This window comes from Salmo trutta, chromosome 12, assembly GCF_901001165.1.
Source record: "Salmo trutta chromosome 12, fSalTru1.1, whole genome shotgun sequence".
NCBI classification, from domain to species: Eukaryota; Metazoa; Chordata; class Actinopteri; order Salmoniformes; family Salmonidae; genus Salmo; species Salmo trutta.
The window spans coordinates 77,631,444-77,692,391 of NC_042968.1; the positions used below are offsets into that span (position 1 = coordinate 77,631,444).

A 60,948-nucleotide genomic window follows, 5' to 3' on the forward strand; every position below is an offset into this window, starting at 1 on the left:
GAGAGTAGGGGGTGGTGGTGGCTCAGTCACCTGGACAGAGCGAGGTGGGTGATCGATCAGGCAGTCAGGGTCCCAGTAAGGGTCGCAGTCATACTCCATCCCTTTAATGGCAACGGGAGAAGGAGGTGGGAGAGACTTCTTAAAAGGGGGTGGAGGAGGTGCTTCAACAGCTGGCTCTACAGGTGCTGCAGGAGCTGGTCCGGCAGCGGCTATGACCACCTTGCCGGTTTGGGGTTTGCAGGTAGGGTTGTAGCGTGGGTCACAGAGGATCGGGATGGCCCCTGCAGGCAGGTAAACGATGTGAGCTTTACAGAGGGGGTCTTTGGGGTTACACAGATACAGGACATCAGCCTCAGTTAGAGAAAGTGGTGCTGGTGTAGTAGGGGGGGGCTGAGTGGTAGGAGGCAGTGTGGTGGTGGTAGGAGCTACGGTGGTAGGTGGAGGGGTTATCACACCAAGGGCATTCTGGTAGCTGGATGCATCTGGCCCATAGACCTGCTCTAGGTGACGGATCTGCTGATACAGTATCCTGATCTTGTCAATCTCATACAGCTGGGAGAAATGGAGAGAGATCCACACAGGATTTGAGAATGAGAGGGAGGGAAAGAGAGAATAAGTGATCAGATTGGTTGAGGGATGGGCAGATGACAAGAACCTGAATGAAATCTTGTTTAAGATTCATTATAATGCTGCAATAAAATTCAAATAAATCTCTCTCATGATGTGATCCCTTTACTCACTCCTTCAATATGGCCTATGCTGTTGTAGAATTTGTAGTAGGACTGGAAATCAGGCATGCCGCGGTGCCACTTGGGGTCCGGGTCGACGTTCCGTTTGGAGCGTGACTGAGACAGGAAGCCATGAGCCTGGGCAGAGTCGATACTGACCTCCCCTACAGCTGCATTTAATGACAGGAATCATGGTGGGAGAGAGGGGGGTTGGAGACAAAACATTTAAAAAACCTTTTTTTCTTTCTCACACGTGTGAACAATCTCTCTCTCTCACACACACACACACACACACGTCAAACATAAATCAAAGAGTAGGCTACGCAGTAAAACAAGCACGTGCTGATGATGTATTTTCTAATATTAGGGTCATTCCACGAAATGAGTGCCTTTTGCATCCCTTTGATATTATAAGTAGAAAAATATATAGAATTTTAAAAGCCTGTTATATTAAATGAGGTGCCCTTTAATATAGACCACATGGAGAATTCAATAAATCTGATTTTGAATACGAAAAAGCATTTAGCATTTTGACATGTCCCTCCATCAACCCTGTGTTACTTCTAGGAAGATTTTAACCCATTTAATCCCAAAAGTTTCACCATCATTGTAAAGCCCTAGTTCTTTTTTTTGCTTTGACAAAGTTATTTCTGAAGATTATTATTTATTTCATGTGATTAGTGATCATTTACGTGTTTCCCTCATTTTAAAGGTCAACCCTGTTACGTGAACTGAACTCTCGTTTTAATATGGTGAAACATTTTTTTTATTTTTTACAAAAGAAACATTGAACATCTAATAGTCAAATCATAGTGTAAATGCAGATGAGCTGTTTTGGCCATTTTCTGGTGTTTTGTGGTGGAAAGCTGAGGGTGTGGAGCGTAACACATCAACCCTGTTACCCATAGATAGACAGGCTAGAAATGTTTTAACAATTTCTGTTTTTTTGTGAAGCTTGCAGTCAATGGTTACTTTATTTAGCACTTAAAAGGCACTTACTAGTCTTAACCTTTTGAGATGGGAAAATGTGTTTTTTTTATTAAGTTGAACATGTGCTCTTTATGACAGAACGTTCAAATCAAAAGTCTTTTGACCAAGTTACACTTCTCAAAATGCACACAATTGGTGGAACGACTCATTACCTCTAGCCTTCAGAGGTGTAGCATCCAGCAAACCTGCAGAGAGGGATCAGGGGTAGAGAATACAAACAGGGTCAGAGGTGTAGCATCCAGCAAACCTGCAGAGAGGGATCAGGGGTAGAGAATACAAACAGGGTCACAGGTGTAGCATCCAGCAAACCTGCAGAGAGGGATCAGGGGTAGAGAATACAAACAGGGTCAGAGGTGTAGCATCCAGCAAACCTGCAGAGAGGGATCAGGGGTAGAGAATACAAACAGGGTCAGAGGTGGAGAGGAGGCTTCAGCTGCAGAAATATCTGCACTCAGAAGTTTATGAAAACAATATAAAATGTTCTATTTCATAAAATCTCTTTGCATTATCACTTGCACCTACTGAAATAATCTTACTTTTGCAATAGAAAGATAAGACCCCATTCTATAGGCTATATTTAGTTGCCATCTAGGCATAAATGTTGGCTTAATGTGGAAACAGACCTGGCAGTAGGCAGCATAGTGTCCCCGTCAGGAGAACCTGAACAATCATCCTTGCCCCCTGGAGAACACACAGGAAGAAGCATGACTGGCGTAAAATACAGCTTGAATACTGTTTTGATCATAGAACACACTAACATGCTCACCCAGTAGAGTTGTACTGGCATGCAGACCAGCTGCATGTGCCAGGATGATCAGAGATAAACTGACAATTCACAATGCTCCAGTTCCTCTCATATTTGAAACTACGTCAACATTAGCCTGTACTACCTGCATAAAATAATAGCTAATCTAGATGACTTCACAGCAAGATTTTAATTTACCCCATGAATCACTTCAATCATCATTGTTGTTCTTATAACAGATTAAATTACATTACACAGGACCCTAAACTGGAATATAAAGATTTTCCCACTTCACTTCAGAAAAGGCTGTTTTAGGCACGTAATCAACCTTTCCCAATAATGATAAATATATGAATTGAATTAACCTAGTCAGGCCTCTTGACCAGCCTAATGATCAAAGTATATATTATATTAAGTACATCATCTGCAAATCACATTCTTACTTACCTGTACTTGTATCTCTTCACAGTCCAGTGTCAGCCAGACAACTTTACAGTTAATAAATACTGTACTCAACACCACTCATAATTTGGGTGCTTTCTATTGGCTATTGACCCCAAGTAACTCCACCCCTTGCACCTCTACCATCCTTTTCTTCTTGATATGTGGAAATGGTTAAAGCGCTCATTAAGCGCTATTATAAGTGTGTAGACGAGGGAATAAAGTCAAACTTCAAATGAAATCCAACTCGCTGTAAAATGGTGACATCCAGGCACCCGCTGAGGGCTGAAAAGGTGCATGGCGAGGCAGGGGTCCTTGATGTTATGGCCCCACTCCAGCAGCATATGGTCCTGTTAGAAATACTCAGAAGAAGATCTCAACTCACAAATACATTGTAGGCCATCTCTTTATGTCATATCACTAGCAGTATGGTATGAACCTCATCACCTGACGCATGCATGTAGGCCAAATTTGTTCATACATTTCCCAATACAGAATACTTTCCCAAGTTTTTCAAAAAGGTCGAATGCAGCAATTTTTATCTCAATATCAAATCATTTCTGGGTAAGAATTAAGTATCTTACTGTGATTCATTTTGACCATTTTAATTTAAAACAAACAAAAACAGCTTCTTAGCAAGCAATTTCTCAAGCAAGAATTTTGCTAGGACTGTCAGGGAGTGTTCTGAGTGGGTTGGGGGGAAATGAAAATTAGCTGTTATTAGCAGAGAGGGTTGGAACCATCTTTCTTATTGGTCTATTAACTAATTTGCCGCATGGTGATGTCACCATGGAAGGCCAAAACTCCATTCCACCATGACATTTCAGGCAGTCTTTTCAAACAGCTCTTACACTAAAAGGGATTTATCATTATATTCACAATTTCACATATTATTGCAACCTCATATTCTGAAAATATATATAACACACTGGGAAATCGTGTTTTTGACTGCACTGGGCCTTTAAGCTCTGTTCAAACGTGTGTTGGACTCGAAGGGGGTAATACAAAACAGCTATTTTCCTGACGAAACCTGGTTGAACGGCAAAAGTAACCCCTTCTCACAAAACAGATGGAGTTTTCCATTTTAACTTCTGTTACTTGGCAAATGAAACATTTGGTTGGGGGTGTACATTTGACTTCTGTTTCAGTAAATACTGCTTAAAAATGATATCAAAACCGCTCTTTACCACCTTGTTGTCACAGGTTACTAACAAATGACAATGATCGAGTAAATATTTAAGACAGGCTAAAAGTACACCGAACATAACCACATAGCACCCATATATGTCATCAGTAACAGTTTGCACTGTCAGACATTCAAATTCTATGACTCTAGGTCACGTTTCTTTTTTTACCCTTAGCCAGAACACCGGGGTTAACACCCTTACTCTTACGATAAGTTCCATGGGCTCTTTAGTGACCACAGAGAGTCAGGACATCCGTTTAACCTCCCATCTGAAAGACGGCACCCTACACAGGGCAATGTCCCCAATCACTGCCCTGGGGCATTGGTAGAAAGGAGTCTACATGAGAGAAATGAGCATAGAAGGGTACACACACACAGCAAGCTTCTGTCAAATTGCTGTCAGAGATTACATTGCGCTACTTTACGATCACCCTGAGGGAGACAAATATCACAGAAAAACATTGTGCCGCTGTGATGTTTAAGGAAAATACAGGTACCTTGTCATCATGTTCTCCACAGGTAATTGAGAAAGCACAGTGAATCACTACCCTTCATAAACCAGACAGGCGCTGTGGCAAGGGGTTTCCTTGTTTAGTTCTTTACTTTGATAACAGTCACTACAATCCAAAACACATAAAATGAGTATTAGGCCTATTTGTAAACCTATAGAAATTATTCTTTAAATGTTTGTTTTTTTACATGAATGTCAAAGCAGGACTGAGGGGTGGCAATATGTCAGTAAGGGACTTAATCTGGGTTGTAGTCGTGGCAGAGGCCCCCTGAACGGGCAAGAGGCGAAGGAGTCTCAGAGAGGTGCTTAAAACAGGTGTGAGGGGGGTGGGGTAGGAATCTGAGATATGCGCTAAAACAGTGGGGAGACCCTGACAAGAAACATTCTCACCATAATAATCATATATAATATCCTGTAATGATACAGCAGAGGATTATAAACCACTGTCATGGCCAACCTGTCCTAACCAGTATATCCCGCGCCCCCTTCAAAAACAAACATTCCAAGGAAATGTTTGGGGCGTACATTAAGACAACATACTACCATTATATGGCAGACAGAGGAGATGACTAATATGTACTTTTGTGATAATACTGTTAAAAGTTAGTCTTTCCCAGTCGTGTGTCTTTGATACCTCTACAATGCTTCACATTAAGGATAAAACACTGTGGTCAATAGTATTTGGTGTTTTAGGCTGGGTATCTGTAAAGCACTTTGTGACTGCTGATGCAAAAAGGGCTTTATAAAATACATTTGATTGATTGATATAAACATCAATATGGAATGAAGTTCAAAATATGTAATTTGTCACTGGCCATTCAAGTTGGGATGTTGTAGCTAGGAGACTGCTATCCTCCTCAAGACCAAGGGAATAGATTGGTATTGCAAAAACTTTGGTTAGTTGTCAACGTAATAATAAGTGCTACTTTGATTTACGAGTCGACATTCAAAGCTGTATTATTACAAAATACCTTCAAGCTACAGTAGAGTTCACTTCATACTTCGACAACACCTGGGGTGTAAACTACAACTAGACAGAGTCTCAATGCAAGATGGATAGGGTCTAAACAAACACTTTATTTCTTACTTGTTCATCCAAACATACACTTCACATTTCAAATACCTTGTGTAGTGTTTGTCATGTAATCTTACGATCTTCCACTAAACTCCTATCTGTATGAGTTAACGGGCCTGTTTGTGCTGTCCCTTCCCATGTTTGTCACATGCTTCGTAAACAACAGCTGTATTTCCGCTCCAGTGGTCGCGCTCGGCCAGTGCTGTCAGACCGAGACAAGTGCAATGCCCCTTAAGATTGCTGGCAATTGCCCAAGACTCCGCCTCTCAACACAAGCTAGTCTTAGTGGCCCCATTTAGAATGTAAAACCACAGAAGCATAGTTAGAAGCATTGCACATGATCCGCAACTAGTTGCACTAAATTCCAACAAATTAGACAAAACAGAAATGACTGCTGGGATGTTCAGGGAGAGTCCGCTGTCAGGCTGTGTGTGACTCAAGTCTATCTGAGCAGCTAGAGGTCCCAGGTTCTATATGGGTCACAGAGGAGACAGGAAAGGTGCAAGATAATAGGTTCATTTGTGTTGACAAGGGGTAGTGAGTCAAGAGGGCGATCAGTACCAGTCATAGCCAGTTTTGCATGGGTTTGCGCAGCGACTCAGATGCACACAGGCTGACTGTTCACCTAGCAAACCTGACCAGAACTAGCAGCAACATAGTTGGATGTTTTCAAGGGATCTAAACATTTGTGAATTCACATCACATTTGCACAGCAGCTGGACTCTGCTTTGCTTATAGCTTAAAGGTAGACTCAGTTAAATGACGTTGCCACGAGCAACCCTGCAGAGATTGAGATGTGCGAGATGCAAAACTTGCTCTCACACAGTCACACACAGATATCTGCACATGCGCACGGGTTCGCTTCACGTTGTTAGAGCGTGGTTGCCATGGGACCAAAACAGTGAAGTTGAGCCTCGCGCTTCAACGCTCTTAGTTGTTGCAGAAATGTACCCACTATGCTGTTTACTTTCTGCATCTACGTCATATCGCCGAATCTACCTTTAAAACCCACACTAGAGATCACTGGCAATGTATTTGCGGCAACTGTGACCAAGGAATTCTTACCCTCTGGTGGAACTGGCTGAGAAGTGCACCTTATGAGTCAGGAAGTGCTGGTTTTGCAGTAGGTCTGATGAGTGTATCTACTTGCACAAACAGCACTTTGGACACCAAGGGGCATAACGAACTAGTTCAGTAGATGCCATCAATTCCAGAAAATATGTAATTGGGCAAATAGAATGAAGTAGACTTCTTGTTGGATGACCACGTCAGAGTTTAGCAGATAGGACGTCTGCTTTGTGACAGAAGTGCTCACATTGCGGTAGATATAGGGAATAACCATTACCTGCACTGTAAGCACTTTATTACATAGCAGACAAGCTCCCCGCAAAGCACCAGCACAGAACATTCTCAGTAAACCTTGTGAAGCATCAGGGGTCTCCACACATTCATTTAATGAAATGTAATTAGGGGGTGAAGTGTTAAAAAGATGAAAGGAAATGTTTTATGTATAGACTCTTCCAAGTTCCCACAGTCCACAACACTTACGCATGGTCAATTTGAACCAATCCTAGGGATCTGAAACCAGGCATCAAGCTGGCAGATACAGTGCCTTCAGAAAGTATTCACTCACACCCCTTGACTTTTTCCACGTACTGTTGTGTTACAGCCTGAATTTGATATGGATTCAATTTAGATTTTCTTGTCACTGGCCTACACACAATACCCAACAATGTCAAAGTGGAATTATGTTTTTCGAAATGTCTTGAGTGAATAAGTATTCAACCCCTTTGTTATGGCAAGCCTACATACATTCAGGAGTAGAAATGTGCTTAACAAGTCACATAATAAGTTGCATGATAGTGTTTAATAAGTATTGTGGAGTACAATAAATATTGTTTAACATGATTTTTGAATGTCTACCTCATCTCTGTACTCCACACACACAATTATCTGTAAGGTCCCTCAGTCGAGCAGTGAATTTCAAACACAGATTCAACCACAAAGACTAGGGATGCCTCACAAAGAAGAGCACCAATTGGTCGATGAGTAAAAATAAAATTCAAAGCCTACATTGAATATCCCTTTGAGCATTGTTTAGTTATTAATTATACTTTGGATGGTGTATCAATACACCCAGTCACTACAAAGATACAGGCGTCCTTCCTTTAGTTGCCAGAGAGGAAGAAAACCGCTCAAGGATTTCACCATGAGGTGAATGGTGCCTTTAAAGAGGAACTGAAAGTGTTTTAAATACATTTCAGATATAAAACAAAACAGACAATCATAATACCAGTCAACAATATCCAATTCCCAGTTTATACTACGAAACCAACTTTATAAAGAGGTTTTACAAAGACATATTTGCCTAAAAATTCCATGACGTACAGTAAGCCACTGTTGGCAGAATAGATGGATGCAGTTCAATGCATGATTAAAAGAGGTTAATATAATTCACCAATACATTTCTTGGTAGTTCAAAAAATATTTCTAGCCGGTTGTAAATCACAGCTGGCCTGGTACATTGTTTGCTGCCTTCACCTATTGGGATGCACGGTTTCAATGACTCAATATTTTTGGACAAAAACTGACAAATGTAACTAAGTCTGGGAGGCAATGATCACAAGTCATTCATAATGTGGCTAATAGGCTAGCATTTATATTTATGTAGCTATTTATTTAACAAGCTAAAAACACAGAACCTAACGTTAGCTAGCGTAGCACCACGTATTACCAGAATATTCAACAGCATTTAAGAAATATATTACCTTCAATAGTGTTATCATGTGATCAAGCCATCAATGTTTTGTGATTATTGATGTCGTAAATTTCAGTGGAAATACTACTATCAGCTTTTTGATTAGCGGTTTAACCCCCCCCCCCCAATTTTTTTTTTTTTATCGGCATATGGTCCCGTTATTGGCCACCTTACTATTTTGTTCAATTACAAGATATATCTGTTTAATTTTGCTCATAAAAAGAGACACCAACCTTGTATCCGAAGTGTTTACTAGATAGTTGACTAAACGTTAGTTGGCTAGCCTTCCGGTAAAAAAAAAAGAAGACTTGCCTGAAATCCGTTAGCTATATTTCAGAAGTAAAAAGTTGGATAATTTTACAATATAAAGCGTGTACCACAAAATGTGTATATATAGTTTTTTTTTTTAACTCTCAAAACCTAATTTACATAAATTGCAATGAAAATCGGTGGTCAGCTAGCTAAATGGGTGTTTTTAGTCGCAAAACGTACCATTATTTTCCAATCCATTTAAATGTTGAGGAGGTGATTTAATCCTCTAACCGCTAGTGTGTCCGATGTTGGGGGGAAATTAGCTAGCTAGCTGCTAGGTGGATGTCATTGGAAGAGTGGCCGACTTTTTCCCCTCATATAGTTTTTTCGGTGGTTATAGCTAACTGAAGATGCAGGTGTCATTTGGTTTACTAGTAAAACATGTGAATCACTTTGATAGCTAGCTTGCTCTGCTGAACTTCAACGACTGTTATCCAGTTAGCATATCTCTTGCATCATAAATTTACTCTGGCTAGCTACTCCGATTTCAGAGCGCTCTCTTCTGAGTGTCCTAGAGTGCAGAATAACTGATGAATTTACGAAAGCGCAACACCCGCTGAATATGACCGGTGTCAGTAAACAAAAGGCAAAACATGTAACAGTCACGAACACCCTAGATAACATGTAAACAACCTAACCTGCCTGCTATGGCAAGTAACATGGTCAAAGTGAGGTGTTCTCTCATTTGTGTCTGGAAGTAGCTAGCCAAGTTTAGCCAGTTAGCTTTGGTCCTTGACTGCCGTTGTGAGGAACGCTCCAATCAACCCTACTCCTCAGCCAGAGCGTCCAGTGTCAATCGTGCAGTGTGCGCTCGGAGAGCGAAACACTCAATTTACAAACAGACAACCTTACAACGCTTTGAATTTACGAATGACCCAGAGCGCACTCTGACACACTGAAGGCAATTTATGAACGCACCCTTAGTTGTCAATCAAATGTATTTGGCATTGATCAAATGGGCGGGCAGGCAAGTTCCCATTCCGGTGGGTTTTGACAAGCATGCATTGGCAGGCAAGCTGCAGAAGGAGGAGCAGGCTACTATTCCCCATCGTTTATCAGTGCAATTTTGACGGCCAATGTTGGTGAAAAACTCATGACTATGATTACATTTTTATTATTAGCAGCATCTAGGCTGTCCAGTTTGAAGAGCTAAGACAGAATGGCTATATAAGGAATGGACATATGACCAGGGCCCTGCTACCATTATAGCCTATACAGCTGTCAGATATGGGCGTTAACAAGCAAGAACTGAGATGGAAAGATAATAATGTAGAAAGGTCAAGGAAAGCTATTTACATATAGTGGGAGGGGGCTCTATAGTTATGCAAAGACATAATCCTATAAAGGCAGGACTCTGTAATGTGAGAATGTAGTATTTTTCATGGAAGGGCTCGGCTCTGTTAGGTGTGTAATAGGGTCCTTCCATGGAAGGGCTCGGCTTTCCTACTCTGCATTAAAGTCTATATTGAATTCACAGGTTCTAGTAAAAGTGGCATATTTCTGAGTCAATATTCCACAACAGCTGAAGAAGTTTGTGAGGGTTTATGTAATGTTCCCTCATTAGATTTTAGCTCATCTTGCACTGGCTAGCATTAATAGTTGATCTTGTTGTTGTTGATGTGCATAACTTAGGGAGAGAGAGCCTACCTTTTCATGGTTGTTTGATCAATAGGACTGTAAAGTTCCCAGATGTAACGACTCCCAGGGGTATTTACATATTTGCAGAAATCCATTCAGGTGTATTTTGTTGCTTTTGGCGAATGGGTTCTAATGATCTAAAGTCGCGCTGTTGCAACTGCCTATAAACACACAGTCCAGTTAAAAGTGAATGATGGCAGGCACATGTGGCAAATGGCTTCTGTACATAAAGGCCTACTGTAGCTCTGATTGGCTATGGCGCACCAGTCTGCATAGAGTCCGGTCTTGGACGAGACAGATGTTTAAATTAGGTTTTATTTACTGCAGTGTCTATTCATTTTCCAAACACCTGGCTGCTTCCCCACTCTATATTGCTATCTATCATTCCCAAATATTCTAAGAATTTATGAAAACGTGAAATGTACCATATCCAGTGGTGCAGTGGCGCCTGGAGAAATTTTTCTTACATTTTGACATTGGAGTATTTTGTGTAGATCGTTGATGAAAAATGACAATTAAATGGGGAAAAGTCAAGGGGTGTGAATACTTTCTGAAGACACTGTATGTCCCACAGTTTGAAATAAGACTTCTCCAGGCCAGGGGCAGGTACTAGGGAAATAACATTGTATCCACAACATTTGGCATGTTTAGGTCTGAATAGCATTTAATGAGACCACAATCTCAAAGAACCTTAATAATGTAACATTCATTGTAAAACATATTTTGTAGCCATGACCCTGGCTTGAACTAATTGGGGTGGGGTTGGTTAGAGGTTAATTGTAAACAAGCATTTCACACACGTGACCATCCCCTCCCCCGCATATATCTACCTGACAGTCATGTAGTAGTAAATGTACGCGCTATGCAACCTTATTAGAGCGCCAGTATATATATTTCAGAAAAGCTAGCTGGTTTCGAATAAATAGGTTTCAGTGAGCAGTCAATTATTTGCAACACACTGATTGTGAAAGTAAACTTCTGAAATTAGATAATAAATTACACATGACAGATCAAACAATATAGCTAACGTTAGGTAATCTTTGCTAGATAAAATCAATCTGGTGATGCACTTTCAGACCTAAACAAACGTTGGGCTCATTGAGATTTTCGTCCTTACAAATTCAGCTAACATTTGTGCCACTTTCTTCAGGGGTCGCTATTTAACGTTACCCTCCTACTTCAGAAATCCCTTTGTTGTGTAGCTAGCTAGCTAACGTTAGCAAGATGGATAGTGGCGCGTTTAGGTTTACACGCCTGATACAACCAAGTTGTGGACAAGCTCCATAGCTCAAATTGCCTAAAGACTTGAGCATGCAAACAATTTAGTTTGATGATCAAAGCAACATCGATGCAACAAAAACAATCTAAAATAGGCGCGCATGCCAAACCAAACCAAATTCGTTACTAACCTGTAACTTGCCTTAAAAACGCAGACTTTGTCGCCGGTTGTGCGGCTCACTTCTTACAAGCCCAAATTCCAGGTTCTTCACAGAACCATTCACACAAACCTCCAACAGCCGCTGTTTTTGTAAACAAAGAAGCACATGGCTTCACAACCATAGCTATATTCTTATTTTCTTCCGCTCATCAAATAGCTAGTACCTGCACTCTTTAAATGTTTTTGAGACTTTTCAGACATATCAAAACGTGTTGCTCTAGTGAAACTTCTATACTTTTATCAACGAAACAATACATTTTTACTTGCAAAAATATGAACGTCTTCAACATGCCGCTTCCATGTTGCAAAACAGGAATGTATTCATTACTCAGATTCCGTTGCCAAACATTTGGCAACAGAAACCGTTTACTTCAAACGGAAACGATAGTTTCTATTGGGTCAAATGCAAGTAAATCCCTCCCGGTTCCGTTTGCCTCTGTTTGCTTCCGTTTCGTTTCTAAATTAAATTGTATAATGTTTCCGTTGCAAAACCAACAGACAAAACGTTCTGCAACAGAAATAGCTTGATGAATACACCCCAGGGCGAGCAGTGAGTCGCCCGCGGAGATCCCTGCCCGCGCGCACAGGATGGATGGATCTTTAGAGGATTTGATTAATGCTTCGGTGACGCATAGGGTCAGTAACTACGTACAACACTTCGATTTTACTTTTATCAATTTTATCCCTCACGGGTCATCCCCAAATAACAATATATCATACCCAAATAATGTTCTTAACCCATTTTAGAGGTTCAAATGTATTGGGACAAATGTATGTCTAGTAAAGCAGTAAAAAAATAAGTATTTGGTCTCATATACGTAGCACGTAATGACCTCATCCAGCTTGTGCTCTTTGTTTTTGGTTGTGTTTCAGATTATTTTGTGAAGTTAATGGTAAATAATGTCATTTTGGAGTCACTTTTATTGTAAATAAGAAACACTTCTACATTAAAGTGGATGCTACCATGATTACGGATCATCTGAACGAATCATGAGTAATGATGAGTGAGAAGGTTACAGACACAAAAATCATACCCCCAAGACATGCTAACCTCTCATTACATAACAGGGGATTAGCATTTAGGGGGGGGGGGGGTGATATTTGTACATCTGTAACTTTCTCACTCATCATTATTCACAATTAATTCAGGACTATCCGTAGTCATGGTGGCATCCACATTCTGTATGGTTCTGTATTTATTTTCTTAGTCAACCTTGTGTTCTGTTTCATTGTGTTCTTGAATGTAGCCCTGTTTCTTTGTGTTCTTGAACGTAGCCCTGTCTTTCATTTTTGTTCATTGATTTCACCTGTGTTAGTTACTCACCTGGTGTCATCAGCTCCTTATTTAGTTCAGTTCATTCTGTTTGTGCCTTTGTGAGGTATTGTTCGTTTTGACTCTACTAGCCTTTTCCTAGCTTGTTTGTGAGAACCAGTTATTGCCTGCCTGTGTATGGCCTGCCTGTGTATGGCCTGCCTGTGTATGGCCTGCCTGTGTATGGCCTGCCTGTGTATGGCCTGCCTGCCTTCTGCAAAGGTGTAATAAACACCTGCTGCCCTCTGTGTGTGAATCCACACCTTTTTCTCCCTGAGTATTCATTACACATTCATGTAGAAGTGTTTAGAAACATTCTATTCTTATTTACTCCAAAATGACAAAATACATTATTTACCATTAATTTCTATTGGGCACAAAATCATCTGAAACACAACCAAAATAAACAGCAAATGAATGCAACATATTTGTGGTCACAAGCTTGATGTAGTCATTGCATGCTATGAATATGGGAACAAATACTTTACTTTTTACTACTTTACTGAAACATATGTGAATTTGTCACAATATTTTTGCTCCCCTAAAATGGCGTGACTATGTACAAAAAGTGGCGTTATTTCTAAACGGTTCACCCAATATGGATGGAAATACCCCCACATTAAAGCTGATGGTCTTCTCTTTAACCCCATAGTGATGGTTTGATTTCAAACCAAAACGTTTGAAGTATAGAGCAAAAAGAAGAAATGCTTCACTGTCCCAATAATTACAGGGCACAGTATATTTACAGTTTGGGAGTGTGTGATATGGGGGTTGGAGACATGTTGATTATGACATTACTAAGAAAAACGTGTATCAACAATGGCAGCACTGAGCCTTGCTGTTGGAAAAACACGTCAGTGTCCGATTTTCGGCGCTATCATATGCACCTAGCCCGATTTCACTCCTCGACATTAGTCTGCAGTCGGGTGCTTCAGTCTTACCATGCAAACATTCCAATATTGTACCCTCTATACAGCTTGGCAGTTTAGTGGTCCTAAAAAACTGTTTGTTCAGCCATTCCTACTGGGAAAGAATAGTGTCTAAGGTCTGATGTTAACACAGGCTTAGGAGATCTTATATGTTTTGATATATGAGATAATATAAGTCAGTTAATTGCCGTCCCCTAAAATACTGAGTACCTCTGGCACCTCCCTCATTTGCAAAGTTCTATTGTAGGGCACTTAAACATTTATATTGTATATCTTTCTTGGGCAAACCAAGTGTTTGTTGTGTGAGACAATAGGATATAGGACAATAAAGGTTTCTATGTTACATATTGATGAAAAATAGCTCAATAAGCCTGATTTTGGCCTCGTGTTCTATAGTGCGCGCTTCATACCTGTGGGAAACCATCAATGAGAATGATGGCTACAACATATGCTACCCTCACTCGCTCACTATTCAATTAAGACTATTTTCGGAGATCATTTGTTTACCATTAGGCCTATAGTAGAGTGAAAACGTGCAATGTATTCGACAAGTAATGCTAACCTATTATACATATTTTACTAATTTTTCTCCCCAATTGGTAGTTACAGTCTTGTCTTATCGCTGCAACTCCTGTACGGACTCCGGAGAGGTGAAGGTCGAGAGCCGTGCGTCCTCCGAAACACAACCCAACCAAGCCGCACTTAATCCAGAAGCACCAATGTGTCGGAGGAAACACCGTACTGGTCAGCGGGCACTGCTCCCAGCAGTGCGTGATGGGCCAAGGACATCCCTGCCGGTCAGACCCTCCCCTAACCCGGACGACGCTGCTGGTTGCGACAGAGCCTGGACTCGAAACCAGAATCTCTAGTGGCACAGCTAGCACTGCGATGCAGTGCCTTAGACCACTGCGCCACTCAGTTGGCCCCAAGTAATGCTAATCTAATTAGAGGGGTCACAGCCCCTGTGACAACAATTTTGGACCCCCTTGTGGCCCCCCTAAATGTGGAGTATGAAATCATTTTTACATAACACATTTTTGCTATCGTTCTTTTTTTACATCCGTTATTAGACAGTGGCAATGCGGAACACTAATGATTATGAACATGGTCTTTTGCCTGCTAATACCTCCAATGCAGTGAAGAAAACGATATGACAACAATAACGTCTAATGTAACTGGCCCCTCTAACAGTACAACTGGCCCCAGCTTGGCCCCCCCCCAGTTGAAATGGCCTATAACCGCCACTGCATAAACCCCGCCTATTTCTACAAAATGGGATTTTAACCTAACCTTATACCTAACCCTAACCTTAAATTAAGACCAAAAATCAAATTTGTGTTTTGATCAATTTTTCCGATATATCCCATTTTGACTTTGTGGCTGTGGTAACTAGTGGAAACCTAGAGGCGCAGTTCTGAAGTGTTTAAGAAATTCAAGAATAGTTTTTCATTTTCCTTGTACTATCAGCCCTGCCTCAAATACATTTAAGTAATAAACATTTCAGAACCTGGACCAAAACTGGATTGGGCCAGTGTAGTATACCAGAGGGAGGCAGAAGAAATTACTAGGGAATGTTTTGACTGATAGCAGAGATACTGCATATAATGACGAGATGATCTTTTCTCCTCCCTACAAATGGGAGTCGTTGTCCCAAAGGCGGGAAGGCAGGTCGTCTGTTTATCGCTGTATATTCCCGCGTGGGCCGATTTTGACTCGAGTGGACGTTTTTCTCGGCCAGAGTGACAACGCATACACACACACACACACACAATAACATACGCACTATACATACACATGGATTTATTACTTTAGATATGTGGTGGAGTAAGGGCCTGAGGGCACACAGTGTGTTGTAAAATCTGTGAATATATTGTAATGTTTTAAAATTGTATTAACTGCCTTAATTTTCCTGGACCCCAGGAAGAGTAGCTGCTGCCACTGGGGATCCATAATAAATACAAATACAAACTCAAAAGTCTGTAACAGAAAACTTGGACACGCGAGGTTCGACTTCGAACAAGGAAGCAAAATATAATCCATTGTTCTATATTGTGGTAGGCGGTTTTAGCAACAGCAGTGCTAGACTGTGGTCGACATGGATGATAGTTCTGATGGTATGTGTGGGGGTGACGAAAGTCATGGACCTGGATGGTCTGTGGTGTAAAGGAAAAGGAAAAAGAATGGCCCTGCTATAAGCGCTGCTGACAGCAGTGGCACTTCTAGTGTTGAGGACGTGAAGGTAGTGAAAAACAAAGTAATGATGTGTCGGAGTGGAAAGTTGTAATCGTGTTTGATGCGACCACGGGTCTCATCTACACCCCACACCAATGCCGTTAAAAAAGAGGAAGATTCTGAACATGAAAACTCTCAATGGGAAAAAAATCACAAGTCATGTCCCTGGAGCTTCGGCTAAGTTGAGGGGGGTCATACCGCCCCAACAGATCCACAGATGATGCAATATCTATTGCACTCAGCACTGCCCTATCCCACCTGGACAAAAGGAACACCTATGTGAGAATGCTATTCATTGACTACAGCTCAGTGTTCAACACCATAGTGCCCTCAAAGCTAATCACTAAGCTAAGGACCCTGGGACTAAACACCTCCCTCTGCAACTGGATCCTGGACTTCCTGACGGGCCGCCCCCAGGTGGTAAGGGTAGGTAACAACACATCTGCCATGCTGATCCTCAACACAGGGGCCCCTCAGGGGTGCGTGCTCAGTCCCCTCCTGTACTCCCTGTTCATTCATGACAGCACGGCCAGGCACGACTCCAATACCATTATTAAGTTTGCCGATGACACAACAGTGGTAGGCCTGATCACCGATGACGATGAGACAGCCTATAAGGAGGAGGTCAGAGACCTGGCTGTGTGGTGCCAGGACAACAACCTCTCCCTCAACGTGATCGAGACAAAGGAGATGATTGTGGACTACAGGAAAAGGAGGACCGAGCACGCTCCTATTCTCATCGACGGGGCTGTAGTGGAGCAGGTTGAGAGCTTCAAGTTCCTTGGTGTCCACATCACCAACAAACTATCATGGTCTAAACACAATAAGACAGTCGTGAAGAGGGCACGACAAAACCTATTCCCCCTCAGGAGACTGAAAATATTCGTCATGGGTCCTCAGATCCTCAAAAGGTTCTACAGCTGCACCATCGAGAGCATCCTGACTGGTTGTATCAATGCCTGGTATGGTAACTGCGTGGCCTCCGAACGCAAGGCACTACAGAGGGTAGTGCGTATGGCCCAGTACATCACTGGGGCCAAGCTCCCTGCCATCCAGGACCTCTATACCAGGCGGTGTCAGAGGAAGGCCCTAAAAATTGTCAAAGACTCCAGCCACCCTAGTCATAGACTGTTCTCTCTGCTACCGCACGGCAAGCGGTACCAGAACACCAAGTCTAGGTCCAAGAGGCTTCTAAACAGCTTCTACCCCCAAGCCATAAGACTCCTGAACAGCTAATCAAAGGGATTCCCAGAGCCCTCTTTTACGCTGCTACTCTCTGTTTATTATCTATGCATAGTCACTTTAACTCTACCTACATGTACATATTACCTCAATTACCTGACTAACCGGTGCTCCCGCACAATGACTCTGTACCGCTACCCCCTGTATATAGCCTCGCTATAGTTATTTTACTGCTGCTGTTTAATTATTTGTTACTTTTATTTTCTATTTTTTACTTATCTATTTTTTACTTAACACTTATTGTTTCTTAAAACCTCTTAAGCATTGTTGGTTAAGGGCTTTTAAGTAAGCACTTCATTGTAAGGTCTCCAGCTGTTGTATTCAGCGCATGTGACAAATACTATTTGATTTGATATTAGAAGTGAAAGCTTGTCAGTATTATTAATGTTTGAGAAGGTTGTACCTAAGAAAGTACAGATAGGCTTCCTGGCTTTCACTGTTAAGAGAGTTTGTCCCACCTCCACTAAGGTGCTTTAAATGCCAAAGAATGGGACATGTAGCGGCTCTGTGCAAAGGAAAGAAAAGATGTGCAAAGTGTGGAGGGGAACATGATTATGGTGAATGTGGGAACAATGTTAAGGTTAAATGTTGTAATTGTGGGGGGAACACAGTTTAGCATTTGGTGGATGCCAGGTGCAGAAAGAAGCTAGAGAGGCCCAAAATATAAAATCACTCATAATGTCTCTTATGCAGAGGCTGCAAGGTAGAATGGTGGAACTATTAGGCAGAATGAGGGAGACAATAGGGCCAGTCCTGGAATAAGGGGAGCTACTGTAGGAAATGTTGCTTATGTTGGTCCAGACACGGATACGAGACCTGTTCAGAATTCATGCTCTCACAAATGTGTTGTTTCAAAGGACACCTTAATAGTTCATCAGATTGACTTCAATAGCCTTCATTGGAAAGGTTATCAGACCTGCCAAGTTAAAGATCACTGTGGAAGTAACAGATGTTAGTGTCACCATGATTGTTGATATGTTGACTTCTAATAATACTAATGATGGAACGTCTCAGTGTGATGTTAATAAGAGTTGTTGTTATCCTTCAGTGGAATGCCAGAAGCCTTATTGCTAACGGTCAGGAGTTTTAAGAAATATGTAATAGATTTAGAGATCCAACCTAATGTGATATGTGTTCAAGAAACATGACTTAGACCACATCTTGATTTTATTATTCCTGGTTATTGTTCAATCAGATCTGATAGATCAATTGGACAGGGTGGTGGTTGTGCCACGTTCATAAGAGAAGGTCTTGTATATCGTAATATAACTGCCCCATCTGAATATGAATGTGTGGTGGTGGAAATCTACAGTGCAGGTAGTAATATTAAGTTACACAATTTTTACAACCCTTGTTGTCAACTATCTGAAGCGATGTTTGATGAAATATCAGGAGAATTGGGCTCTAGAGAGATATGGTGCTACTGTTGACTCTTCTTTGGATGCTGTTTTTACCAAAATGAGATGCGTTCAGCCTTAATAGGCTTTGGAGATACAGCTCCATTTTGTGATCAGTTGTGCTGTAATGTTTAAGCATTTACCCGATGAGGTCATGCTCGTTCTCCTGGGATTATTTATTAAGATTCGGAGTGAGGGGTTATACCTTCTGGTTGGAAACGTGCAGTAATATTACCTTGTGTAAAGCCTGGTAAGAACCCTTCATGTGCGGATAGTTATAGACCAATAGCACTGACCTCTAACTTGTGTAAACTGATGGAAAAGATGATAGTCAATAGATTGTCATATTTCCTGGAGCATAGAGGTTTATTGAGTCAATGTCAAAGTGGATTCCGTAAAGGTAGACTTTGGATGCATTAGTAAAGGTGAGCAATGAAGTTCAAAAAACTCTGTTCATGAAAAAAGTGATGGCTACTGTCTTTTTTTACATTTAAAAGGCCTATGACACTATGTGGAGAGAAGGCCTACTGATTAAGATGGAAAGACTTGGTATTGGTGGGAGATTATATAACTGGGTTTTGGCATTCTCATGGCTCTTTTTGAGTTAAAATCGGATCCATTTTATCTGATGACTATGGAGTTGACAATTGTGTTTCTCAAGGCAGTGCTATCAGTCATATTTTGTTCAAAATTATGATAAACGATGTGTTTTCAAATATAGGCAGGGGTATTGGGGCTTCCCTATATGCTGATGATGGAGCTATTTGGAAGAGGGGAAGGAATGTCTCTTGTGTGATCAAATCTATTCAACAAGCTACAGTGGATGTTGAAAGATGGTCGATTGACTGGGGTTTTAAATTGTCTGTGGCGAAGTCTTGCTGTATATTCTTCTTGAAGATGAAAGTTGCTGATAATATACAGTTGTTTCTGTTTGGACAGTCTATGGGGAGGGTTTCGAAGTACTAGAAAATAAAGGAAAGCCGCACACTCTAAGAGCTCAGATGCAAAAATTTTAATAACCAACGTTTCGACAGCTAAGCTGTCTTCATCAGGGTATCCTGTCGAAACATTGGTTATTAAAATTTTTGCATCTGAGCTCTTAGAGTGTGCGGCTTTCCTTTATTTTCTAGTGTTCTGCTCCGCTAGCCAGCACCTCGCCTTTATAGGTGTGCGTTTCTTTTTTCTAGAGGGTTTCGAAGTACAAATATTTGGGTCTATGGTTCAATGAGTGATATACATGGAAAGATTATGTCATAAATGTTGAAACAAAGTGTAAGAACGTGGTGAATCTTATGCGCTCAGTCTCCGGTTATGAATGGGGTGCTGACAGACAATCGTTGATGGATATTTATAGAGCTCTGATCAGGACAACAATTGAACTGGTGTATAGTTTATGGAACAGCGGCAAAGACTTAGTTTCAGAAGCTGGACAGAATCCAGTATATAGCTTTAAAGCTATGTATTGGTGCATTTAAATCAACATATGTATGTGCCTTACTAGTGGAAGCAGGTGAGATGCCTTTGGATATACGGCTTAAAAATGTGTAATTAGCTACTGTTCTAGGTGACTGTTGGGAATATACTAGTAGACAAGGCAGTGGCTTTGGTTGGACAGTTGGAAAGTTTGCTGATAAGAGTGGTTTGAGGGAGTTGGAGGTTGGCCCTTCTGTGGTGATAGAGGATGTTCCTCCATAGTTACTCCCAGATCCTGCTGTTGATCTAACCTTGGTAGAGAAAAGGAAAGATTGGTCAGAAGTCAGTGATATAGGGAAACTGGTTGACAATTACCAGTGGCGACCCGTCATTCAGGGCAGTTTTGAGCCCATTTTGCATGTTATTTTGGCATTAATACATGTCACATATCAGTTTGCAAACAATGTAAAAAATATATATCATAGAGTTAATAAAGCTGCACACAAATATGGTCTCTTTTTTGTTTTCTTGAGTAAGGCAGCCCCAAAAGGCAGGTGTTTCAGCCTAGCTCAGTGCTTTCTGTGGTGGTGGTACAAGCCAGCAGAAAATACGGAGCGTTGCACCGTGATTAGCTCAGTGTTCTCTCACTCATGGGGACAGTACGTCAACGCCAAGTCTAAGGGTAGAGCTCGAAAATTCTAGCCCCTTGGGTGCTGCCATAGAGTTACATTAGAAGTGCCCATCCAAGAAGGCTCAAGGTCATTGGCCACAGATAAAATTATGCCAAATCACTTTATATCTACAGAAGCTTTGATTGGACTGATCATGTTAACATCATACTTTCTAAATCTTAGCTAGCAGTCATCATCATGAATCAAGTCGACAATCTACTGACAAATCCTTTTTAATCCTTGTCATATGAAGAGAAATAATGAAGAGAAATTATAGATAAAACGTATCGGTGCTCATCGGCCATTGGACATAAACATTACACAACAAGTTGGAAATCGCAAATTCAACAATGAGTGGTTTGGAAGGAATCAGTTGCTAAGTGCAAGCATTGCAAAGCAATCATTAGCCTGCTATTCAGTGGAGTGGTTGTGTGGTCCCAAGTCTAAGATTAAGGGTCTCTTTTCCTAGTTTAAAATTATAAACATTCAACATTGGCCATGCTGTCAATGAAGCATGATTTGTGACGTACTCCAAACAACTGTTAACTCAGAACTGCAAAATCTGACTTTAGTGAGTTCAAGACAACTGGGAACTCAGGAAAAATGAGCTAGGACTGGGAAAATACGTTTTGAGTTCCCAGTTGTCTTCAAAGCACCATAAATCCAGAGAATGGCAGACTTTGATGACAAAATTTGCCCACGAAGGACTGCCGCCAAGGTGAGTCCAAAAATGTATTGTATGCTGCTGCATAAATTATGTAAATGCCACTACTACACCCATTCTCTCAATTCCGCTTAGGACATTGTACATTGAACTCTTCATTACATTTGATTGGCAAGCATGTGAATGGTTTGTGTCGAGAGTGCATGGTCGATGAAACAGTGGATCATGTGTTGTTATATTGTTGTAAGTATGTTGAAGAGAGGGAAATATTGAAGTGTAGGGTCATTGAGGTTGGTTGGGGGGGTTGGAAGGGATTTGGGGGATGGTGGAGGGTCTTAAAAGTTAGTGGGGCTCTTTTTTATTTTCTCAGGAGTACTGAGTTAGGTAGGAGGATTTAGGAATGTTGTAACCCGTGATTGACCACACACTCCAGCACAGTAGGTGGCGGCATATACCTTTAACGTTGGTTTGCGGACCGCCATTATGTCGAAGAAGACGAAGAAGAAGAAGAAGAAGAAGAGTCGCTTCGCCTCTTCCTCTATGCTGATAGCTACTGTACCTCTTTTGTAGTTGCTAACTAGCGGTTCTTAGCGTCAACGTTAGCAAGGTACGTGTCCAAAGTTTACTATCCTGTAATGCTAGCCCCCAAAGTATATAAACGACTTGGAAAAAACTAACTTGCTTAATAATCTATCTCATCGATTGTCAATGTAGCTTCATCGAAGGTCCAAGAAGTCTTAATTCCAGGTCACAGTAATTAGTGCTGCTAGCTACACAACTGACTGGAATCCACACGAGCTCCGTTGTGTGAGTATTGCATGATCAGATCAACAGAATCTGATTTGTTATTAATCGCAGCAATTAAGATGGGGAAATTATAATTTGTGCGGGGGAAATTATAATTTGTGCGGGAGTCAATGTCAGACTCGATCAAATAACTCTACCAACTGGCTCAGTTGGTAGAGCATGGTGTTTGCAACGCCAGGGTTGTGGGTTCGATTCCCACGGGGGACCAGTACGAAAAAAAAATGTATGAAATGTATGCATTCACTAGTGTAAGTCGCTCTGGATAAGAGCGTCTGCTAAATGACTAAAATGTAAAAATGTATAGTTGTGTTCTAAATCTGTCCATGAACAGTGTTCCATCTACATTTATTTTCCATTAGCAGACAATGTCTTTGGCTCGGATGTTTTGCCGTTTAAATGGCTATTTGCAACCCAAATCGAAAGCACGGGCTCCTTTGGTCTCTGGATTCATACGAACCCAGAATGAAGTGAGACATTGGCAGTATACTGCTCCACAAACGACGAGTTGTCACTGGCAGCTTCAGGAAGAATGCCTTGGTAAGTATGACTAGTTGTATCAGCCCTTTACCAAAACTCTAAATTAACATTTTATTTGCTCTAGATAGTCTGTTTTTGAATACAGCTCCATATGTGTCTGCCCTTCTTTCAGGCTTTTGAAAAGCTCACTGGTCTTTGTAGTTGAATCTGTGCTTGAAGTTCAATACTTGACTGCTGTACTAATTTAGGCTTGCCTAAACAAAAGGGCTGAATACTTATGCAATTGCTATTTTAGTTCAGAATTTTTTATTTATAAAAAATATATCATTTTTCATCCACTTTGACAGAGTATTTTGGAAATTGTGGACAAAAAATAGAATTTTAATCTGTTTTAATCCCATTTTGTAACACATAAAATAAAATGTGAAGAAATCCAAGGTGTCTGAATACTTCTGCACGGCACTAATAATAATAATAATTGCATAATTGCTGATTGCTCCTGTAAATTGCTCTGGATAAGAGTGTCTGCTAGATGACTAAAATGTATATGTTAATATTCATAAGCATGTAACTTCGCCTCTGTCTTCACTTTTGCGCATTACACACTTGCTCTCAGCTGGCCTCTTTCCGCTTGTGGAGTCCCAGGAAAAGCTTTTTTTTATTTAACCTTTTATTTAAAGGTTAAGAAGAAGTTAAGAACAAATTCTTATTTACAATGACGGCCTACGAGGGAACAGTGGGTTAACTGCCTTGTTCAGGGGCAGAACAACAGATTTTTACCTTGTCAGCTCCGGGATTCGATCCAGCAACCTTTCAGTTACTGGCCCGACGCTCTAATCACTAGGCTACCTGCCGCCTCTGAATGCTAGACTAGAATAGGGTGGTGGGGGGCAGGCATTTATTATACTAATAGACCAGGGATCAGCAACTGGATTCAGCCGTGGGACGATATTTTTTTCTTGAGTGGATTGTCGGGGACCGAAACATGATTACAAATCATTTGTAGACTGTAAATTGACCTCAAGAAGCCCAAACAGATATATTTTACTAAAACATAATTTCAAACCTTGCTTACATTTGTGTACAATGACATCTCTGTTAGGCGTGGTGTTAGGTTCTAAATAACAGGGTAAAAACTGACGAACAACTATGAAACGCTCAAACCAAGTTTATTCACCCAATGGGTCAGACAGCTGAACAGACATATTCACACAAGCACTGGTATAACCCTTCCTTCTATGCTGAGTCTCCTCCTTACACATCTGAACAGCCAATGCACCTCTGTTGCTAGACAGGACTTTAGTGATGCATGTTCTGTCTCAATTCATTTGACCCGAACTCAGCCCAAATTCTGCTGTCCTGTTGACTTGTACCAGACTGTGGCCCTTCTCCTTCCAATAGAATACCTGATGTCTAACAATAACAAGTTCTGACAGAATGTGAATATTCTACATTCCCCCCACTCCCTCAGTGACATGAATAAGGATATTTCATATTTTTAAGTCAGAACCCATCAGTGGGAATACTTGAACAGGTTTCCTAAATTAAAATCACTTATAGCTGATTTCTTGGTGTTTTTACAGTCTTATGTCCCAAATGTTTTTTATATAAAAAAAATACATGTACAGTACCAGTCAAAAGTTTGGACACACCTACTCATTCAATGGTTCTTCTTTATTTTGACTATTTTCTACATTGTAGAATAATAGTGAAGACATCAAAACTATAGAATAACACATGGAATCATGTATTAACCAAATAAGTTTTAAACAAATCAAAATATATTTGAGATTTTTCAAAGTAGCCACCCTTTGCCTTGACAGCTTTGCACACTCTTGGGGAGCCAAATAAAACCAACCGTGGGCCAAATTAGGGCCGCCAGTTGGGGAACCCTGTAATAGTCAATTTGAATGTTTAAATACAGCAGCCAAAGGAACTGAGTTTTTGAAAGAAGAGACCCACTGGGCACAGATGTCAGTTCAATGTCTAGTTTTGATTTACATTTGGTTGAGTAGTCAACTAACATGAAATCAACAAAACATGTCAGTTTCATTGGATTTAGGTTAAAAGTTGGGTAAAAAAAAAACATCATGCCGTGACGTTGATTACTTTTTGCAAATCCAATCAGTTTTCCACATTGATTCAATGTCATCATATATATATATATATTTTTTGGTTGAAATTACATGGAAACAACATTGATTCAACCAGTTTTTGACTAGTGGGGAGAATGTGCGATGGCTATAGCAGTTATTTACAGACCCATAACCATTCAATCTTCATAAACAGAAGCAAAAGCCGTCTTCATCTTATTCTAGTCCTGTATTATTCAAACATGTCATTACAATGATGAAGATAAGAGTATGATTGGCCTAAGAAAAAAGCATCACATTTCATGTCTATCATTTCTGATGGCAATTTCCCTTGTCACAACTGCATTCACTGTTATGCCATGATCAGCGGGAACTCTCTAATCCATCCCCACTCGGGTGAGCGGATAAAGGTTTGGTAGAATAACCTGTAAAACAAAATATGTTGTGCATCTCCTTAAGTGTTCCTGTGAATTTTTATTATGTGGATAACAAAGACCAAACGTGAACTTAAGACAAGGATTTGTGAGTATAAGCGCTCCATTCGCAACCAGAATGAGGGAGGAGATGGGGAAAAATGACTTATTGGATGGACCACTTGGGCACTCTTGCCTCAGCAGGTCTCAATGAGGAATGTTCCTTTTGTTCTTTTTTTATTTACATTTTTTTTCTCTCGCTCTAGACTGCTTTTTATTGTGGTAGATGTTTGACAGTGTCCAGGTCAAACTGTAGACAACAGTGACAGTCTGATCCTCCAGTAACAGTCTACTGGTCTTTCAGCTCCTTCAGTCTCCTGATGGCCGACTTCACTGTGACTGCAGACGTCGTGTTGTATGTCCAGGCGCCTACAGCAACAGTCTTCATGCAGGACCCACAGTGCCAGATACCAACAGCCTTCCTGTTCCTTTTCTTGTTTTTAATATACCCTCCTATAGGCTATGACATCATAATGTATCTTTGTGTGTTTGTGTATATATATATATTTTACATATTAAATCCTAGTCTGGAACTGGCACTTCACACTTGAATTGGCCAGTTTTTACATTATAGGCTAATATGTACTTGTAAATCTGACATTTTGATTTGGCAGAGCTCAGCTATGGAGGGCTTGTGATGCACTTTGCCTATGTGTGGCTACGGGATCATTGCCACTCTGCCTCCTGCTTCAACAGCAAGACCAACCAGAGGAACCTGGATACAGCAAATGTGGAGCTAAACATACGTCCTGCCAACACCAGGGTGGATGATGAGAATATCTTCCTCACATGTAAGTCTTGGTTTGAAGATTTATTTTCCCAACTGAGGGATGGAAAATATTCTCTACCCAGCTTTATTTGTTTTGATTTGTTGTAGATTTAAAAAAATATATATAATTCTCCAAATGTTGATTTTGGCATGAGAAACAGTTTTCTTTGGAACCAAAGTGAAGAATTGAGCTTGTTTTTTTTCCTTTTAGACCCTGTTGGAAGCACACATTTATGGAGTAACCTAGCCTAAAAATGATCTTTTCCACTGCCAAACCTGAGATAGTTATCTTCTTAAAAACAAGCATCTTTCGGGGAGACCTTTGACTCTTGAAAAAAGGTTGTAATGTACTGCAGATATTGCTGCCATATGCCTTATTTGAATTAAATGTTTGTACAATGGTACATCTTTTCACAAGGCATTGGTTAAACTGTAACCGTTCTCACTTACTCAAGGTGCAATCGGTTGAACATTTCAGTGAGGTACTGAATCTAGGTCAGTTTGATGTTGTCAAGAACTCTAAATCCATGCCAGTAGTTAAGCCTATCATTTGATCATTTTCAATGGTGAACCGCAATCCCATTTTCTTTATGGCAGAACTGTGATCTATGCACCTATTGTTACTCATCCATTCTTTTTAACAGTATAATAGATGGAATTGTCTTTGTTTTGTCTACCTCAGGGCCCGATGGTCATGTGACAAGGTACAACCTGAGCTGGCTTGCTCAGAACAGCTATGAGGGACAGAAGCAGAATGCCATGCAGCCACGCATCATCTGGAACTCCGACATCTATACCAGTGCCAAGGTGCCCTCTGCTAACTGGGACAAGTTTATGAGCTGTGATGATGAACTGAAAAAGTTCCTTGGGAGCTTTCTGTTGTACGGCATTGCTTTTGTGGAGGGCGTCCCGCCGACTGTTGAGGCCACAGAGACTCTTACCCAGAGGGTCAGCCTCATCAGGTATAGTAAGCCCCTCTGTGATTGCCTGGGGTAGGGAATGAGAAGTGGGTTTGAGGGGGCTTAAAGGTAATGGCATACCACCCACCACAATGCATACGAAACATGCATGGTTTTAGAGTGGGGGATTATTTAATAAGAAATGGGAACAAACACCCCAGATATCTATTTTTGGGGGGCATTAAATAAGCTTGATATTTATCAGGGTTGGCTTGTTTACACTCTTTGTTTTGCAAAGTAACAGTGCTACAGAGAAAGTTTTGGTTTCCTTAACATCAACTTTGATACGTTTGTCAAGTTAACATGCACAACAGACTTCTCTGCAGTTGGAATGGAGGGTGGAATTGTCAAACGAATGGTCATTGTTGCACTTTGACAGTGTCTCCTCTGCCAGTGTAGTGAGAAAAGAGAGGTACTTTGTCCTCATTAATCCACCAGGTCTGTTCATTAAGGACTCTGCAGGTGGTGTGGTTTGAAGTTTCAAACGCCTGAGCAAGCGCACTAATCCCTCTTTGTACTGGACTCTACTTTGGGGTGAAGGGAAGGGAGGGAGGGAGGAAGCAGCGTGTTATAAGAAATGCATTGCTCATGGTTGCCAGATGAGGACAATTTCTTATTCTAGTCCAGTGAGGATATTTGGTCATCAGAAGTAATTGCCCTCCTCCTTACACCCCAAAGAAGCAAAATATCACTCACTATTTGGATCACAGTTGCCATTATAATCTTGTTTGAATTGTTATTGTACTGTATAATGTTTTAGGTATCACTTTTGAAACAGCTGACTCTACTTTGTGTTTTCATTGTTGTTTCCTACTAGGGAGACTATGTATGGCAAGATGTGGAACTTCACATCGGATTTCTCCCGAGGAGACACTGCCTACACCAAACTGGCCCTGGACCGTCATACAGACACCTCATACTTCCAGGAGCCATGTGGGTATGTATATAGATGTTCACACATGGATGGGTATTTTTTGAACTGTATTGGAGTGATCAGGTCAAAGTAGCAAGGCAGTACACATGTTGATCTGTATATTGGTTAGGTTGAGATTCCTCAGATAAAGACACACTTTAGACATCTACAGTGCCATCGGAAAGTATTCAGACGCCTTGACTTTTTCCACATTTTGTTACATTACAGCCTTATTTTAAAATTGACTAAATAAATTAAAATCCTCAGCAATCTACACACAATACCCCATAATGACAAAGCGAAAATAGGTTTTTGCATTTTTGCAAATGTATTAAAAAATTAAAAAATACCTTATTTACATAAGTATTCAGACCCTTTGCTATGAGACTCAAAATTTAGCTCATGTGCATCCTGCTTCCATTGATAATCCTTAAGATGTTTCTACAACTTGATTGGAGTCCACCTGTGGTAAATTCAATTGATTGGACATGATTTGGAAAGGCACACACCTGTCTATATAAGGTCCCACAGTTGACAGTTCATGTCAGAGCAAAAACAAAGCCATGAGGTAGAAGGAATTGTCCGTAGAGCTCAGAGACAGGATTGTGTCGAGGCACAGATCTGGGGAAGGGTAACAAAACACTTCTGCAGCATTGAAGGTCCCCAAGAACAGCGGCCTCCATCATTCTTAAATGGAAGAAGTTTGGAACCACCAAGACTCTTCCCAGAGCTGGCCGCTCAGCCAAATTGAGCAATCGGAGGAGAAGGGCCTTGGTCAGGGAGGTGACCAAAAACCCGATGGTCACTGACAGAGCTCTAGAGTTCCTCTGTGGAGATGGGAGAACCTTCCAGAAGGTCAACCATCTCTGCAGCACTCCACCAATCAGACCTTTATGGTAGAGTGGCCAGACAGAAGCCAATCCTTAGTAAAAGGTACATGACAGCCCGCTTGGAGTTTGCCAAAAGGCACCTAAAGACTCTCAGACCATGAGAAACAAGATTCTCTGGTCTGATGAAATCAAGATTCCACTCTTTGGCCTGAATGCCAAGCATTCCTGGCACCATCCCCATGGCACCATCCCCATGGTGAAGCATGGCGGTGGCAGCATCATGCTGTGGGGGTGTTTTTCAGGGATGGTGAGACTAGTCAGGATCAAGGGAAAGGTGAATGGAGCAAAGTACAGAGAGATCCTTGATGAAAACCTGCTCAGGACCTCAGACTGGGGTGAAGGTTCACCTTCCAACAGGACAACGACACTAAGCACACAGCCAAGACAACTTAGGAATGGCTTCAGGACAAATCTCTGAATATCCATGAGTGGCCAAGCCAGAGCCCCGACTTGAACCCGATCGAACATCTCTGGAAAGACCTGAAAATAGCTGTGCAGCAACACTCCCCATCCAACGTGACAGAGCTTGACAGGATCTGCAGAGAAAAATGGGAGAAACTCCACAAAATACAGGTGTGCCAAGCTTGTAAAAGTGCTTCAACAATGTACTGAGTAAAGGGTCTGAATACTTATGTAAATGTGATGTGTATTTTTAATTTCAATAAACTAGGAAACAGTGCTAAAAAGCAGTTTTTTCTTTGTCATTATGGGGTATTGTGTGTAGTAGCTTGATGGGGGGGGGGGACAATTTAATTAATTTTAAAATTAGGCTGTAACCTGGAAAAAGTCAAAGGGTCTGAATACTTTCTGAAGGCAGTGTATGTATATAGATTATTGTGTTAGGCTATTACAGTGATGTTACAAAAATGGACAGTTGTAACAACAGATCCAGCATTGGCCTTTTAAAGACATGCTCCAGAGCTTTGGCGACTTGTGTCAATGTGTAGTTCATATATACATTACTGTCTTATCTCAATTAGCCACGAAATCCCTAGTTTGAAACGGACTGTTTTCTGGAAGTTATTTCCCCTGCTTTTCCCCCCCATGTGGGCCAGCTACTAGCGATTTGAGTTCTAGCCAATGAGCTTTAGCCCTTTGCCATTTGAGTGACAGCTAGAAAGACACATGCACACACAGCAGAGCGAGAACAATAATGTGGTGCACATATGTGATATGGTATGCCATTTTCTGGGGCCACTTTTGGCATGTGAGCGCTACTTTCTGAACTACTAGCTAAAAAGTATACAAAAGTACCGGAGAATCTCTTCAACTGATAAGACACAAGCCAGACGCACATTGCTATGCCACAGACATCTTGATAAAATAAGTTATAGTACAACATGAAACTAAGCTCTCCCTTGGCCTCCCATCAAATGACAGGGCAATAGCCACCTACTGGGCATTTCATAATAACATGTGACTTACTTTGATGCCATTGACTTTGACTTGCAGGATCCAAGTGTTCCATTGCCTTAGGCATGAGGGAACAGGAGGAAGAACACTACTTGTAGATGGATTCTATTCTGCTGACAAAGTGCTCCAGAAGACGCCTAAGAACTTTGAGCTGCTAGCTCGGGTTCCTATCAAGCACGAGTACATTGAAAATGTCAGCGACCACCGTAACCACATGATCGGCATTGGCCCTGTGCTCAACGTGTATCCCTGGAACAATGAGGTGTACATGATCCGGTATGACCAGTCTGTTGTAATTTGAGATGTGCATGTCTCCCTGAATGTCTTGCTTTAAACATATCTTCCAACATCATTGGCCGTACAACCTTACATTAACCAGTCTTGGTTACCTATTAACTCACAATGTTGTATGCGTTTGAAAAATGATACACTCATCAATACAAATTAACTCACTTTGGAAGGTTCTTAGTGGAAGGCTCAGGATCTGGTGCTCATACGCAGCAAAACTTGTGTTATTCCAGCTCCTTTGAGATCAATGTTATGAATATATGATCTAATATTGAGTATTAATATGGCATCACCTTGTTTGGTCGCCTGTCTTACAGATACAATAACTACGACCGTGCAGTCATAAACACAATACCCCATGACATTGTCAAGCGATGGTATGTGGCTCACAGAGAGTTGACCACAGAGCTGAGGAAGCCAGAGAATGAGTTGTGGGTCAAACTGAAGCCTGGAAAGGTAAGGAAAAATAGTTGCCTTTTCATTGATAGAGACAAAGGCTTGAGCACTACTTGATCAGTTGAGTTAGATATTGACATAAGAGGGGGGAGGGGGGCGCCCCACACTTAACTGTAAACCAGGATTAAGCTGCAGGTGATGGGTGAAGTCTTACAAAATTTTACACAAAAAATATGTGCCCTCTTTTTCTGTAAGGTTCTCTTCATTGATAACTGGCGTGTCATGCATGGCCGGGAGTCCTTCACAGGCCTGCGGCAACTGTGTGGCTGCTACCTGACCAGAGACGACGTCCTGAACACTGCCCGCTCCTTGGGTCTGCAGGCCTAAGTGAAGAAGAGCCACCCTGAGTCTCCAACCCTTCCAGCCAACACCAAAGTCCTTTAGAGAAAGCAGAAAAGCACCATCACCCAATCAGTCATACATGTTTAAGGAGAGCGAAAAGTCTTGTAGAATCAAATCGTTTTTATATTATGAGCATTTACTGAGTGAAATCAAGTATTTCCACTGCATGAATGCAGTTATATAACTAAATGACATTCCTAATATGGGCATAAAATAATTGTACTGTACTTTAAAAATATTCTCTACCCAGAAATATTTTACATGAGATATTGTTAGACTTGTTGAAGTCAAGAAAATGGACTGATCTGTTTGGGATTTAAGATTTGTAGACATGCATTATGCTCTTGTCACAACAATCATCTTTTGAACTGGAACTTAACATATTGTGGTGTTTAACTACATTTTTGGCTTTGTTTTAGGGATTTGTTTCTAGTATTTCTGAAGTACTTTTGCTAGTAATTTGTTTATGAATGTATTAGGAAATGTTGCCTTGTTTACATAATGAAATAAATTGGGTGATTTTTTTTTTCAGCACTTTTCCTGATTTCTATTGGGTGACTGTATTTTAAAAAGATATATTTTTAAAGGGAGTTGGTTATACATATATCTGAAACCATATCCAGCATTAAAAGGAAAGTACAGAGCCATGTTAACTTGGCAAAATGTTCTCGAACGTTGCAGATCGCAAACCCATGAATAGAGCCGATGTGATTCTTTAGTCTACATGTCAGAGAGGCATGTTTGCTCTACATGGAATTAGGCTATCAGAAGTTTAACGTTCCAAAACGTTACATCCTGCTGAACGCGCCCCAGATTAGAGTTATGTGGTCTGGTTGTCACGCATATACCCTGTGTGTGTATGTATATATAAGGTAGCATGTTAACAGAACATTTGTTTTATGTTGTCTCTCGAGCACATAGAATTACGTATACTACCATCTTTGTTGAAACTCCGCTCGAGCGACGCTTACTGTTCGATCTACTTTTTCTCGTTTGGTTGGACTTCGAATGAACTATCGCGAGGCTTAGTGAGGCGGTAGGGCTTTTTCTTGAAAAGTCATGCGCACTGTGCACGTTTCGTGCTATCCGGGATCCCATTGAGCACACACGTTGTCCTCAAGTCAGTTGCACAGCAGACCGAAGATGGCGGATGTACAAAGTAAGTAGCCCTTGCAGTCTTAACAGTACCATCTTATTTCAAAGTAGCTAGCTACAACTGCTGTGGAGTTTTAGGTGTTTGTTGTATATGTTTATTTACTAGGAAATTGTTAAATACTACTAGCAGCACTGCACCAAACATTGAGGCATGATCAAACAGGCGGCCACGTTCCCATTAACTTCACATGACCCATCGTAAACCATGTGGTTATCAAACTAGCTACACTTATAGCATTATATTAATTGATGTAACTAGTTTAAATTACCTGCGCATACTCCCGGATCATGGTATTGCAATCGTGCTGAATTCTGATGTAAGATGCCTAGTTAACTTTAACCACTAAGTCGTCATAGGGAACGTAGTTACTAAATAACGTTAGTTGGCTACTGTACACAGCTACATGGCAAGTAACTAATGGCGTAACTAGCTAACTATCAACAAAGTACATGTTTTTGTGTAACAGTCGTGCCCAATGGCAGCCTCGGAACTGGATCCTAGCGAGCTAACGTTACGCCATTTTGTTAATCACACGCAACTAAATGTTTCATCCAGATGCAGAAGGAATGGTGGCCACAAGGTCTGAAACGGTACTGCGAATTCATTCATATTAACGACTAAGTTAACTTGCTTACTTGCAATATCTGAGTTGTATGTGTTATACACGTTTCTGTGCCTGCGGACACCGTACATAATTGGGTAAATTTTACCCGTGAAGGCACATTTTTAGCACCACCAAAAGTACCACGTGCCCGTCATGTCAGCCACGTGGGAGCACTTTGCCAAATCGAGTGTTGGTATGCTGATGAGACGGTTATTAGCCATCTATCATTTAGCCGGGTAAACTCAACTCTGCGATTGACTTTTAGTTTTCTTAGTGGTATTTACAACGAAGTGCATACAGTATGTACAAGTTTCTTCTCGACAATGCATTTCTGTTGAAAACGTCAGGGAACAAAACATGTTTGTTGCTGGCTAGTAATGTTATCCCTTTGTTTTTTCCTTTCAAGTGAACTCTGCGAAAAAGCAGAAGAAGAAGGAAAAGACAGTTGCTGTTGATGACGTTGGGGTAAGTCCTTACAGTAATTGACTGTGATGCACCAGTTCACTACAAGCTATTTTTCACTGTTAGATTCAAATGGTATGAAAATGTGTGTACACTTTTCCTAAATTCCTCATTTTTTGGGTCCAGGATATTCAGGAGAGTGGAGATTTCCTCATCAAACCAGAGTCCAAAGTTGCTAGTCTGGACACGTCTCAATGGCCTTTGCTGCTGAAAGTGAGTTTGACTACTCTTGTCCTGTCATCCATCTGTAGAAGCAGGATGCTGTTTGTGAAATGATGAACTTGTTTATCCATTCGCTGAGTGCTGCTGGGCCCTGGCCTTGCAGCCCCCTGTGTCTGTTCTTGACTCCGGGGGTTCAGCGGCTTGACTCTATGCTTTTGCCCCAGTGTTCTACTGGGGTTAACTGTGTTGGGGGCAGGTGTGCTGGTGCAATAGTTAAGGGACCGGCCACAACTAAGACGAGCGTAAACTCCTGATCACATCCCTTCCATGCAATTACATTTGGTTATTTGTAAGGGAAATTCTAACTTCTCCCCCTTTGACTCATTTTGTCATGCAGAATTTTGACAAACTCAACATCAGGACAGCTCACTACACACCCTTGCCAAATGGCTCCAACCCTCTGAAGAGGAGCATTCAGGACTATGTCAGGTAACGTTTGGTCTTTTTTGCTCAGTCTCATAAAAACATTTATGGAGCCACATGATGACTGTAAATAGATTGCACTAGCACTATATGCAAAGATGACTCCTTATCTATCACCCTTGTCTGATGGCTCTACTAGAGGTCGACCAATTCATCGGCATAGCCGATTTTAATTGGGGCCCATTTCAAGTTTTCATTGCAATCGGTAATCTGCTTTTTTTTAATGCCGTTTATGGCCGATTACATTGCAATCCACGAGGAAACTGTGGTAGGCTGACCACCTGTTACGTGAGTGCAGCGTAAAAAGGACCGCGTGGCTGCGAAAAAGCACAATCGTTTTCCAAATGTACCTAACCATAAACCCCAATGCCTTACTTAAAATCAATACACAGAAGTCTTTTTTTGACCTGCCTATTTAGTTAAAAGAAATTGATGTTAGCAGGCAATATTAACCTCTCTAGGGTAGGTGGGACAAAATCGTCCCACCTACGCAGCAGCCAGTGTAATCCCGTGGCGCGATATTCAAATACCTTAGAAATGCTATTACTTCAATTTCTCAAACATATGACTATTTTACACCATTTTAAAGACAAGACTCTCGTTAATCTAACCACACTGTCCGATTTCAAAAAGGCTTTACAACGAAAGCAAAACATTAGATTATGTCAGCAGAGTGCCCAGCCAGAAATAATCAGACACCCATTTTTCAAGCTAGCATATAATGTCACATAAACCCAAACCACAGCTAAATGCAGCACTAACCTTTGATCTTCATCAGATGACAATCCTAGGACATTATGTTATACAATACATGCATGTTTTGTTCAATCAAGTTCATATTTATATAAAAAAAACAGCTTTGTACATTAGCATGTGACTAGCATACCCACCGAACACTTCCGGTGAATTTACTAAATTACTCACGATAAACGTTCACAAAAAACATAACAATTATTTTAAGAATTATAGATCCAGGACTCCTATATGCACTCGCTATGTCCGATTTTAAAGTAGCTTTTCGGTGAAAGCACATTTTGCAATATTCTGAGTAGATAGCCCAGCCATCACAGGCTAGCTATTTTGACACCCACAAAGTGTGGTACTGACCAAACTCCGATTTACTATTAGAAAAGTTTGATTATATATGCTGCTGCTGCTCCAGTTTCAACTGTTCTGCCTGCGGCTACGGAACCCTGACCTGTTTCACCGGACGTGCTTGTTGCACCCTCGACAATTACTATGATTATTATTATTTGACCATGCTGGTCATTTACGAACATTTTAACATCTTGACCATGTTCTGTTATAATATCCACCCGGCACAGCCAGAAGAGGACTGGCCACCCCTCATAGCCTGGTTCCTCTCTAGGTTTCTTCCTAGGTTTTTGGCCTTTCTCAGGAGTTTTTCCTAGGGAGTTTTTCCCAGCCACCGTGCTTCTTTCACATGCATTGCTTGCTGTTTGGGGTTTTTGGCTGGATTTCTGTACAGCACTTTGAGATTTCAGCTGATGTACGAAGGGCTATATAAATAAATTTGATTTGATTACCTTTGCTGTTCTTCGTCAGAATGCACTCCCAGGACTTCTACTTCAATAACAAATGTTGGTTTGGTCCCAAATAATCCATAGTTATATCCAAATAGCGGCGTTTTGTTCGTGCGTTCAAGACACTATCCGAAGGGTAAATAAGGGTGACGCGCCCGACGCGTTTCGTGACAAAAAAATTCTAAATATTCCATTACCGTACTTCGAAGCATGTCAACCGCTGTTTAAAATCAATTTTTATGCCATTTTTCTCGTAAAAAAGCGATAATATTCCGACCGGGAGTGGTTGTTTTCGTTCAAAGAGAGAGAAAGTAAACATGGTGTCAGCTCGGGCACGCCCGCCCCAGTCTCATTGTTCTCAGATCGACCACTTACAAAATGCGCTAATGTTTTTCAGCCAGGGCCTGCAAAGCCACCATTCAGCTTTCTGGCGCCTTCTGAGAGCCTATGGGAGCGTTAAAAAATGTCACGTCATGCCAGAGATCCCCTGTTTTGGTTAGAGATGATCAAGAAGGCCATGAAATGGTCAGAGAGAGCGCTTCCTGTTTGGAATCTTCTCATGTTTTGGCCTGCCAAATGAGTTCTGTTATACTCACAGACACCATTCAAACAGTTTTAGAAACTTTAGGGTGTTTTCTATCCAAATCAAACTTTATATGCATATTCTAGTTACTGGGCAGGAGTAGTAACCAGATTAAATTGGGTACGTTTTTTATCCGGCCGTGCAAATACTGCCCCCTAGCCCCAACAGGATATATATGAAATATGTATGTGTATATGGTCTGTGTGTGTATGTATGTATATATATATATGTGTGTGTGTGTGTATATGTATGTATGTATATATATGTGTGTGTGTGTGTGTGTGTGTGTGTGTGTGCGTGTGTGTGCGTGTATGTATGTATATGAAATACAAGTGGTATAGAGAGAAATAGTCGACGTGTCATAATTCCTATTATAACTACAACCTAAAACCTCTTAACTGGCAATATTGAACCACCAGCTTTCATATGTTCTGAGCAAGGATCTTACACGTTAGCTTTTTTAGATGGCACATATTGCACTTTTACTTTATTTTCCAACACTGTTTTTGCATTATTTAAACCAAATTGAACATGTTTCATTATTTGAGACTAAAAATATTTTATTTATGTATTATATTAAGTGTTTATTCAGTATTGTTGTAATTGTCATTATTACAAATGTGTATATATAAATAGTCCGATTTAATCGGTATCAGTTTTTTTGGTCCTCCAATAATCAGTATCGGCGTTAAAATCATAATCGGTTCACCTCTAGGCTCTACAACCGATGCCTTTTTAAAATATTAAAGTGTTGTCTGTGTTCATTTGGCTCCTCTCTAACACCATCTCGATCCATGTGATTTTCAGGACCGGCTTCATCAACTTGGACAAGCCTGCCAATCCCTCCTCTCATGAGGTGGTGGCCTGGATCCGACGTATCCTGCGAGTGGAGAAGACTGGCCACAGTGGCACCCTGGACCCCAAAGTGACAGGCTGCCTCATTGTGTGTGTGGACAGAGCCACACGACTTGTCAAGTCCCAGCAGAGTGCAGGTGAGTCCCTTTGTATACCCAACCCCTTCCTGCTCTGAATGTTTACTTCCTTATGGTGATGTAAACACATTAAGATTGGCCTCTCCTTACTACTCTTCTGCCGTCTGTTTCAGGCAAAGAGTATGTGGGAATTGTTCGGCTGCACAATGCTATTGAGAATGAGCACACACTTGCTCGGGTAAGTTCTTGTTAATGCAGTTTTTACTCTTAGCATGGTTCAGAGTTTGTAATTTAACTGTAAAAGTATGCCAGTAAATTGGTGACTGCTTTTGTAATAAGAAGTTACTGCCTCTTGACATGGATGTGAGATGATGAACGTGTTTATCCATTCTCTGAGTGCTTGCTAGGGTCCTACTTTCTCTGTGGTGCTCATGCCTGTTTTAGCCATGAGTGTCTGCTGTGCCCCTGGCTCCGCTCTGCCACCTCGGTGTTCTACTGGGGCAGCTTGTGGTGGAGAAAGGGGCAGGACTGGAGGGCCCTGCCATAACAAAGACGAGTTGACACACCTGATCAACATTAGTAAGGAAATTGGTGTTATACCAGTGTTGTGGGACGTCGTGGTTAATCCTGAGGTTTTTTTCTTTAGGGTATTGAAACCCTTACAGGAGCTTTGTTCCAGCGACCACCACTCATCGCAGCTGTTAAGCGGCAGTTGAGAGTTAGGACTATTTATGAAAGCAAACTCATTGAGTACGACCCAGAGAGGAGATTGGGTAAGGAATCCAATGATTTATTTCCCTATGCTCAGGTTAAAAATGTTTGTCAGTACTTGAATACATGGAATTACGATTGTCTTTATGAACTGGAAGCTGTTTTAGATATGATAATCTAACCATTTTGTTTGTTGCAGGTATTTTCTGGGTGAGCTGTGAGGCTGGGACCTACATCAGAACCCTGTGTGTCCACCTGGGGCTCCTCCTGGGTGTTGGTGGACAGATGCAGGAGCTGAGAAGAGTTCGCTCTGGTGTTCTGGGAGAGAGGGTGAGTCCTTTGGCCGTGTTTTGTCTGGTTACATTGTGAGGTCCAAAGTGTTGAGTTCGGTTCTGGGCCTCTCCCCAGTCCTGGTAATTATTCTTTGGCACAGAAATGGCATAGAGTGGCTCTGAATAGAAAGTGGACATGCCAGCCACTTGATTCCACTCTAGCCAACATGTTATGGGAATGTTGATACTTAGGCCTAAGTTCTGCTTAATGTGTCATGTATTTTGAACTCATTCAATGTTGGAATGTGTTCTCTGCAGGACAATTTGGTGACCATGCACGATGTGCTAGATGCTCAGTGGCAGTATGACCACAACAAGGACGAGACGTACCTTCGCAGAGTCATCTACCCACTGGAAAAGCTTCTAATATCTCACAAACGTCTGGTCATGAAAGACAGTGCAGTGCGTTCTTGTTTTCTGACTCTTCATTTTCCAAGCGTGACCCTGTGTAGAGGACTGAACAAGTCTTTGAATGAATTGTATGATTTTCTCCCCAGGTGAATGCGATCTGCTATGGAGCAAAGATCATGCTGCCTGGTGTCCTGCGATATGAGGATGGCATTGAGATCAACCAGGATATTGTGGTTATAACGACCAAAGGAGAGGCCATTTGTATAGGTGAGCAATAGAAGTATGCTGTTCTGCAAAGCAGTTGGTTTTTCAAAAGGCCACATGATGATCTCATAGATGGCATTAGCACTTTGTGCAAAGATGACCTATTATCTATCACCCTTGACTGATGGCTTTGAAAAACTATATATCTCCATATGCATATTTATGCTCCCATCTCAAGTTAGTTTCCTTTAAATTTTCCAGCTACTGCCCTCATGACGACTGCAGTGATCTCCACATGTGACCATGGGGTGGTGGCCAAGATCAAGAGAGTCATCATGGAACGAGACACCTACCCCCGCAAGTGGGGCTTAGGCCCAAAGGTAGCGCCTCTTGTGCAAACTATTGGCAGTCTACCCATTTACATTTTAGTCTTTTTAGCAGCTGCTCTTATCCAGAGCGACTTACAGTAGTGAGTGCATACATTTTCATACTGGTCCCCCGTGGGAATCAAACCCACGACCCTGGTGTGTGAGCCACATGGGACTATAACAGTTTATGCTTTTAGTCCTGTATCAGGAAGATTCCAACTCTGATTTGTAATGAACAGGCCAGCCAGAAGAAGATGATGATCCAGAAGGGTCTGCTGGACAAACATGGCAAAGCCAACGGCAGCACTCCATCAAACTGGAAGGAGGGCTACGTAGATTACAGGTGTGAAACCAGTCTGGTAGGGGGCTAGATGGAGCACTTTGGTATGCATGTTGTGATTCTAGTCAGCAGACAGTTATCCCTTTCTGGTCTGCCCTGTGGTCTCTGAGGGAGTCAGTCTGCAACATCAACTCTCGTAGCTCAGCAGAGATCTGCTAATGCATTCTGCCTGGCTGGCAGCTGAGCTGTGTGAACATTCATAGCTACTATTTTCAGCCTGTGTGTGGTAACTTGCAATCCAAACGTTTGTCAACAGTTCAGTATTTTGTGGATGTAGGTGCATTTTTGTTAATCGGTCTTAAGGATTGAGTCTAATACAAAGTGACCTGTTGCCGTCTCATTTTCAGTGCGTCCAAATCCAAGGCTGAGGGAAATGGTGAAGCAAAGGTATGCTTACATGAGTTGATACTCTGGTATTGATTTGAAATGTATTGGCACGCACGCCAAAGAAGGTATAGTTTATTCCATGTATGAATTTATGTGCATAATGAGATGGACTAAACGATGTCTCCGTCTTTCAGAGGAAGCGTGAAGACAGTGACAGTGATGCAGCAGCACCCTCGGCTCCTTCCACTCCGTCGGCAGAAGAGAAGAAAGAGAAGAAGAAGAGAAAGAAGGAAAAGAAGCAGAAACTAGAAGCGGATACGGAGCCAGCAACAGAGACGGAGCCAGCAGCAGAGACAGACGGAGAGGTGCGTTTCTGCTTCTGATCAGATTGGACAGCTGTATGACCTTGTGGCTCTGGTCACAGGGAGAGACATGTTGTGGTTTTCAGCAGTAGTTTCTCTGTAATATACATCCAGTTAATGGAGTGCCTTGCCTATCACTGGTTCACTGGAATGTTTATATATCCTGTGCAGAAAGTTATCCCTTTCCAACCTACTTGATGTCTTCATTGGGAGCCACTCTGCTACGTTATTGCGGGTGTCTTTCTAGCATGAGCATTTGCTCATGTTGGTTCCTTACATTTTCTACACCTATTTTGTTAGCAAAGTCACTGCAGCTACACCCAACATGCCTCAAACTGCAGAGGGCATTTTCACTTAGGATATTTTAATTGCTTTCAACATTTGCTAAAGGAATAACAAATCTCTCCTTATGCACAGGTTGGCGAGAGTGCCAAGAAGAAGAAAAAGAAAAAAAAGAAGGAAGCCGAGGCAGAGTGAAAAGCTTATGAAGCACATGGACAATGAAAGGACCATAGAATGAGTGACTGGTGATATTTACTTAAGAGATGCAATGGGCGCTGAAGAGGCAGCAGGCAGAGCAAGAACCCAGAGTTTTAAACCTTTTTTGTTAATCAAGTCTGTCCGCAATGGGCGCACATGACCCACATGGATAATCATAAGGGGCTCGGACTAGGTAAGGCTTGTGATCACGTGGTTAATGGTTGCCATCTCAACCACCACAGTATGACCATGTTTTTGTACTCATGACGGTGACATTTAGTTTTTACATGTTTTAAGTACTCCGTGTTGACAGCCGTATTCTCTGTGTACCTCTACATGAAATGCGATCAGATTTTTTATTTTATATTGTACTGTAAATACAGAAACCAACTGATCATAAATTGTCATTTGAAATGAATATGCTTTTTTGTAACTCTGCCTTGGTGTCATTTTTCTACCCAGTTGCTATTTTCTACAGTGTAATGACTTGAAGGATGGCGTGTGAATAAAATATTTAAGTTCTTATTCAGACCTACCTTTCGCACCAAATGAGTGGGAAACTTCAATCAGTAATATGGAGCGGGGGGGGGTTTAAGAGTGCCTTACATCATGACACGAGGTATATATTTCTGTGTTGAGACCAGTGCTGAGGTTGTCAACAAAATGATTCACTTAACATGACTTGACAATTTCATGCAGAACATGTCTCCCTGTATTTTAATACAGCTATGCAAAATTTCATGACTATTAATATTAAACCCGGGTTAAGGATACTGATAACTTGTCAGGTAGTGGCATTGTTCACAGTAGTGGTCCACTTTAATAGTTAACAGACTAACACTCCTATCTGCAGCCGTATGGGACCAATCACTTGGCACCTAAAAAGCTTGATTCATTAAGGTTTTACAAACACGTAAATTATCCCTTTGGTTGGGTTCATTATACTTTCTCTGAAATAAAATATCTATTGCTCTTTTTTGTTTTGCTTCTGTGTGAAACTTAGTTACAATTACATAGTGATTAGCTGCTATGCAAAGAATGGTGTATGAGTAACCTGTGACCAGGGTCTGTATTCACAAAGCCCCTCAGGAGTGCTGATCTTTATCTTTAACTAGGTAAGTCAGTTAAGAAATTCTTATTTTCAATGATGGCCTATTGAGGAACAGTGGGTTAACTGCCTTGTTCAGGGGCAAACGATTTTTTTTTTTTTACCTTGTCAGCTCGGGGATTTGATCTTGTAGCCTTTCGGTTACTAGTCTGGCCATAATCTTTCCCCATTATGATCTAAAAGGCAACTTTTCCTAGATCAGCACGCTGAGACACTTTGTGGATATTGGCCCAGGTCTTGTGGGTGGGGGGGGGTGATTTTGCACCAGTTTTTGTTAAATATATGGTTCTTCAGGGGTACACAGGTCAGTAGACCCAGGAAACAGGCACCCATTGTGGGGTGGAGGTGGCTTGCTCCATCCCTTCCTCCACTCCTTTCACACTCTCATCAACATCATTGTTAACCAGCTGCACATCAAAGAAGTGGCTGTAGCTGGAGAGGATGGCATCTGACTCCTTCTGGATCAACTGCACCGCTTCTGACTACAAGGAAAGGTACAAGTTATCAGACTACAAAGTCAAACTCCTGAAGGGTTCAGCATCTCATTACAGACTGGACATGTTGATACCGTAATGTGATTGGTTGGAGAGAGCCATATTGCGAATGGTCCTTAACTGAAATAACCTTCATTCCTGGATGTAAGGAATGACCAGTAGCGTACCTGAGTAGCTGAGTTGGTGGGTGCAATGAAAACCACCAGAGGTGCAAAGTCTGCTGTCCGCAACAGTTTCAATGTCTGCATAACAAGAAAAAAGAAGCCAAACCATCTTGTTATTCATCTGACATCTGAAACAAATACCTTGTTCTGCTAACCTTGGGTTTGTGTAAATAGTTATTTTTTTGTCAAGTTCTATGCCTACCTGTGGCTCCACATCCAGCAGAGCGATTTTTCCTTGCTCATGGATCTTCTGGATAGTCTCTATTTTGGTTCCAAACATGAACCCCTGGAAGCTGCCGTACTCCAGCAGCTCATTCCCAGTAATGCACTTGGTCATGGTGTCGTTGGAGATGAAGTAGTACTCCTGCCCGTTCTCCTCGTCCTTACGTGGGGGTCTGGTGGTGTCTGTTTGGATCGAGCCACAGTTAATGGTGGGTTTGGGAAAACAAATTGTTCTCAAACCAGATAGAAGACCACTAGAAGTAAAGGCACTACTTACGTGGTGCTGGGTAGGCAAACTTCTCTGGGTATTTGGTCAGCAACAGGCTTTTGATATGGCTCCTTCCTACACCCGGTGCACCTGCGCAGAGAGAGGTTCATCTACTCACTTTTAGTGTGACAATCTCAAATATTGGGTTTAAAATTAGGTTTAAGGCAGGCAGATCTCGCTTATGATGATCATATATGGAGCTTACCAATAAGCACCAAGGTTTTTCTGCTGAAGGCAGGGAGCCGAACAACCTCTTCATAGGAAATCACGTCCAATTGGTCAAAGACTAACAAGGGAGAAGAGAATATAAATTGGTGCTTTAGGGATCTAAAACAATGCCATGCAATGTAAAAAACATTATAAAAATGGCAAGTCTTACTAGAGCTGTGCTTGGCCAGATACTTGTCTTTGCACTTTTTCTTCTTTCCAAAGGGGCTGCAGGATTGGGTGCCCTCTGTGGCCTTGCTTTTACTTGCTATCCGCCTGGAGCAGAGAGGAGAGACTGGGGTTTACACACACACTGAATATTTTAGAGCGGGTCTCAACTTAATGTTGAGAGTTAGAGTAATAGAATACACAAGGTGCATTTTCGAATTTTAGTTTTTCTCTTATTATGTCAGTCAGTGAGTCACTCAACAAACTAAATTAGGATTAGGATAAGGCCATCCTGATCCTAGGGATTTCAGTGCTTAAACATACTGATACAACAGCAGCTAAGATGGGGAGAAGTCTGTCCATAATAAAGCGTCACTCTGCCTTCTTAACAAAACTATCAACAAGGCAGGTCCTACAGGCCCTAGTTTCGTCGCACCTGAACTACTGTTTAGTCATGTGCCACAAAGAGGGACTTAGGAAAATTGCAATTGGCACAGAACAGGGCAGCACGGCCGGCCCTAGGATGTACACAGAGAGCTAACATTAATAATATGCATGTCAATTTCAGTGCTTAAAGCAACGTTGAGGCAAAAGCTTTTTTACAGGTAATCAGAAGTGTGTGTACTCTCCTACTTTGTGTACTATTACCATTCTTGAAGTTCTGGGGAGGGGATGAGTCCAGCGAAATCGGCGGTAGAGCTGTCCACCCTGCCTTGCCACCAGTTTGGATCCTGCTTGTTAATGATATGAATGATGTCACCCGTTTTGAACTTCAGCCCTGCCTCTTTGCATGGGATGAGGTCATCTTTGGCAGGGTCGTAGTCAACCTGAGCCCTCATGTACATCTGTGGAGGAAGTAACACAGAACTGTTGCACACATAGAGATGGCTGAAATGACATGATGCCCTTTCTGGGAACTGGGCAATAATGTTCGCCATCTGTGCATTGTGGTTGATATGGTTGTTGCAATGACGTGTAGCACTGCAGTTTCCAGCATATGGTGCAAAATCGTATATTATTCTGAATGAACTCAGGAGATAGTACTGTGGCTCAGATTTAATGGGTCAGAGATCCTTCCTGTGGTATCCTCTATGATGCAACACACAGAGGATCTAGCAGCATTCACAGGAGGGATTTGGTCTGTAAAAGGTTATTGTTTTGTATATATTTACCGTATAGTTTAGGACAGGCTACTAATCTATCAATTGGTAAAATGCTTAAAATTAGACTCTCATCACTGACCACACTATTCGTGCAGTTATCATAATGCCTGGACAATGGACATGCTCCTGTTATTATGGAATTGACAAACATGAATGGTATAACACTGTTTTCCAATTAGTTCACATTCATCAATGAAACTCATTTCTCGAAATGTTGAATTATTCTAGGTTGAGAGGCAGACTCTTGGGGAGATATGATTGCATAATGTGACCAGCAGATGGCAGAGTGAAACGCTGAGCACTGCCAATGTGTTTCAGTTCAGTTCGCCAGTCTAACATGACTGATGATCCGTATATTAGACCATTAGTGGAATCTAATGGTTGTATAGTCATCTGTGTCTTTCATTGTCTTAAGGGTAGGGTTCGCCTGACAAAAGAACAAACTCAATTTAATAAAGAGGATTTGGGAGAAGATATGATTGGAGGTACAGGACGGTACCGTATCAAAGATGTGGTTACGCTTCAAGCATGGTATCGTAGAGAAAGAACTTTAACACTGCTGAACCATGTTTATTTGTTTTATTACAGTGGTGGTAGTGAAAAATCCAGCAATTTGCTGATATGGTCAAAATATAATAGGAATCGTATGTAGATGACGTTATAACACGTGACTAGAGTAGGTTCTGCGTCACCAATAGATGACTAAATAAAGTGACTGATGCCCTCTGTAATCACTGTCAACCCCTTGTAAACTAAAGGGTATTCTATTACACTATGTACTATACCTGGTGTATTTCTCTGATGATATCATTTGGGATATCGTGGCAGAACTAGTACAACAAAAGAGTGTAACCCTGCTTGAATAGTAACCATTTCTTTGATCATGCATGCAGCTGAAATTAGATTTCAGGGTGCAAAAAAATGATAAAATCAGTCCATTCATAAAGGGGAAAATGTGCAGATCCAATGGGTCATTTATTGGCTTACCTCACACACAGGAGAGCACCTTGGTTGGTTGGGGATGATTTTCATTGTAACTACTCCGTTGGTATCTTTCTGTAATGGAGGATGACAACCATTTTACTTAAACTCCACACTATCAAAACTAGGATTGTGAGATTACAACATGTCAGCCATTCTCTCAGGGGCAGAATGCTCTTCAGTATAATTTGTGTTAAAACAGAGATGGTAGGGACTTGCCAGGATCTTTTGTAGCTGGTCGACAGATTGGTTGGCCACACTCTTTCCATTGATCTCTGCTATTTCATCCCCTTCATTTAGATAACCTGGAGATGAACAACAAATGATCAGCACAGTACAGAGGATCAGTATGACCAAAGAGTGTTATCAAGCAAATAACTAATCTATTTGCTAGACAAGTATGGAAATAATGTTGCTTTTCTAATACAAATTCATTACAATCACTTCAGTATGTCAGTCAGTGTGGTTGAGTTCTGTACCTTGTCTGTGTATCATGCCCCCATGTAATATTCTGGCCACAGTGCACTTCTGTTTTCCATTCAATTTTAGAGTCACCCCCTAAAGGCAAAAAACATGAGTCATGAAAACAGCACATGACAACCTTTCCTCAAAATGACAGATTGAGTCACTGAGAGATAGAGAGGAGAGATGAGGGAAATAAAGGAGAGAGAAAGACAGAAAGGGACTGAGAGAGAAAAAAAGACAGGAATTGGCATCTGAATGGTTTACCATGGGCTCTGAGGGATTTTTTTCAAACGCCACCTCACGCATCCTGGTTAGCTCAGTTCCGTTCATGTGAGCAGCACTGCCGTTGGTGTATACTTCAGCTCCCTTTGTCTCATAGGCTGGCATAAGCCCCTACGGAAAAACATGTCAACACTTAACATCAATAGGCATAGGAGATGGATCCATTAACATGGCTTACTGGGGTGAAGAACTGGGCTGAAAAACCCACTGTGCACACAACTGGAATGCACTCCTCCTATACAAAATGCCATTTTGGATTATTATCTTGGCAAAATGTCATAATCTGTCCAAAACATCCAAGTTTGGAAGGTTACTAGGTGTCAATGTTTGGCCCTATTTGTTTTATAAATTGTGGGGCAGTGCAATCATGAAAATCATTTTTACTATCTCGTGCCAAGCACCCAAACAACTCAAAATGATAAATAATTGCCAGTTGCAGCAGTACAGCTGCAATTAGTAAAATTTTGTGGACTAGGAATAAATAAACACATTCTTACAATGAACTAAACATCCTGATCACCTGATGTCACATAATTGGAACACTGGCATTTCCAGTGGCGTTAAGCTTTTTTCGTCTGCATCCCAAAAGCCATGTTTAAATTTGCAGTTTCAGCATCTGTTCGAGGTTGAAAATTAACTCCACATTTTCACCAGCTCATTAGGCAGGGACAACCCATGTCCACTACTCTGGTACACAAAAGGTTGTCATGGCTACGCCTGAGTGAAATCGTGTTAAGAAGAAAAGTATTGATATGAAAAAACAAATCCCTAGTAAAGATTAACACATCCATTACATCCACAAATAACAACCCTGACTATTTGACCACTGTCTGGCTGTGAGAACACTGAACGGTGTGTAATGTCACTCAAAGGAATGTGGCCTTTACTGGTGATCCCTCCACTCCACCCGTTCCATTTCAACCAGGTTTGATTGAATCCAATGCCAAATGCTTAAGTACACCAAAAGTACACTATGTTAATGGTCTTTCTTTTGACAATGAAATACCACAGCAGCAAATTCAAAACATGGATCCAAATGTACACCATGAGATTCTTTTAGTCCAGATTGGAGTCTTTCCTTTCCTGAATTCCACACAGCAATAATAGAAGTGGGACCTCCTGTGGGATTTGGCCTGTTCTGCTGTGTGGATGTCCCTCCATTACACATGCTTTTATCACATGAACTAAATCCCTTTTACTGCCCCCGGCCACATGGGCATTATCACATTGCTAGCCCTGCCAGGGATTAGTAAAACCACTCACGTGGATGGCCATCATACTAATCTAGCCCCTGATTGTTCTGTACATGCACCCCAGGCTGACAAAGGTTACTTACCACCGTTATTGTGCAATAATGAAATTAAGCCTCCTATACTCCCTGTAGGAAAATGCTGCCAGCTACAGCCGCAAAAGTTTGTTATCTAACATAGATACGTTTGATTATCTTTTCATAGATAACTGCTAGTGTTCCTTTACTGTTAGCGATCTCAGGCTGTATAGGGACATGGAAAGTAATAACATTAGTTCAGAGAAATCACAAGGTGACTTCGTCAACCATGCAAACAGAAACAACTTTTCTTTTTAGATAAGTTAAGAATGTGTTCAATGTGTTTGACCACACAATGCTGACACAAATTAATTCGCAGTGACTCTGACAGCTTTGTTTTCACAGTTATCCGCTCACATAAAAATAATTAGGCCTATAAGAAGAGGGTAATCTGTCATAGTCCTTTATATGAATGGAAATCAATACGCCAGTAGTTTTGTCTAGTCTAGTCAGATCCACTGGCTAAAGGAACGGGAGGTGGCAATGATGTCTTTGAGAGAAAACTACAAGGCCATAAAAATGATTAACAACTCCAATGGCAATGAGCTGTTACTTCCATCATCATAATTTCACAAAGGCATTTCCTTTATCTTATTTGTTTTAGTCTCTCCTTGTTCCTTGTAACTGAATTTACCCTCTCTCACATTGAACTCTCTCTCACTATATGTACCCTCTCTCACTATTTACCCTCTCTCACTATGCACCCTCTCTCACCACAGACCCTCTCTCACTATGGACCCTCTCTCACTATGGACCCTCTCTCACTTTGGACCCTCTCTCACTTTGGACTCTCTCTCACTGTGTACCTTCTCTCACTATGTACCCTCTCTCACAATGGACCCTCTCTCACTACGTACCCTCTCTCACTTTGGACCCACTCTCACTATAAACCCACTCTCACTATGTACCCTCTCTCACTATGTACCTTCTCTCACTATGAACCCTCTCTCACTATGTACCTTCTCTCACTATGAACCCTCTCTCACTATGAACCCTCTCTCACTATGTACCTTCTCTCACTATGAACCCTCTCTCACTATGTACCTTCTCTCACTATGAACCCTCTCTCACTTTGGACCCTCTCGCACAATGTACTCTCTCTCACTATGTATCAAATAAAATCGAATCAAAGTTTATTTGTCACATGCGCTGAATACAACAGGTGTAGACCTTACAGTGAAATGCTTACTTACAGGCTCTAACCAATAGTGCAAAAAAAGGTATTAGGTGAACAATAGGTAGGTAAAAAAATAAAACAACAGTAAAAAGACAGGCTATATACGGTAGTGAGGCTATAAAAGTAGCGAGGCTACATACAGACACCGGTTAGTCAGGCTGATTGAGGTAGTATGTACATGTAGATATGGTTGAAGTGACTATGCATATATGATGAACAGAGAGTAGCAGTAGCGTAAAAGAGGAGTTGGCGGGTGGTGGGTGGCGAGACACAATGCAGATAGCCCGGTTAGCCAATGTGCGGGAGCACTGGTTGGTCGGCCCAATTGAGGTAGTATGTACATGAGTGTATAGTTAAAGTGACTATGCATATATGATGAACAGAGAGTAGCAGCAGCGTAAAAACAGGGGTTGGGGGGTTTGGGGGGAGGGGCACACAATGCAAATAGTCCGTTTAGCCATTTGATTACCTGTGGACCTTTCACTGTGGACCCTTTCACTATGGACCTTCTCTCACTATGTACCTTCTCTCACCACGTACCTTCTCTCAGTATGTACCCTCTCTCACAATGTACCCTCTCTCACTATGTACCCTCTCTCACAATGGATCCTCTCTCACTATGGGCCCTCTCACTATGTACCTTCTCTCACTATGGACCCTCTCTCACTATGTACCCTATCTCACTATGGACCCTCTCTCACTATGTACCCTCTCTACTATGTACCCTCTCTCACTTTGGACCCTCTCTCACTATGAACCGTCTCTCACTATGTGCCCTCTCTCACTATGGACACGCCCAGGCTCTATTGTAACATCTTGTGTGGCGTCTTGAGAAAAATCCTGAGCCAGGGGGAAATTGACCCTGACCGTATCCCCCCCTTTCATTTGAATTGACTTCAATGCAAAAACACCATGAAAACACTAATGACTAAGGCACCTTAACATCTGCACCTTGTTTGTTTGTTGCAGCTGCAGCAGCCACTGGCACTGGGGAATGGTGGAGACTGAGAAGGGTGTGGCTATTGTCACAGCAGCCAAGGGAGGCCAGAAGTAGAATGGATATGTAGCAGGCCCTGTCTGGGGAAACCTAATCATGCAGAGTCAGGATTCCCCCTCCTCTTCCCTTCACCATGTGTCTGAGACGGAACAGAACAAGGTCACACACACACACACACACACTAGACTTTAACACCATGTTTACTAGCCTGCGGTGTTCAAGGAAAGCCTAGAGGTGTCTTATGGTCAATGTAAGTAAACATGTTGTTTACTTTGCAACATAATACAGATATTTACAGGACACCAGTACTAGAAGAGCAGAAATAGTCCCTGTCATCAATGTAGTAGAGCTCTCTCTGGACTGCATCCCTCGATAAACTCTGATGAAATGACAGGGGATAGAATGCAGTAAAGAGTGCATAGAGCGCAGTATGCTGCTTGTACACTAAGATGGACCGGTCCTGTAGGAGACACCTGGGGCTTAACAGTTTCACCATCATACAGACAAACAGGTTGAAGCCTTGAATGTTCATTACTCATATTGTTCAGCACACAGAACTGAGTCATAAAGAGACAGGGAGGGCTCACTCAGCCTCCAATAAATCCTCCTGCGAAGTGCTGACTCTGGTTGGACTGAGAGGGAAGTCACATGTCTAAAGGAAACCATCAGACTTTGGTCTAAAGGTCAAATGGTATCATCTGGATAATTAATATATGTAATAGCAGAAAACAGCCGAGAATAGCGGGAGAACACACAGCACTGTAATTTATTGAATAAGCTGAACTTACAAAATTGCTAAAACTTTTTACTTTCCAATGATGACCAAGGCACACTTGGTTCCCACTTTTACCTCCCATAGTCTGTCCACTGGGCTAGGATTTTAAGATCACCTTTGTATAATTGACAAGCTCCAGTTTTCCTGAAGCTTTTTTGGAACTTCTGAAGTGAGGACCTGTCACGTCCTGACCAGTAAAAGGGGTTATTTGTTATTGTAGTTTGGTCAGGGCGTGGCAGGGGGTGTTTGGTTTGTGTGTTTCAGGGTTTTTGGTTTATGTTCTAGATGATCTATTTCTATGTGTTTATCTAGCTTGTCTATTTCTATGTTAGTTTTGTCAATGACCTCCAATTAGAGGCAGCTGGTTGTTGTTATCTCTGATTGGAGGCCATATTTAGTTGTGTGTGTTTTCACTTGTGTTTGTGGGTGGTTGTTTCCTGTATAGTCTGTGCACCTTACGGGACTGTTTTCGTCGTTTGTTTTGTTTAAGTGTGTTTTCTTTAATAAATAAGAAGGTGATCAATATATCCGCTGCATTTTGGTCCACTCCTTACGACGCCCGTGACAGGACCAAGGTTGTTGTTTTTTTTACAAGATCCCATTTCCATAGTTACAAACAAGAATCAAAAAGGTGTGCGTCTAAAGTGAGACATAAAAAGAGAGCTTACAGCCTTTCAATACCCAATAAAGTTTGAAAACTAGTTTACCAAGTGAGCTATCAAAACAGTCCAGTTACAGCTAAAGTATCTTCTTTTATTTTAACATAATAAATGACTGGCACCATATCCCGGTGACAAGGCCAAACAGTGCCTCTTGCCAAAAGACTCCTGTTACTATGTAATGGGAAATATGGAATTCGTTATGCTGTTACAGTGAAATTAGGCAGGAACCCACTGTAGGTATTAGCAGTTTAACAGTAAACAAATTGCGAAGTCCTCCTCAGCAGGTATCAAAGTTTAAATATAGCATTATTCAAATATTACAGATACTCATTGTATAATCCCTCCTAATGTCGGAGACGAAGTATTCTCAATAACCCCTTTTATCTCATAATGCTGAACTAGTCAAGGAGTCAGGAATGCAACATAGTATGATACGCTATCTCAAAAAACAGTTACAGGCTCCAACGTGCCAGGGTGGATTCAACTGTGGAGGTCCTTGGCACTCCTAGTCTCCCAGAAGAAAAACACTGTTCTTCTGTGGCTTCATACTTCCACTGCACTCAGCAGTGTCAGAGGGGAGGGGGGTCACTTGATCTCAGAGTCAAAGAAAAACAAACTGTCTTGAATCCTTGTTTTTTTTGTACATGTGAGTCATTGGTGCTCACCCCTGATCTCATTGTGTGAACAGAGGCCTCTGGGAGTTGTAGTCATGCACCAGTGACCGACGCAAAGTATCTATGGATCAATGTAAGTAAACATGTTCACAAATGAAGATAGTTCACTCAGGCCATTTACCATTGAAAACAATGGTATGTTCCGGTCTACTTAACTGGGTGTGTCTCCCATAGACACCAATGCAATAGCAGCTAGGTCTGGTCTACTAAGTTCATTGACTTTAATTGAACCAGAAAAAAAACAGAGAAAGAAAAACAGTGAGGGGGGGGGTTCTCGCTTCCTCTTCCATCTCTGAAGGAAGCTTGGTTATTGAAAGGGAAAAGTGGGGGAGGAGTGTAAAAAACAACAGGGCTATTTTTTTTACAAGAAAGCTATAAGGCTCAGTGTTGTGTGCTCTTTCATTTGTCTGTGGTTCCCATCATCTAATCCAGCGTTGAAGATGGCTGTGAATACGCCATTTGAAAGAATACGTGTTCCAGTGAAACAGGAACAGCACAATATTGCTAGACAAATAGTATAAGGTGGAAACTGGATCTAATGTCTCTGTAATCACCCTCCCCCCTCCCCCCTCCCCACATACCAGGCCTCCCCACATACCAAGGTAAGGTTAGGGTAGATTTCCAGCCTAGAACTATTGATCCACAAGACCTTGCAGGGCCACAGCAGTAACTAAGGCAGTACATATATCTGTGAGCCCCTCCCTATATCTTAATGTAAATGCTACTTTATTGGCATTCAAGAAATATGAGAAAATATCAGACAAGCTTTTGCCTACGGCTCACATGTTCAGTTGTAGGCATTTTGTTTAGTCAAGCTGATGTTGGATTGGGTCCCACTTGTGTTTTGCTAAAACATATGTTTTTAGATGGTAATTACATAGGCATAACTACAGTGTGCCTACACATTGTTACAGAGAATACATACTTAAAAAACCAATGCAGCTGTTTTTATATCAATATACAATTATTTCAGGGTAACAATTAAGTACTTTACTGTAATATATTTCCATTAAAGAGGGTAAAAATAGCTGTTTTTTTACCCCCCAAAAAATTCTCAAGCAAGAAGGACTGGCTGTGAGTGGTCTGAGTGGGGAGGGGAAAACTGAAAACTAGCTGTTATTGGCAGAGATGTTTGGAACTCTCCTTGTTATTGGTCTATTAACCCATTTTCCACATGGCGACGTCACCATGGAAAGCTGAAACTCCCACCCATGCAAACCTGCTGATTACAAGGTCCTGTGTAAATTTTATTTTTAACCAGCAACTATCAGGAATGACACTGATAAAATGTTTTCACACTTTTACAGTGTTAGTTTCATCAGCTGTTCTACAATATTATACAAAACACAGGAAACATATAATTTTGACTGCACTGGGCCTTTTACCAATGTAATGCATATAATACCTTTATAATTAAAATGTCATGTTTGAGGGATGTCAAGGCCAGCTAAGTTTGATATGAAATCAGAGAGCAACATTGTTCATGGGGTCATGTTTTTTGGTTAAATGAGGGGATGAGAGCATGGAATGTAACACAAGCACATTTGCAATGTTCTAGTGTCTGTCTGTCCCTGTTTAACCCAATGAGTCCCACTGTAACGCCTGCGCGTTTTGGACTTCTAACTTGTTGTACCATTGGATTTGTCTATTTCTGCATCCGTAGATACCAAACATTAGTCTGTGTGATTATGGGGGCTGAGCTAGAGTGGTGTTTGTGAGACAAGGACGGATCCCGAAGGGGCCCGTACTTTGTACAAAAAGTCTGTAGAGTCCCGAATGGTTTGAGCTACGAGCTATTAAAAGCTACTGTCACTATGAAAAGTTGAGGCTGACGAACGTGCACATGTTTTGCTCTATGATGCTCACAAGCTACACAAGAGTCGTTAGAAAGTAAGGGGTTCTTCTATAGAAGATCATAGGAAGTCCCAGGAAATAGTGTCTCTAATTTTGCAATAAGCTCACATAGTTGCTGTCACAAACTCCAAACTTCAAACAGTTGTCACTAACTAGTTGGATATTCATTTCCCAGTGAGAAAACAATTTATGTACTTACAGCATTCATATAAATTCATTTTTATCAGGTTTTTGCTTTGGCGAACCTATTTTTGATATATTTACATTTGTCAATAATACTCATGAATGCAACTGTTGATGTCAAATTGTTTTGTGTTCTACTTGCAGCCATGGTTGTCCTGAAAAGGACTTCATTGGCATGTAGCCTCGAGGTTAGCACGTTGGGCCAGTAACTGAAAGGTTGCTGGTTTGAATACCGGAGCCAACAAGGTGATAAATCGGTTACTGTGCCCTTGAGCACGGCACTTAATCCAAATTGCTGTACAATGGCGACCCTGGCCATGACCCCACTCTCTGTGGGTGTCTCAGGGGGAATTGGGATATGGAAAACAACACATTTCCATTACACACTTGTGTATAACAGGACAAATATAAGCACCTCCAAAATGATTATTTAATATAAGGGCTGGACATGCAGATAAATGAAAGTCAGATAAATGAAAAGACAATTTTTGCTGGGGTCTCGGGACTGATAGGGTTAAACTGCACTAATGACACAGGGGTTTAGGATGGGAGACATTGTGTGTTAGGCAGACTTGGCTATGTGTCTATTTATAGAAAGCTGCAGTTCTTTAGCCTGGATGATTAGGCTAGTCTCTAGTGAAACATGACTCAGTGTGTGGCAGGCAGGAGCAGGCTGAGTCTGCACACGTCAGGTGGGTAACACACACAGGAAGCCTTATTCACACGCAAGCAAATACAAACATACTGCACTCTAATCGCTCTGGCTAGAGTCGCTTTTCAGTTCAGCTACAGACGCAAAATACACACTTGCAGTCCAAGGCAAGCGTCACAAAGATGGAAAAGTAAAGTCAAGGCCAGCACTCATCTCTACGATATTCCAGATCTCACAACAGATGCAGATTTCACATTTCAGCTTCTCGTTGAGGTACACTTTAACATGAGGCTCTGCACTAGGTTATTACACATGATGTCAGGGAAAGACTCCATGCAAGGCTTCCCTTCTCAGCACTCAACGTTTAACCATGTCAAAGTTGCTATTTCAATGTCACTTTCAGACATACTTTGTTTTACGTATCAATCAGGGGACATGTTTTCCTTTTTGGAAGTATCATGACTTCTTTCGAACTTGATTGGCTGACTTTCTCCCTCACTCATTTGCTCCTCCTTCACTGATCAAGCAGAGTGAACCACTGGAACCCATGTTATAGAGGCATTGAACCGTGGGTCATTTCCCGTTTCACACTGCGTATTTAAATACTGTATCCCTGACGTAGATCATCAGAATATTTCTACTACTGGACATTGTATTTTAATTACATATTTATTCATACACTGGATTCTTGGCATTGCTTACTCTAATACGTCTATTGCTGTACATATCATTATCAGTTGATCTTGTATCAATTATCCTGGTGTACATACATATAGATTGAATTTGATTACTCCTACAGTGCTATTTGACTTGTTAATCAGATTTATCCCATCGTTCTTGATTTCTTGTATTTTTTTCTGTCCATTACATTTTAATTGGTTGACATTTTACTGCAGTGTTAGGAGCTAGTAACATAAGCATTTCGCTGCCCCCGCTATAACACGTGGCCAATAAACATCCATTTTTAAAATGTTTTTATTTAACCTTTATTTAACTAGGCAAGTCAGTTAAGAAGAAATTCTTATTTTACAATGATGGCCTACCCCTCCAAACCCTTCCCTAACCCAGACGACGCTGGGCCAATTTTGCGCCGCCCAATCACGGCCAGTTGTGATACAGCCTGGGATCAAACCAAGGGTCGAGCCAGGGTCTGTAGTGACGCCTCTAGCACTGAGATTCAGTGCCTTAGACCGCTGCGCCACTCAGGAGCCTAAAATAGAGGGGTGACCCATTCCTCAAGTAAATCCCATCAAACTCTAGGCAGCAGGGGCCCTACAGGGTACTAGAGTTTGCGAATATGGGTGATTGTTAATAGGACAACTGATGGCTACAACCATCAAACTAGTAGTAGCACATTAATGGGGTGCACATTAATGTAATACACGTATCCTTATATTGATCAGTATTGTATCAATTCAGGCAATTTATTGCGATATGGATTTTTGCCCCTATTGTCCAGCTCTACCATGCACCCTAACCCTAATCCTCTGACCCTGACCAGGCCTATTGTCCAATCATCACATGCCAAGAAATTCCCCCTTGAGACAGACAAAGGAGAAGAGGGGCTTGTTTGTTAACCTCCTGCCTGCGTCGAATAGGTACACCTGGCTCTGCATTTCACCCAACAAGCAAACAAAGACAAGGACCTGAGAATGTCAGCCTGATCTAGGGGACTGAGGGGATTAACGATCTGCCTGGGCTCGGCTAATCTACTACAGTAGTGCCTCATCAAGAGGCTGATAACATTAAGTCCTCACCTGTGGGGTCAAAGGTCCATGGTGAATTGTGTGGTTGGAATGGGATCATACTACTGCTGTAAGACCCTTAAAAGACACGTGGAAGTCTATCACAAATAATTAAGAAGACAGATGAAAATCCATATTAAAACATCCAGAGCAGGTGTCTCAGTTTGGAAAACATGCCTTGATGTAATTGCAGCTTATTATAGGAGCGTAACACATTGTTGAATTGAGATGCTGTACATGGTCAACATATGTACATGTCTAAACAAGTGGAAAGAAGTGTTAAAAACAGTAGTAGGCCTATACTGGCTATGAGTACCAATGTCAGTCCCCTCTTCTAAAGGATACAACTATCCATTATGTAGACATCACATGTATCTTCCCTATTGCTGTGAAACAGTTAACCTGTTTCCTCTATGTGCCTGGTGTGTGGTTTCTGTTCCTTGTTAGAGAAATAGCAGAACTGAATCTTACTTATTATGACTTGTCTGGAACAAATTAAGATTGGATTTGACAAGCACTGAATTTTTCATGATGCAGTACTGTCTTGGGAGTGACCTAGACTGAAACTTTGAACATGTGCATGACATAGGTGAAATTGCCACATGTCCCCCCCAATATTCAGGTCAAGTCGAACCCCCCATGTTATAAGTAATGGCAGAATGTGTAGAATTGCAGGAAATTAGCTTCAACGGTCATCTTTGGGCTCAAAGTTGACCGGTCCAACTCCTACTTCTCAATTTCCAAACAGAAATGGAGTGTGCCTTTGGTGGTTCAGTGATGTGTAATTCTGGTAATGCGCATCGCGACCGACGTAGCTAGTTTGCTAGCTAAGCTAGCCACTTGTAGCTAGCCAGTAACTCCTCCAGTATGTGTTGACGTCATTTCACAGCATTTGTTTTTGGATGGAAGCTGAAGAGATCGATAAGATCTGTAGCCAAATATCTTATTCATCACCTTTTTTTGTTGTTGCATTAAATGACCTGGTATGAAGGTGCATTGGTCAGTTATATGACTGTACGTTTGTTTATGTCTAACTCTGTGTTGTTGTTTTTGTGGCACTGCTTTGTTTTATCTTGGCCAGGTCGCAGTTGTAAATGAGAACTTGTTCTCAACTGGCCTGCCTGGTTAAATAAAGGTGAAATAAAAAAATGAATAAAAAATATATAGTATAAAGCTGTTACTCTTGCGTGTTTGCCCAAAGTCGACCTTTAAAGTACCTGTCCAATTTTTATGAAATATGCCTATAATTAATTACAATATGAGTGAAATCGTTTTCCTTCCAAAAAATGGTAATTAAGTATGTTAAAAAGCAGCTTTTCTGTTATGGAATGGTGTGGGTGTACTCCAACACCAGAATGGTGTGGGCTTATACTGGTCATTCAAAATATTCATGCGAGTAGACCGCTGATTGGCCAGCTCAACTTCCTCAGGAGGATGACACCATCCTCTATGAGGAAATAACAGGCATTTTTTTAAATGGTCTGCTTGAGATACAAGTTTGAGGTGGGTTTATTTAAGTGTTTTTTTCTACAATTTATGCTTTGGCCACAAATATGAATATAGGATTGGTCAACAACATTATTTGGGTATGAGTTAACAAAATATTCACTGGACAGTTACTTTAAAACCGCAAAATGTTCTCTTAGCCTCATGGAAAAATATGTAGAGTAGCAGGAAATTAGCTTTAAAACTGCTAAATGTTCTCTCATCCTCATGGCGAAACATGTAGAATAGCACGAGATGAGCAATAAAACTGCACAGTTTTCTCTCTGCTCCATGACAAAATGTGTTGAAATGCAAGAAGTTAGCCATTTTCCTAATAACATTATTTGAGAATGAGTTAACAGAATATTCACTGGACAGTTACTTAAAAAATGCTAAATGTTCTCTCAGCCTCATGCCAAAATGTGTAGAGTAGCAGGGAATTAGCTTTAAAACTGCAAAATGTTCTCTCATCCTCATGGCAAAATGTGTAGAGTAGCAGGGAATTAGCTTTAAAACTGCTAAATGTTCTCTCATCCTGTCGCGCTCTGACCATAGAGAGCCCTTGGTTCTCTATGGTGTAGTAGGTCAGGGCGTGACTAGGGGGTGTTCTAGTTCAATATTTCTATGTTGGTGTTTTGTATGGTTCCCAATTAGAAGCAGCTGGTAATCGTTGCCTCTAATTGGGGATCATATTTAGGTAGCCATTTTTCCCACCTGTGTTTGTGGGATATTGTTTGTGTTGGTGCTTGTGTCACCACGTAGTCACGTTGTGTTTATTGTTTTGGCTAAAGAAGTTTCACTTTATATAAATATGTGGAACTCAACAAACGCTGCGCCTTGGTCCGTCTCTTACAACAATCGTGACACATCCTCATGGCAAAATGTGAAGAATAGCATTAAACCTATATTTAATCATGTATATGAAAAACACAAAAAGCATATGAACACTAAGATGGTCGTCTTAAACCGGGTTGTATCAGCGCTGACCAGCGCATCCTCTTACCCCCTGCGTCTTGAACTGATGCAATGAAGTTGATGGACATATCTGTATTGCTTTACATCACCAAGAAATGAATGTAGGCTACAGCCTTCCATATAGGCGTATAGGCCTACTGCTTTTCTGATTAAGACATTTTCTATAATTATATTATTATGGCAATCGTATGAATGTATTGTCGAGTAAACAGCTTACCTTTTCCGGCTTTGGTTTATTTTGGAGGAGCTGCTCCAGGTACAGGTCGGAGAAGGCTGTTCGAGCGCTGTTAACCCGCTCAAGTATGACAGCAGGTTCGTTTTTATTGGATTTTAAAGTCATCTTTACTGGTTAGCAAAAAAAATAAAAGTGAACGTGATGCGCCCTTGTTCAAGGTCCGCAATAGGCTGATCCTAGGTGTAGCAGCGCAAGGGGAAATGAGTGATAAGGAACCCTGGCGCTCTGGTCAATTGCTGTTCTAGTTTAAAGTCCGTGGTTTTGATCAATATGGAGGTAGCTATATTGCATTATAGGCTGCAAGGACACAGCTGACAAAGCAAGAAAACATTCCAGTGCTAAAGGAGGCTGGCTCAATGCAGCTTCCTCAGTGGTAGAGCTCTTACGTGCTGCTGAGGGCAGAGGGGAATACGCTACGAGAGGCTACCTTCATGCATAAAGGCGGTATTACAGCGTCACTGTATTTTTTTTTTTTTACATCGGACTGCTATATGAAACACCTGGGATATGTCGTACACCAGTAAAGACCACTTCAGCCGAGAGGATACCCCTCAGAAATTGCGTTTTCTTCTAATCTCGACGCAGTGTCTGCAGACACCATAGCAGACAGCCAGACACATATCTATGGAGCGATGTACACTGAAAAACTGTACAAGTGCGCCAATGTTGCAAGGCAAAAGACTGAAACCAATAATGCTCATGAAAGAAAGTTTAAGGTAATGAACAGTCAAAATCATGTTTTTCATGAAATTAGAAGATATTTGGATTAAACCAGATCAAAGTATGATGACCAACGTAGGAAAAAATGACTGTTGCTTCTACATTGATAAAGTTTGATCATAAAGTTACTGGTCCCCTCCTCCATGTCAAACACCTGGATTCAGGAGGCATGATTATTAAAGGAATACGGTGACATCGTTGCAAAACAAAATGACCTAATTGATGCAATTTCAGTGTTGTTTGAATTGCTTTGTGTATCACCACATTTGCTTGAAGTGATTTTACTGCAATACTGCTTACTGCATCCACATTTCTTGGTACTGTGCCTTCAGAAAGTATTCAAACCCCTTGACCTTTTCCACATTTTGTTGTGTTAGAGTCTGAATTTTCAATGGATTAAATTGAAAATTTTTGTCACTGGCCTACACACAATACCCCATCATTTGAAAGTGGAATTATGTTTTTCGAAATTATTCAACCCCTTTCTTATGGCAAGCGTAATTTTGTATCACTACCTCATCTCTGTACCCCACACATACAATTATCTGTAAGGTCCCTCAGTCAAACACAGATTCAACCACAAAGACCACAAAGACCAGGTTTTCCAATGCCTCGCAAAGAAGGGCACCTTTTTCTAGATGGGTCAAAAAAAGCAGACATTGAATATCCCTTTGAGCATGGTGATGTTATTAATTACACACTTTAGATGGTGTATCAATACACCCAGTCACTACAAAGATACAGGCGCCCTTCCTAACTCAGTTGCCGGAGTGGAAGGAAACCATTCAGCGATTTCACTATGAGGCCAATGGTGCCTTTTAAAACATTTACAGAGTTTAATGGTTGTGATAGGAGAAAACTGAGGATGGATCAACAACATTGCAGTTACTCTACAATACTAACTTAATTGACAGAGTGAAAAGAAGGAAGCTTGTACAGAATACAAATATTTAAAAACATGTTTGCAACAAGGCACGAAAGTAATACTGCAAAAAATGTGGC

At 41.4% G+C, this 60,948-nt stretch overlaps 4 protein-coding genes and 5 non-coding genes across 13 annotated transcripts in view; 7 read left to right on the top strand and 2 right to left on the bottom strand.

The window, feature by feature from the left end:
• LOC115204237 (proline-rich receptor-like protein kinase PERK9) overlaps positions 1 to 2,981 on the bottom strand; it is a 3,557-nt gene extending 576 nt beyond the window's left edge. The window contains exons 1-5 of the mRNA XM_029769637.1: positions 2,911 to 2,981; positions 2,342 to 2,399; positions 1,871 to 1,903; positions 741 to 898; positions 1 to 552 (exon numbers count right to left, since the gene is read on the bottom strand). The exon at positions 1 to 552 is cut by the window's left edge and continues 576 nt beyond it. Coding sequence (XP_029625497.1) covers positions 1 to 552; positions 741 to 898; positions 1,871 to 1,903; positions 2,342 to 2,390 — 792 coding nt within the window. The 5' untranslated portion in view covers positions 2,391 to 2,399; positions 2,911 to 2,981. The remainder of the gene's footprint in view (positions 553 to 740; positions 899 to 1,870; positions 1,904 to 2,341; positions 2,400 to 2,910) is intronic.
• Positions 2,982 to 22,173: 19,192 nt separating this feature from the next.
• LOC115204242 (trimethyllysine dioxygenase, mitochondrial) lies at positions 22,174 to 32,094 on the top strand. Of its 5 annotated transcripts, none has more exons than XM_029769648.1 (9): positions 22,174 to 22,289; positions 22,397 to 22,489; positions 22,849 to 23,026; positions 26,147 to 26,323; positions 26,984 to 27,263; positions 28,078 to 28,197; positions 30,516 to 30,752; positions 31,082 to 31,220; positions 31,416 to 32,094. In XM_029769648.1, exons 3-9 carry the CDS (start codon positions 22,855 to 22,857, stop codon positions 31,545 to 31,547), a joined length of 1,257 nt encoding a protein of 418 aa, XP_029625508.1. In that variant the 5' UTR covers positions 22,174 to 22,289; positions 22,397 to 22,489; positions 22,849 to 22,854; the 3' UTR covers positions 31,548 to 32,094. The 5 variants fall into 5 exon arrangements, with proteins under 5 accessions (XP_029625508.1, XP_029625510.1, XP_029625509.1 ...); XM_029769650.1 differs by having other exon boundaries at positions 22,852 to 23,026; XM_029769649.1 differs by having other exon boundaries at positions 22,190 to 22,489.
• A 524-nt stretch (positions 32,095 to 32,618) lies between these two features.
• Positions 32,619 to 41,393, top strand: LOC115204239 (H/ACA ribonucleoprotein complex subunit DKC1). Its single transcript, XM_029769640.1, has 15 exons — positions 32,619 to 32,721; positions 33,729 to 33,787; positions 33,911 to 33,997; positions 34,344 to 34,435; positions 37,364 to 37,548; positions 37,662 to 37,726; positions 38,135 to 38,261; positions 38,399 to 38,529; positions 38,790 to 38,933; positions 39,029 to 39,149; positions 39,348 to 39,466; positions 39,694 to 39,797; positions 40,142 to 40,181; positions 40,316 to 40,486; positions 40,901 to 41,393. Exons 1-15 carry the CDS (start codon positions 32,706 to 32,708, stop codon positions 40,958 to 40,960), a joined length of 1,521 nt encoding a protein of 506 aa, XP_029625500.1. The 5' UTR covers positions 32,619 to 32,705; the 3' UTR covers positions 40,961 to 41,393.
• LOC115204827 (small nucleolar RNA SNORD17) lies at positions 34,052 to 34,264 on the top strand. Its single transcript, XR_003880495.1, has one exon. It is a non-coding gene; the product is annotated as a small nucleolar RNA SNORD17 (small nucleolar RNA).
• On the top strand, positions 34,482 to 34,561 carry LOC115204807 (small nucleolar RNA SNORD83). The gene has a single exon (XR_003880475.1). It is a non-coding gene; the product is annotated as a small nucleolar RNA SNORD83 (small nucleolar RNA).
• On the top strand, positions 37,852 to 38,062 carry LOC115204828 (small nucleolar RNA SNORD17). Its single transcript, XR_003880496.1, has one exon. It is a non-coding gene; the product is annotated as a small nucleolar RNA SNORD17 (small nucleolar RNA).
• LOC115204818 (small nucleolar RNA SNORA36 family) lies at positions 38,570 to 38,702 on the top strand. Its single transcript, XR_003880486.1, has one exon. It is a non-coding gene; the product is annotated as a small nucleolar RNA SNORA36 family (small nucleolar RNA).
• On the top strand, positions 39,199 to 39,276 carry LOC115204806 (small nucleolar RNA SNORD83). Its single transcript, XR_003880474.1, has one exon. It is a non-coding gene; the product is annotated as a small nucleolar RNA SNORD83 (small nucleolar RNA).
• A 252-nt stretch (positions 41,394 to 41,645) lies between the features above and the next one.
• Positions 41,646 to 59,640, bottom strand: LOC115204241 (55 kDa erythrocyte membrane protein). The gene is made up of 12 exons (XM_029769646.1): positions 59,209 to 59,640; positions 46,468 to 46,596; positions 46,218 to 46,296; positions 45,958 to 46,043; positions 45,745 to 45,813; positions 44,243 to 44,439; positions 43,599 to 43,702; positions 43,425 to 43,505; positions 43,229 to 43,309; positions 42,932 to 43,134; positions 42,733 to 42,807; positions 41,646 to 42,553 (listed from the first exon to the last, which is right to left on the bottom strand). The coding sequence occupies exons 1-12, from the start codon at positions 59,329 to 59,331 to the stop codon at positions 42,377 to 42,379; spliced, it is 1,404 nt and encodes a 467-aa protein (XP_029625506.1). The 5' UTR covers positions 59,332 to 59,640; the 3' UTR covers positions 41,646 to 42,376.
• Between the last annotated feature and the right edge of the window lie 1,308 nt (positions 59,641 to 60,948).

Bases quoted from the DNA above. Each gene is read 5' to 3' on its own strand.
- LOC115204239 (XM_029769640.1), top strand. The intron at 38,530-38,789 runs GTGAGTCCTTTG...TGTTCTCTGCAG, and splicing joins CTGGTGTTCTGGGAGAGAGG to GACAATTTGGTGACCATGCA. The intron at 38,934-39,028 runs GTGCGTTCTTGT...TTTTCTCCCCAG, and splicing joins TGGTCATGAAAGACAGTGCA to GTGAATGCGATCTGCTATGG.
- LOC115204242 (XM_029769648.1), top strand. From the start codon at position 22,855: ATGTCTTTGGCTCGGATGTTTTGCCGTTTAAATGGCTATTTGCAACCC. The intron at 27,264-28,077 runs GTATAGTAAGCC...GTTTCCTACTAG, and splicing joins CAGAGGGTCAGCCTCATCAG to GGAGACTATGTATGGCAAGA. The intron at 31,221-31,415 runs GTAAGGAAAAAT...TTTTTCTGTAAG, and splicing joins TCAAACTGAAGCCTGGAAAG to GTTCTCTTCATTGATAACTG.
- LOC115204241 (XM_029769646.1), bottom strand. From the start codon at position 59,331: ATGACTTTAAAATCCAATAAAAACGAACCTGCTGTCATACTTGAGCGG. The intron at 45,814-45,957 runs GCAAGTCCCTAC...CCTCCATTACAG, and splicing joins ACCAGCTACAAAAGATCCTG to AAAGATACCAACGGAGTAGT. The intron at 43,506-43,598 runs GTAAGACTTGCC...CTCCCTTGTTAG, and splicing joins TCTGGCCAAGCACAGCTCTA to TCTTTGACCAATTGGACGTG.